The sequence below is a fragment of the Fundulus heteroclitus genome, chromosome 20 (assembly GCF_011125445.2).
Source record: "Fundulus heteroclitus isolate FHET01 chromosome 20, MU-UCD_Fhet_4.1, whole genome shotgun sequence".
Classification (NCBI taxonomy): domain Eukaryota; kingdom Metazoa; phylum Chordata; class Actinopteri; order Cyprinodontiformes; family Fundulidae; genus Fundulus; species Fundulus heteroclitus.
Window position 1 is genome coordinate 17464763 of NC_046380.1, and position 60948 is coordinate 17525710.

Sequence of the window (60948 nt, forward strand, 5' to 3'; positions counted from 1 at the left end):
ACTCTCTCAGAATCCCATATAGGATTTGGTTGCAACAACAAGCAGTTTTCTGGCTGTGGAAAAAACGTTTCACAGGTAATTCTACAGTCAGTGGATGTACTAACACTATCAACTACTAGGAATTTTGGTGCTGAAATATTTTACATGTTATTCATATTTTATATATATGTAATGTTTTTGTATATTGTTACTTATATATTTATAAATGTTTTATATATTTAAATAAAAAGCTAAATATTTCAGCACATGACTTTTTCACTACTTGATGGTTTTAGAACATAACATAAAAGTATATGGCATTTGACATTTTAAAAGTTTTAAGCCCCCCCTAAACATGAGAAAATCCTCGTTATTCGATGCTGTAGTGCACATATTCCCTAGTTACTGGGGGAAATAGGGAGTACCAATATGGCGGCTGGTGGCTTCAAAGCGACTCGTTCTAACAGCGGGCGATTAGCACTCCAGTGTATTATATAGCTCAGTGGTTTCTTGACCTTTAACAGTGTCAACAAAACACTATTGTGGGTAGGAGCTTCAGACTGCTACAATTTCAGCCTTTAACTCATTTATCATTAAGTGTTAACACGCACAGGGATGATTCTAGTCAAATCTGGGCCTAAAGCCTTCCAAAAATGAAATACAAAGTGTACGCTCTCCTCTCCTTGTATATTTATTTTCCTGAGGTGAGCTGTGCTTATACGTCATGTCACGCAAAGGATTGTGGGATTCCTTATAGCTCCTTAGCGCCGGTAAGGGACCTCTCAAGATTCCTGTGCTAAAGTAGCTATGAATGGAAAATAAAAGGCTCTTTGTCCTACCTCCTTTACTAACCACACTATATCAGGACAGCACTTATCATGGCTGAAGCTGACGCACTCCCACTTTGGCTGGAGAGTCCTTACCAGTTACACATTTTCACATGCAGCCATGATAAGTGGTGTCCAAATAGTGTCATTAGTAGGAAAGGTGATAGGAAAAGGAGCCTGCATGCTTCCTACCATAGCTCCTTTAGCATAGGAAGGTCGCGATATCCCTCAATAGCGATACAGAGCTATAAGGAATCCCATAATCTTTTGCGCGACATGACGTATAAACTCTGCCCACCTCATGGAAATGAACAAAAATGTCCGGACAGAAGAGAGCGTGCATTTGCAGTTTATTTTCAGAAGGCTGAAGCCTTGGATTTGACTCACATTATCCATGTGCGTTTCCGTCACGTAATGACGTCAGAGTTATGGGCTGTACGAAATGGGCACAGCAGTCCGAAGCTCCTTTCCTCCCAATAGAGTTCCTACTGTTGACCTCATGAAATGTCAAGGAACAGGAGCTAGGAGCTATTGAATGTTTTGGACACAGCCCTTGATTGCTAGTAAAGCAGTTTAGCCGTTTATTTCAGATGTGTAGCGCAAGGGACACATCTAAAAGTTTCAGGACGTCAGCCCTTGAGGATTTGGGTTCGAAACCACCAAAGTAGACTCGTGGTCAGGACTTCTTTTGGATGACGTACTGCATGGAGATGATTAGCTGGTGCTCCTGCTAAGGTGTCACAGAAGTCCAGGTTGCTTCAATGGTGGCCTTAAGGTCGCGTTGTGTTGTCTCATCTTGAAGCTCCGACTCCAGCCGCAGTCCACTTCTAGTAAAAAATCCCCGAAAGAAATCTTAAATTCACAATCCTCTCAGAGCTGCAGTTGTCCCAGTTTTGTGTCTCCTAAACTTTCTGCTAATACGCTCTGATCGCGTAGCGGTCAGCTTTTTTAGCTTTGACCTTTAGTGGCGCACCCTCCCAATGACTGTGCTGGACAACTGTTCAGTCAGCAGTCCTCCCTGTGGATGTGTCGGCCGTGACCTCATTCTGGGTTTAAAATCCTCAATCAGTTTTATGTAAAACTCTGCTGTAATGGCTGAAAATATATCACGTTAACGAATGTTTGATATAGTTTCACTTTTTTCACAGATCCATGCAAACGAACCTTCCGATAATGTTCTGAATAATTTAGATGCACGCGTAATCGGCAACCACATTTGCACTGAGAGACAAAAATAATCAACACAGGAGTCAAAAGTGGCAAAAATGATCATTTTAGTTTTGAACTGAACCCTGAATCAAAGTAGCCTTTACATTGACGCTAATATAGAGCAGTAAGGAGGTACCATCTAACACAAAGCGTGTTCTATTTCTTCCTCAAGCAAGCTGCAACAGCGAGATCCATACAGATCCTGTTTCCCCAAGAACCATCAGCGTGGCGGGCATCCCATCAGTCCAGTAGGCTTTAATAGTCGGCGATTACTGACATTCTGAAGGTTGAGGTGCTCGGGCGGAGCCGTAAAAATAAAAGGCTCTACATTACGATACTTTCTGCCTTTATGAACAGTTGACATGGCACGGCAGATGCAACAACAAATAAAAATATGTCTGCTGATGGCGATGAGATATTCAGGATCTAGAGAGGATGAAGAACTTCCAGTGAAGACCTCTGCCGACAACCCAAAGGTTATCTTCATACAGAAAGGATGGGCTGAGCACGGTGGAGCAGAAGCCTACTATTTTAAGCATGCACCCTAACGATGACAGGAAGGACTCGCTGCTGGCTCTGCGAATCCCCGCAGTCATTTATTAATTTTTTTTTTTTTTTTAAACGTCGTCCGTCCCACAGTCCACATGAGTCTTCTCTCTGTTTGCCGTTCCTCTGATTTGCTTGGTTTCACACCCCAGTTTCAACTTCTCCTCTTCCTGACAATGACAAGAATCACTGTCATTATTACAATGGAATGGCCGGGAGTACGCTGACGGCTCAGAGATCTGTAACGTGGCTTAGTGAGGACCCACTACACTGGTCTCTGTGTCTGTTTAAGCACTGTGTGTCAGCTGATGACTCAACCCTTAGCTGGAATTGACTCAAAGTGGTGTGTACTATGCTTAATCTTTGAATAGACGGTGAGAAAAGGGTTGTATTTGCAGCTAAAATGCACAGAAGCACTCCTAAACTACGGGAAAGTATACAGCTGTGACCAAATGCTTTAGGACTGACTGAAGCTTTACCGTTTCAGTGTTTGTGGTGGAAATCTGCATTGAGTTTCTGGTGCTACGAAGCGGTATCAGACATAATTCACGTCACAAAGATAAGAAAAGTTGACTAAAATGGCTAAAATCACATTTGCGCCGCAAAAAAACGAATAACAATAGGAGAAAGCGTCGTCAAAGACATCGCTTTGTGATTCTGGTTGAATCAGAAGAGCAACAGAGCTTTGGTCCTCTATATTCTCTTTGGTTACTCTTCAAGGAAACACGTGTCATCATGGCTTTGCATTAAAAGCGGTTTTCTTGCAAAATATATTGTTAGTAAAAACAATAATAAAAAACTGCACCCAAATTGACCCTTAACAAAATCCTCGCTCACTTGGAGGAGGGAGGTTCAGTTGCTGTAAAGAAAGCTTTAGGGTGCCCAAGAAAGTCAAGCAAGAGCCAAAACTGAGACGCACGTCAAAAACCAACCCACGCCTGGGCCGTCCGGTCAGGACTCAACGCTCCAAGGAGCAAACCTGTTCCACCCACGAGTTTTAAACCATCATAATATAACTATTCGTGGCTATAGTCCAGTAATCAGCTCTGCCTTTGTGCCCTTGAGCAAGATGTGCCTCAAACTGACAAACAACTCAGTTCATTTCAATTCAGTTGATGCATAAAAGCGCCCATTCGGAACAAATGTCGTCTTAAAGGCACTTTAAAAAAAATAAAGTTATAGCTCCCGATCCCTTAAAATCAGGGATAGGGGGTTGCCACCGACGCAGAGCTTGTTCAAGAATGGCAGCGGCTCGTTTTTTTTTTATCAAGCACCGTGAGCTGGAGACTTACAGATCTTTTTGCCTCGTGCCGTGAGGGACCGTGAAAAACACAAGGACAGGCTGGCATGTATCGCCGCATACGCACTGGACTGCAGAGGAAAGGGTTAAAGCTCCTCCCTCCACTAAAGACTCCCTCAGATTGTTTGGGACATCTGGGGAAGAAAACAGCTTTTTTTTTTGCTCAGGGGAAAGGTGAAGACTGGTCCAGACTCCCACTTCTGACTAAAAACACTGGCATGATTCATCCGGCAGAGCGGAGAACTGTTTCACAAGGCGGACACGCTGACGGCTACACGGATCCAAACCCAGCGTGCTGTATTTCAGATCAAACGGCTCTGAAACGTTTATTATAGAACGTCGCTAAACGGCAGACACATCCAACACTGACGCAATAAAGTTGGTGAAAGGCAAAACTATCAGTCAGAAAACCTTCGGCCACCCCTGTACTCGACATCCCGGTTAATGTTTGAAAGCTGTCAGGTCTATGTGAGCTGGAACAGTGTGAACGGCCATTGGCGGCACTTTTTTTTTGTTAAGACAATCCTGCTGAAGTGTGATGTTAGTACTCTGACTCAGAGAAACAGGCAGGTAGACATTCCTTTGACCTCGGGACCAAAAGCAAAAAAAAAAACAACAAAAAAAAAAAAGCTTTGAGAAACCACACTGCAGCAGCTCATGCAGATGTTAGGCAACTGATCAAAAGGAGGAGAAGAGGGAAGAAGGCTGTGGTTAGTTAGCGTGCGCGTAGTGATTCACACTGCTGTCCTAAACACCAAAAACAAGAAAAGCCAATAAAGAAAGGATGCACGATAAAAAGAAATCAGGCAAATAAACAGAGTTCGGCTCAGCCACACACACAGAGACACACACATTCAGAGAGGAGGTCACATCTGCATGGAGCTCAGAACAAAGCATGGGCACACACACTGTATGAACACACGTGTATGCTCGGGTTGTGGCCAATGTCTGTCTGTCTGTCTGGCTCTGAGAAGAGCAGCGCTGAATCATGGGAAATCTACGAAGCTGTGCTGAAACAGTGTGCGGCAGGACGTGCAGTGTGTCTGTCGCTGTCAGCGCTACGGAGCTAGACGCGCTCGCACACCGAGCGACGGTGTGGGAGCGCGTGGCGTTCTGTGGTTTCTTGTGAGCGTAAAGTGAATGGAGAGGCTTTTTTGTCAAGTGTGCGCCAGTAACGGCTGGGTCTCGCTTTCGGGGGGCTCACCCTCAGGGGGGGGCAGCTGGTACACCACGCAGAGGGAGGAGTACAGGCAACCCACGAATGACATCAGGCTTGAAAAGTACATCACCCCCTGAGCCCCGCCCACCAGTGAGGTCAGAGGCCCCATCGCCACAGAGACCAGGATCTGAGCCAGGAAGTACTGACAGCTGAGCAGGGAGATGTCGACCCCCATGCCGCGCCTGGTCCCCTCCTCGGACGAGCCGCAGAACTGCAAGACAGACACGGACAGTGCGGTGAATCGGGTGGAATGAAAGAGAGTACCCGCATTAAACAGATTATTGTCAAGTTTCCTTCATAATCCTGTTTTCAGAACTTTCACATATGTGAGTCTCATCCGCCCAGGCAAACAGGACTTTTTAAGCTTTCTTTTTGGCGCTCTCGCACAAAGGCCAGATTTGTTAACCTGACCCTAGCCAGACATATGTCGCTCCACCTAGCTCCACTCACATCCATCTGGGACAGATCCATAGGAATGTCCTTTTTTGAAGGCTGGGCCTTATCAAAAATCCTTGCATATGATTGGATAAGCCACTTGTCTGTCATCTTTATCGACATGCTATTTCAACCACTCACAACAAAAGCCAACCTGTGACGCTGTGAGAGCGACGCAGGAAACGTGTGCTCTAGTGTCACGCATTTTATTGACAGTGAGCTGACAGGAAGAGGGGAAGACAGGCGGCAAAGCGCCGTGGGTCGGAGTCGATCCCGGGCCGACCGCGTTGAGGACTAATAGGCCTCCTAATATGGTTCGCGCTAACCGCTACGGACGCTCCCCGGAAAACAAAACTTGCCAAATCCGGTCGAGAGAAGGGCGAAAACATCGTTTCCACCAACAAAAGCCTTCAGAGGCGTTCTCTGATGTTCTTTTAATGAAACAATATTAGGTAGATTGGACAACACGGAAGAAACAGCAGCATCAATGTTAACGCTTGTTTCCTCGATGCGAGCCGCCATTGTTGTCTGAATCTAAACAGTCTCACGTCACGGTCACTTCTCCACTACGTCACATCTATGAAACTCCAGCACTGCGTCCTGATTGGCTGGACAATAAAATGGGTTGAAGAAATCGCTCTCTATGGAGGAGGTCCCAGATGGATGTGAGTGAAGCTAGGCGGAGCGATATCCATCTGGTAGGTTACACATTTGTGGCGTGCACAAGTAATAGTTGCCCTGCCAGCAGATCCTAACACCTGAGCTCTGGATCCCTGCAGCTCCTCCAGAGTTCCCACTGGACTCCGGGGTTCTTCTCTGACTAATGTCCTCCTTGCAGGTCCGGTCCTTCAGGTGGAAGACCATTGCTCTGTTGATTTGCAGCTGTGCCATGCTCTCTAAAAGCTGCTGTTAGGACACTGTTTAACAACCTAACCCAGCTTTACATCTGACCCCAACTTTATCCCTGACGTGTCTGTTGTGTCCTTTGGTCTTAATGTTACTTGATGGTTCACTAATGTTCCCTAGGGAACCTTTGGAAGTCTAGACAGAACAAGCGAGTTTCTACTGAGCTCAAACGACACACAGGTTTGATCTGCCCATTTGGTGACTCTAGTGGGAAGTCGTTTGCGCTGCTTTATGTTAAGAGTTATCAGAGTTTAGGGGGGTAAATACTAATGAACAACCACACTTTTGCAGTTTTGTCCTTCCTCTTCTCGGTTATGGACTATTACGTGTTATTGGAATCCCAATAAAATACACTAAGGTTTGTGGTTGTAACATGAAAAGATTTGAAAAGGTTCAAGTGAAATAAATGCTTTGCTAAGCAATGTTATACATGCGTACTTGGTTCTAAATAAAGCTTAAGCAACAGCAAGCTGAATGTGAAGTGTGAAATGGGGCCCCGGTAACATTTACAATATTACTTTCGGTTTTGAACTGTCTGAACTTTTCAGAGAAATCCATTCTGCAGGCTTAAACTGAGAAAATGACAAGAGTAACAAGGCTTTCCAAACTTTCCTGCAGGGCATTTTCCTCTGGTGCCTGGCAGATTGTCACAGCATCCAAGAAAAAACAAGTAAAATAGCAACAGCTAAATATTGTCCCAAAGGAGTTAAGATCCTCTTTGTTTGACATCGGACACAGGCGCTAGCACAGCGGCCAGAAAAACAGCGAGACAGAAACTGTAAACCCAGGTGAAGATACAGAAAATGTTTTTCAAGACCTGGCAGTTACGTATGTTTATTGAAGCTGGTGTAAAAACATGTTTAGCACTGGCATTTAATGTCTTTATTTAGTATGGGAAAGCATGGATAAAAGTAATAATCCCAACTGCTCAGCGGTACGTAAAGTGTTATTGTAGCTTGACACGTCGCTGCAGAAAAACTGACACCCTAAAGATTATTTGTGCAATGGTTATAGTCTGAAGTTAATAACAAATATTGGTCAAGTGCATTAGAAATAGTTGTCGTTTTTAAGGGAATGGCTTTAATAAAGCAGTAAGAAGATGAATGGACAAAACAGCAACATCTTATTGCTGAATAAATTGATAAAAACGATTATAATCTGTACAAGATAAGGGGATATCTAAGAAATGTGCTTCTTCATCAAAACTTTCCTTTTTGGATTTCATGACACTTTTAAAGAAGTGCTGTAGATCTATTCTGGGCAATTTTTAAGGTAACTTGAATGTTGCTTTTAGGAGAGGCGTCTTAAAGAGAGAGGAACTATCAGCAGTCCCTGTCAATAGTTTACATACGCCCCGTCATCAGCATGAATGTTGCCTAAATTTGGGGTTTTGAATCTTTTTTTAAAGGTGGTATGATAATACAAAGTAAAACTTTCAGCATCAGCAAGCTTCTGCTGCAACTCTGATGGGATATTGGACCACTCTTCTTATCAGAACCAGTGGAGATCATTTAAATTAGTTTGTTTTGTTGGGATTGGTCAATATATTTTTGATGAGGTCCAGGAAATAGGGCAGGTGATTCCAGAGCTTTCATGATTTCATCTAATTATTATTATTTTTTTTTACCGTTTATCGATATTATGGAAAATGTCTTATTATGATAAAAATCTGGATTCATCTGGACAACAATAAATTAATGATGTTTAAAACTGAAAAAGCTATTGTCAGGGTTATTTTTCACCATTTTCCTCACTGCTGGTTCCCTGAGAGCATTAACAAATTGGAAAAAGTGTTTAAATACATTTACTGTGTGCAGTTTAGTGCTAAAAATAAACGGGTATTTACGTAACCGGTGTCACCAAGAATGAAAAGAACAAAAATTAGCACGACCCTTTGTGTTTATGGGACTTTGATTGATGTAACATGCAGTCACAGCCTTATAGTTACTTCAAAAAGACTGGAAAGAAGTTGTACATATTTTTTTTTTACTCTCACTTTTATTATCACAATAAATACCACAAAATATCATGATAAAATATTAAGTCTATATCACCCAGGCTTTTATTTAATCTACTTTTTGCAATGCACCAGTATCTCTCTCAGCAAACAACTCCTCAGCATGACGCTACATGACAGATGACTAAAGGAACACTGCAAAAACTGACCTAAAAATAAGTAAAATGTTCTTAAAATTTGTGTTTTTGGCCCTGATTTGAGCAAGATCATCTGCCAATGGAATGAGTATTTTGACCCCTAAAATAAGATAATTAGACATCCTGCACTTGAAATAAAATGATGGAAATAAGTTGTTCTTATTTTAAGTGCAAAAATTTTATTCCATTGGCAAATCATCTTAGTGACCAGCTCAAATCAAGGAAAAATACACATATTTCAAGAAAATTTGACTAATTTTTTGTTTCATTTTTGCAGTGAAGACAACTCCAGAAATTTAATGCCAGCCTGGTTGATTTAGTTCAAATTTAGATTAATTCTTTGTTTGGGTTCTTTGTCCTGCTGCAGCGCTCATTGTTGTCAAGGTTTCACTTGTCTGACCCAAAACTGTAACCTTCGTATGGCAGGAAATTGGTCTGGATATTCAGGCCCAACCGAAAAGCCACCATTACCTAGAACTGTCATTAAGGGGAAGTGGTTAGGAAACCACAGTCAGAGTGAAACAGGGCACCACTGTGATGCCCTAAACAGGAACACCTGCTCTAAAATCAAGCATTTCAAGATCGACAAATATCATAGACAATTTAATATTCTGCTCAGATAGCAGAAAGATGGGTTTGGCCATCGTGACATGAAATATGTTTTGGAGAGTCGAGGAGAGGTTATCAAATCAAAAGACACTTTACTGACTGTTAAGCATGGTGATGGCAGCATCATGCTGAAGGGCAGCTTTGTAGCCAGAGGTACCGCTATGTGGTGCGAGTGGCTGGAACAATCAAAATCCTGGAATAACTTAACCAAACCCTGGAACAGGCTTTGGCTAAGCTATGGAAAGTTATTAGGGTATGAGCTCTGTAATATTCCGAGTTTGGTTCTAGTTTATATTATTAGTTTTAGTTTTGTCTGGATCCTTGTTTAGGGAGTGTACTGTTTTGATTTACCTTGTTATTGTCATCACTTTTAGTCTTAGCCTGTTCTTCTGTCTTTAGGTTGTACTTCATAGTTGTTTTGTTTGTACAAATTCCTATATATTTTAAATATAAACAGAATAGTATTTTTACAAAACAACAAACTAAGGCACAAGAAAACACAGATTGCCACTCTCACGTTTTTGCAACACAGAGCTTCTGAAATAAATACCTACCCGAACTTATTCATATTCCTGTCAGATTTAGGTTTTCAACTATTTTTCTATTTTAACCACACGTTTCAATTCTATTAAATTCAGTTTAATTATTTATGTCACGATGGCCAAACCCATCTTTCTGTTTTCTGAGCAGAACATTTAATTGTCTATGATATTTGTCGAGTTTGAAATGCTTGATTTTGGAGCTCTATCAAATTAGCCCATTAGACTCAACAAATAGCCTAGAAAGAGCCACAATAAATGAAAATTGTGCTTTGAAATGCAATGTTGTGTAATCATCACACAGAGCAGAAAGACAAAAAAACAAAAAAAAGTTTAAATAAATCATAAAAAAGAAAATCTGCAACTGACGAGCCTCACTAGACCTGTGTGTTACAGACATTCCCAGGCTCACATGCGTGTAAACGAGCATGAAAGACACTGTTTGAGTGAAAGCTAAATCACTCACCTGAGGGCTCTGGTAGTATTCACACAGCAGAGAGTAAGGCAGCGTGCACAAAGAGGAGAAGAGCACCCCGTAGGTGACACAGAGCGAAAGCACCACGTAGAGGTTGGTGGAGAGCGTCGCAAGGCCTGTGCCCAAACCAAACGCCAAGTAGGCAAAAAAATAAAGAGTACGAAGGGAGAAACGTTCCTCCAGTTTCTCCAGTATGGCTGGAAGTTGTGAAGTAGACAAAAACAAAGGCAAAAGTCAGTCATTGCTTCGCGTGAATCCCACAAAACGAAGAGATTTTTTTCTCACACAAAAACCTCCCTGATGGGTTGACAGCTCACCTGAGTAGAAAGCAGCACTGAATGCATAGATGCACATGCCCCAGCAGCCCATGTTGACACCAGCGTTGTAGCGTTGGTACGCATCAGAGTTGTGGGGCGCTTTGGGGTCTCCTTCAAACACAACCTCGCCCATGAAGTCGGTGTAGAAGAGCAGCATGCCTTCAAATGACAACCAGCCTACGTATAAAAAAAAAAACAAAAGAGAAAAAAAAAACAGCAACAGAAACAAACATCAACTCATTCTATAGATTCAATGCAAAGATGTTTTACTGGGGGATTAAAGACTCTCACCCAAGAAATGATTAGTGCATAAACTCCTCAGAGAGGGAGGCATTCTGTAGATGGCTATACACAGCAGCTTCATGGACATCTGGGATTCCCCCGTCTCCACGTTTTCACTGAGATCACTCTCGTATCGTACTCCGTTTAGCAAAATATTTGCAACCTGGTCGAGAAGGGGGGAAAAAAAAAAAACCCACATGTAGTAAAATAAAATAAAACATCTGTAAGATGAAGAGCCTTTACAGCTGTCTGGATGTGTTGCCAACCTGCTGGCTGAAGGTCACCGTTCTCCTCCGCCCGTTCTCCAGCCCCACAATCTGCGTGGCCGTGGGCTCCTCCATCAGCGCCAGACTCTGAGGCCGCTTCAGGATCCCGGCAGAGGACCCCCGGTGCGGCCCTGCCCCCGACTGTGCGGCCTGAGTTCTTCCATCTCCGTCGGTCTGAGGCCCCTCCGCCCCCTGAGCCTCCCCGTCAGCCTGAGTCTCCCCCGCTGCAGGGTCACCTGCTTTCTCCTCTGAAGGCGGGGATTCTCCCGCAGCAAGGGGCACGGCTGTGGAGCCTGAAGTCAGGGCCGGGGGTGTCTGCTGACCCGTGTAGCAGTCTATAAGCACGCTGTCTATGTAGGAGGTTCCTAATGTAGAGGCAAACTCATTGATGCCAGTGAGTGAGCTGTCCCTGCTGATAAAGCTGCCATATTTTGGAGTGAGGGGACTCAGCGGCGATATGGGGCTGGTGAGGCCGGCGCAGAGACGCGCGTTGGCGCTGCAAGAGTGAGCCAAGGGGTCCGAATTACCTTGATGAGACTTGGGGAAGCTGTAGCTGTAGAGTCCGTCCTCGTCTTCCTCGTCCAGAGCAGCGCCGGGGGGAACAGGGGGAGAGGGAGGAAGAGGGAGGCTGGGGCTTTTCAGGTGGCTCTTACTGGAGTTGCGGTTGGGTTGGCTCTTTGGTAGCGGCCTCTCGGGGATGCTCACCAGAGTCATGGCGGTGGCGAGCACCAGAGTGATGCTGGTGAACAGGTATATGACCCGCAGCTGACCCCCCATGGACCTTCCAAACTGGGTCTGGTCCCAGTTGATGCCCCCCACAATGTAGCCAAATCCTCCTCCCAGCCCTGGGCGCGGAGAATGGAGAGAGAGAAAAGTGCAAAAGTAAGAAACAGCAGTTTTAAAGAGTGCATCTTTTGCTAGGTGCTAATTTTTGTGTCTTACCTGCAATCAATAAACTTCAGGCAAAAACGAGGGCCGGTTATTTTGACCCTTTACTATTTCATACCTTCGTATTTTTGGCTTTTTTTGTATCCAAAAAAGTCAGATATGAAATGAAGGTTTTGTCTGATGTGTGAGATTTTGTACCTGCCATGCTGTAATTTGCACCCACCAGGGACACTGTACCCTGTACAACTTACACTTTTTTATTATCTACTCATAGTCTGCTGTATGTAGTAGGCAGAAATTTAGTTTTAAGAACAATAGATGTATAGTAGGTATGGGTGTACTAGCAGGTAGAAGTGGGTAGAGTAGGCAAAAATTGCAATCAAGTAAAACTAGCCCTACTTCCAAATTATTTAATTACGTAGAAGTAAAAAGCACAACCATAAAAATGATTTAGTAAAAAAAAAAAGGTATTTGGTAGCAGACAAGAAATGTTTAGCTGTTTGATCTTAATGTTGGATTTATTTAATTGAAATGATGTAATTAGAGAGAAAAAGCTAATATTTTGTGCAAATTCATATATATTTTAAATATAAACAGTAAAGTGTTTTTACAAAACAACAAACTAAGCCACAAGAAAACACAAATTGCCACTCTCCCGTTTCTGCAACACAGAGCTTCTGAAGTCAATACCTACCCGAACTTATTCATATTCCTGTCAGATTTAGGTTTTCAACTATTTTTCTATTTTAACCACATGTTTCAATTCTGTTAAATTCAGTTTAATTATGTAGCACCAACTCACAACAAATATTTTTCTACTTGAAAGAAATGACAATGCTTTGGACTGATCCAGTGAGATATTCTGATGGGGAATCTGTGGAGGGAGCTAATGGCAAATAGGCCCTCCAGCATCAGAGACGTGGAGCTCATCATCAAAGACAATTCATCACAATTTAAGGCGTGCAAAGATTTGGCCAGCAATTATAACAAGCATCTGATGCTCTAATGGCAATAACAGCTTTTCCACTGTTTTTTTTTTTTTTAAATGGTGCCAATCTCTTACCAGCAGCAAACATCTTTGGGTGAATGAAAGGCGAGGCAAGCCAAGTTTGTTTGTTTAGCCCATTTCAGAAACAAGACAATTCAAAGTGCTTTAATAACTTTAAATCTACAAGAAGTGTTTGCAATTGTGACTTTAGCTTTACTTGACAGGACACCCCTGTTAAGGAAGAAAATATGTTATTGCTCTGCCCAAGTCTAAAAGATTTGACAAAAATAACATACCAAAAGAGATAAAAAAAAAAGGAATTGTCTTTATTACCTGCTAATAACGCATGGATGTTGAGCCCCCGATCCTGATCCTCCGGGCTGCACACGTCCATCATGTAGGCGTGGCTCGGGTTGTCTGCTGAATCGGCGCTGAAATCCATCAGAACCACCCCACACACCGTCAGGATGATTCCCCACTTGTGGTTTGATGCCGTGTCCGCCATGGCTCCCCCGAGGTCCCGTCCGTTCAGAACCAGGGTCAGCCCCATTAAAGCCCCTGAACAGAAGCAAAGCAGCACAAAATATAACATTTAATACATATTTTTAGATTCTGACCCACAAAGAAACGGTGGAAACCAAACAAATGTGAAATTATCCTATTAAGACAATTAAACAGGCTAGGCAAGGCTTCAACAGTTTTTATCCAATTGAGATCACTTTCTTTAATAATTAAGAGTAAAGCTTATTATTTAGGCTTAGGCTGGTATGATATATTATTACCTTTATTTAGAATAGACAATTAGCCATTATTCCTGCCATAGCTAATGTTTTATATAACGTTTTATTGAGCTACTAGATTAAACAAAATGTTCTTAATGTGTAAAACAATACACCTTTTAGTTATTCTAATTAGTGTGGCTCTTCCCTCTCAGGTAGCTTTCCAAACATCCGGCTAGTAGCTTAATTGTAGCTTTAAAACAATGTAAAAAGAGTGATGGGTGGGGCTTCTTTAGTTTTCACACAATGACTGTCCTTGTCGTTCCAAACAACCAAATCTTTCCTGTAAGTGAGGGTAATGTGTTGGACACCTTTTTGGGCCAGCTGACCAGCAGTGTGCAGCAGCAGCTGTGGAAGGGGCAGGTGCTGTGTTATTGTATAGTCCATTAAGCTGGGAGAAAAAAAAAAAAAACACTATAGACATGCAGAGGAACAGGAAGCTACTTTGTGTTTAAAGAAACTCCTGTTTTTTGTGTTTTCTGTAATAGTCTTGCAACATAAAACAAAAACCAAACAAAAAAAACATTGAAATACCTCTCTGGACTTTTTGTGTTATATTTTTCTTCTGTTCTTTTTTTGACTTTTCTCATAGTACCTTTGCCCTCTAAGGTCAATGACTTCATCCAATGCAATGCAGAATTCCTGTATTATTCTCTGAGCATGCCTCACCTACAGCCAGGGCAAAAATAAAGGGTCTCCTCCTCCCGAACCGGGACGTGCAACGATCACTCCATGCTCCTATAAGAGGCTGAACAAGGAACCCTTCCAGATAAACACAAAAGAAAGGATCTTTAGTCTATTATGAAATCCAAAAACCTCTTAAGGTGGCTCTCATACCTCCCGGTGATCCACTTACCAAGAATGGGACTAATGAACCACACCAGGCTGTAGAACTGATCCGGCAGGCCCATTTGCAAAAGCACCGGTGTCACATAGGCCGTCTCCATGGCGTAGCTGAACTCAATCCCGAACAGGATGCAGCCGTTCGAGAGCAGCTCCTGAAAGGTGCGTCTGGGGGGAAGTTCGCTGAGATCCAGCTGGTCCAGGGGACAAGGCGTGTTGGGCGGGGGAGGCGGGGAGGGTCGTATCAGCTTCCTGCGCTTGGGCTGTCTTTGGAAGTTGTTGGCTCTGTGACTGAGGTGCCGCGTGGTGGACGTTGGGAAGCTGGCCGTCTTGGGCAGCGAGGTCCTCCAGAGGCCTTCCTGAGCTGAGGGTAACCTCCCTCCTGGGCTGACCAAGAGGGGGTCAGTGGGGGTGCCCATGCCTGGAGATGACATCTCTCTCAAGCTGGAGCGCACTGCAGCATGTCACAACACTGTTACGCAACAACAAGAGAAAACTGAGACATGGTTAAACTGCGCTGTAGTGTTTTGGTGCTGCAGACGATTCCAGCTACGGCTAACAGCTGAGAGGACACTGCAGTGATCAGCGGACGCACTGCGTCCAGTGCGCATGTTGTGCGCAGAGCCCATGTGCTCTCGGCGGCTGATACAGCAGTGTGCTCTGCGGCAGTCCTCTCATGACGCCTGTTTCCATTTTAATTTTTCATGCAGGAAGACAAAGTCGGACACAATGGAGCCAAAGATGGCACTGTTACAGGGACAGTTCCTCGTTATCGGTTGCCCTTCAGCAAATATCTGGAGGGGGAAAAAAGAAGTCGGCTTGTTGGTTTTCCCGTAGCCTTAGCTCTGCTGTCTGATCCCGGATCCTTCGCAACTGATGCTCTGCATTTCTCCCGACTTGGCATTTAAATGTCTTAAAGGTGAACGCCACCACACGATCGAGCGTAAGGCGAATAAAAAAAAAAAAAAAAGGCGTGCAGAGATGAAAGATGATAATTACCTTCGTGGGGCGACTCGTCATTTATTGCGGCACACTGTGTAGGTAAACAGTGGAGCCATTATGATGTGCAAAGAGACGTGGTGTTAATTACGAGAGTCATGATTATTTTTTTTGTTGCTTTTTTCCCCCCTTTGATGCGTCTTCCCCCCCGCTCTCTCCTGCGTCCCTTCTCCTCCTCCCCCCTCTTCCTTTCTCCCCATTCGCCTCTTTTCCCGGTCTGTCCCGTGACGTCATGCCCCTCCCTGCAACATCAGCAGCACAAACGCATCTGCCCCGTCCACGCAGAGCGCGTCTTCCGGCGTGTTCACTACACACCTGCAGCGCACGTTTACGACACCTAAGAATAGTGAGATTTTACAGTTTATTTGACTGTCATCCATCACCCAGCAACCAAAAAACTAAAGGTTTTTATTTAGATTTATTAGGGTTCTCTGTTTTGTTTTTGCTCTGTTTTTTCATTATTTATTCTTCCAAAGTTCTCAGCTGAAACGCGTTGTGCAGCCCATGTGGATTTGTAACGAATCAATTGAATCAGGTATCTAAGTACAGAATGTGCACCGCTACTCAGACCCAGAAATACAGACCCCTCAACAACTAGGGGGCGCTATAACGAAGGACAATGCGTTTAGGCCTGTAACGACCAAACTACAACCTCAAAAACTTCATATCACTTTGTTTATTGGATGATTCTGCATCATCAAGGGAATTTGCACACCCTCGTTTCCCAGCTAGTTTTCACGCTATGGCTACAAATGTTGAACCTTTCTTGTTAAACTCCTACATTTTTTGTGCTGGCCAACATATTTCCCTGCCTAACTCAGTGCATGCATTCAAATTAAAAGTCGGAAAATTACTACAATTCCACAATAAGCATTAATTTCCCTTCTAAAAATGAGCAGCTTACAGATACATTCAACAATTTAGAGCTATTTTAGGTCTTATTTAGGAAAGGAACAGTATTAAATACAACACTCAAATTCACTATTTGTCACCAAAGTAGGCATACACCAATACTGTACTGCCATAATCTTCAGCCAAACAGTTTCAAAATGACACAATGGGTTTCACAACAGAACAGAAACAGAACACAATTTCAAAATATGAAAAAAAATCATCAGCTGACAAAATTATGTTCACAATACCTTCCAAAATCCTTTCACTCTGTTCAAAACAAATAGCCCAACATTCAAACTCACTCACCACATGACAAAATGTGTGTGTCTCTCTCTCTGTCGTCGCCATAATCTCTACGTCACTGCCTGACTGACTACTAGCTACATCACGTATTTATGTTAAAACAGCTTGCCATATACCTATATCACTGTGTAGCGGGGGCAAAGATTCCAGTTGCCCCAAAGCCATTCATTTTGGCGATGCTGATTGGCCAAATATAAAAGTGTAGAAGAAGAGAAATGATACCCGCGCTAAACTTTATATATAAGCGTGTCATGGACAAATAAAAAATGTTAATGTGGTGGATTTTTAAATTTCAAAATCAGACATACTTTAATAATCCCAGAGGGAAATTGCTGTTTCAGTACCATCACCAATACATAAACATCACAAACATTTCAGGGGGGAGACGGTTCACTGAGGCCGTGCAGCCATGGACAATACTGTCCACAAGGCGCTACCCTTTGATCTGTTGAAGGAAGATACCAACAACATGGGGAAAAGGGAGGGAGAAAAAAAGACAGATGCTTGACAATTTATGCTCTCACAAATAAAGAGTCAAACAACCGACAAAAAAGAAACCCTCATAGCACAAAAAGCACAAATAACACAAGACACATATATGCAGAATGTAAACATTTGAGACCCGTCGCGCGAGCATCAGTTATGCGTGTGTGTTTGGGTGAAAGTGTTTATATCTCCATGAACACTCTCCGGAGGCCATTGTCCTTGATGTTATCAGCCGGCCCACAGTACAGCAAAAGCATCCACAGGTGTCCGCAGGGAAGGGGGGTAGCCGGTAGCTTTTCTGAGCGTTTTGACTTTTTCGAAAAATAATGCTAAAATAAAAGATTGTTAGCTAGCTAGCTCCAAATGTAATTGCTGATTATTCTAAAACCATAACAGATTTTAACATGTCCTTGATAACCCATACTTTAAATAAGATTTTGCACACGTGTCCCGCGTTTGACGATCGTCCATCACTAGGGGGCGCTGTGATGTCAAGAAATCTACTACGCAAGAATGGCTGATCGGATTTTTACAAAACCTTCTTCATCCCCTTCCAGTCATAGCCCTGAACTAAAGTATTAAATATGGTAATGATTGAAACAAGTGGGCGGGGCCTATCTCCAAAAGTGTGAAAAAAACCTTGAAAACTTCAAAAAAATTACCAAAAATCAATTTTGTGGTGTAACGATCTCAGATTTTTTTCAGCATTGTCCATGGCTTTGCTGCAATCCCTCATACTGAGCAAGCATGAAGCGACAGTGGGAAGAAAAACTCCCAATTAACGGGAAGGAAAACCTCCGGCAGAACCGGGCTCAGTATGAGTCGACCGACTGGGGGTTACAGAAGACAGAGCAGAGACACAACAAGACAGACAAAAAAAGCACAAAAGCACACATTGATCTAGTAATCTGTTCTACATTAGATGGTAATAGCGGGTGATCCGTCTTCTCTGGATGATGTCATAGTTAACAGAACGCCAGACCAGGTGTACCTACTATGAAGAAAAAAGAGAGAGAACAGAAAGTTAAAGCAGAAATGACAACACATAATGCATAATTGAAGAAACAAAATATCCAGTGCTATCCATTGCTCTGTCTATGTAATTAGTAAGCATGAAAATTTGCCGGCGTAATTATTTTTTAAAGTACTGGATAATAACTTTTATGTGCCATCATCCACAGTAAGGAGTATGGTATGGGTGCGGGGGGGGGAAAAATACCAAAGCTCCCTGTTAAAGAAGTGCGGCAATAAATGGCAGGGGATTTTTTTCACCCTGTAGATTATTGTCATCGAGAAAAATGGCATAATAAAATAAAACCTGCCGTTTTGGATTCAAAACAGCGGGAATAAAATGAAAATGCCTCGGCAATTCTTTTTATTATTAAAAATAACTTACGGTGAAATACTGTTTTATATTAAAAAGCACATTTTTAGAGGAGAAGGAAATCTATTTCATCATAATGATCTTAGAATTGTATATTGGTTCAGTAATTTCACACTTTCCCTGTCACATAATGAATTAAACTATTATGTATTCAGGACACTTATTTCATAATGTTTTTTTGTTTTTGTTTCATTTTGGAGTTTCACCGTCACCAAAGAATCTAAAAGGAACATGTCAGATAAACATATAAAAACTGATAAAATGTGAAGCCTGTTTAACTAGAACAGGTAACAAAGGCCAGGCTGTAAAAAAAAAAAAAAAAAAAACATCACCCCCACATGTAATAAATCTTATGCAATCTGCGTTATGAAAAGGGCAATTGTCTTAAACATTTACGCAACAGTTAAAGGTTAAACTATAACCTGTAATCTGATGTTTTAAAAAAAATCTACACTCAAAGGAAAAACAACAGTGTTTAGAGAGAAAAAACATGTACGTTTAATTGTATGGACAGCACGTACTGAAGTCACTGAGCCCCGCCTCAGAATAGTCAGCGCGCGTTCTGATTGGGTAAACTGTCAGCACTACTCCAATTTCATTGGATGCTTCATTACAGTGGGCGTTACCGGAAGAAGGGGTTTTATAACTCTTGTGCGAGTGTAGTAGGCGTCAAAAACGCATATTACTACATACTGGTGTCCATTTCTGGTGTATTTTCTTAGAGACCGGATATATTTTGAAGTGTGTGGTGGAAAGCTGTGGAAAAATGGCTAAAGTGGATCTGGATAAAGTCGGGAAGAACTTGCTGAAGAGTGCTGACAGTGGAGAGGTAAGCTGGACCAGAAGGCTCCACGCATAGCTGAAGTTTTAAAAACCCAGAACGATTAAATCGGTTTATTTTGGTGTTTTTGTAGTAATATTGAAATTAATGTTGCTTTTATGTTGTCTGTTTCCTTCAATTAATCTTTAAGGGAGATGAAACGGCTTGAGACCTTGCTATTACTTTATATATAGGGAGAATTTTGTGTGACATAATGATGATTTGGTAGGAATACAAATGTGCAAATGAATCATGACCCTTGTGATTTAACAGAGAACTGCCTTCGTCAACCGTTTGCCAGATATTCTGCTGTGACTCAACTGTTTCCCATTCATTCCTCCCTGTGTTTCAGAAAGTGGAGCTCCAGTCTCTGTGGCAGGCCCAGCCTGTGGTGGTGTTCTTCCTGCGCAGGTTCGGCTGCCAGGTCTGCCGATGGATGGCGGCCGAGATCAGCAAGCTGGAGCCTGACCTCAGGGCCAACGGGGTCTCGCTGGTGGGAGTCGGACCAGAGGAGTTCGGGCTCCAGGAGTTTAAGGAAGGAGGGTTTTTTAAAGGCTGTGAGCACCACTTCTACTCACCTCGTGCAAATTTGACATTTTAAACATGATCAGTAAAATTAGAAAATGTGTTCTGGCCGTCTGGCTACATTCAAGCTGAGGCTAGAGTTTAAACACAACCATTCACATTGTTTCCAGTCTGAAGCCACCATTCTAACCTTAATGCACTGTTTTGAAGCACAGATCCCTGTGGGTGTGTTGCAGGGGGGGATACAAACATGTTTACTGACTCAATTGTGTGCCACAGGCTGTTGTATGAATAGTGTCAAACATCTTCTGTCACTTTCTCTTTCAGCCATTTATGTGGATGAAGAAAAGAAGTGTTACAAGGATTTGGGATTCAAACGGTGAGTGTTTTAAAATCCATGTTTGGATCAATGGAAACCCTTTTCTTCCAAAATCTGTGAGACTTTATCTTAGCCCTGCAAAAGTTTTAACACCCATTGAGCTCTGTCACATTGCAACTACAAACTTCAATGTATGATATTTGAATTTTATGTCAATATTTACAAACATATTGTATTTAGCTGATTAAAGAAAATGTTATAATGTATTTTTTTTTTTATTATCGAGTTAACATTTTGTCAAACCACATTTAGCTGCAATTATAGCTGCAGGTGTTTTGGAATGTGCCTCCACCAGTTGGGGACATCTGGACTGAACTTTTAGCCCCTTTCTCTTTGTGGCTTAAGCTCAGTCAGATTGAATGGTGTCTGTGAACATCGATTTTCAAGTCTTGCCCCAGATTCTCAGTCAGATTTACGTCTGGACTTTGACTAGGTCATTCTAACACACGGATGTGCTTTGATTTAATCCATCTCGTTCTAGCTCTGGCTGTGTGTTTGCATGGAGTGATTGTTGTACCATTATTATTGCAAGCAATGAACATGTTTTGTAAATGGAAATTTGAATTGCAATTCAGAAAATAAACTTTGAAAAAGCCTCTTAATCAAAAAAAAGGTTTGGAGAGAATTTTTGTGTGTTCTCAGATTTTATTTGTTTATTTTTATTTATTCTTTTTTTTTTCATTTCTTTCCACCAAATTTAATTTTTTCAGGTTTCTCTTTTTCAGATTGAGTTTTACGAATTGCATTCTTTTAAAATTGCGCTTCAGAGATCACATTCTCTTCGCTTCTCGCTCGATGGGCACATTGACTAATATAAATGTCGTTGCTAATAGACCAATAGAAATGCGTCTCTGCTCCTCACTGTTTTTTTTTTTTTGTAATTCTGAAAAAAACACCAAAGTTACTCTTGAAACCATTTTTTTACAAAGTTTTTCAAAGTTTAATTCCTGGATTGCATTTTTTCAAAGTTACAAAATGTGTTCTAACAACATTCACTTCATATATTTGGGGCTGCCGTCCTCCTGGAAGGTGAACCTCCTCCTTCTTTAGCATCTCATGCTTTTTCTTCCCATCAGTTGTCACCAGCTTGTCTGTGCCTGCCTAAAACAGAGCTCTCCACAGTATACAGGTGCCACCACTGTAGAAGTTTGAGTTTGTGTCTTCCGGGCGATAGCTTTCCTTCACAAACAACGTTATGGATGTGGGCTAGAAACATAATAATTAGTCTGATCTATGTTTTGGACTATTGCATAAATAGAATGCATTTAATTAAGCTTTTGGCTGTCATGTCACAAATTGAGACAACATTTCCAGGCTAACACTAACTTAGGAAAGAACTAATAGAGCAATACATTACAGCAATGAATTGGCTACATATTCCAACGTATTTAGAATCGTTTAATTGAAAAGAATTTGAAATGTCTCTCTGGTTTTTGGAAATTCTTCTGGTGAATTGTACACTTAAGGACTTAAAGATTCAGTAGTTTTTCCAATCAGCTTCTGTTGTATTTCTTCACCATTCCAGGTACACAGCTTTAAGTGTGGTTCCTGCTGCTTTAGGGAAGAAAGTGAGAGATATATCTTCAAAGGTAGAAATATTCATGTTTATTTTATTAATTAACAAAGAATACTACTGACAATAACAGAAAAAAAATGTTTGGTCATCAACTGTTCTATAGAGATCCTTTTTATTCATATTATAGTCATTTTATATAGATAATATGATGCAATATTGACTTGTTCTGACCAAGTTTGTCTCTGCTGCTTCCAGGCCAGTGATGCAGGAATCAAGGGAAACTTCTCAGGAGATCTGCTGCAGAGCGGCGGGCTGATCATTGTGGCAAAAGGTATAATCTATATTTATATGTGAAAAGAAAGTGTAGCTATGACTCAATAATGATGAACAGGTTGGCACTGATGTAAGCGATATTTACCCTAATATAAAGTCAGTCAGGTAAAAATGTGGAAATGCACGTCTGCTGTCTATCCACTAGAGGGCAGTGGCGTATCACACTACCGCTATTCTCTCTATTCTGAGGTCAGTGCTCAGCAGGGAGACTGACTGCTTCCACTTCTTTATTTCTTGTTTCTAAGTCAGACCTAAGGTTACATTTTGTTCACATTTTGAAAAGGCTCATTTATGATTTCACACAAAGGACTGATGTTTCCAGCTGATGAGAACTCAGTTACGAATAAATTATAGCACCTTCTCATGAAAACGGGGAACATGACCTTCTTAAACAGGTGAATGAGAGCAAAATATAAATTAGCTGTTAATTCAGATCATTTTCAGGGTCATGATAAACACTAGAGACCAAAAAATAGAAGACTGCTGCACTGCTCCTCTCGGTTAATGTGCTGATCCTCTCTTTTATGGTGCTGCAGGGCGACTTGCCCTGATGGAAAGGAGTTTAGCTGAACGGGTCACTCTGTCCTGTGTCGCTCCTCAATTATGTCTTTGTTTCACCCAAACGCTTTCCTGGAAAAAGTCCAATTCCACACCCAATACTAATTTATGCTGGGATGTCATCATGAGGATAGGATAGGTGATTGTGGGAGTTATGGTGCAAATATAACAGGTCAGAACAAAATTATGAAAAATACAGGAATATAATAGTCTACCCTATATCTAGATGTGATAATGTTTCCTGAAATGACGATGAACTAGAAAATATTACATTTGGGTAAATATAAGTGTAAACAAGACTAGTTGAACACAAATAATCTTGTTATCTTGCATAATAAAATATAAAATGAAAGAGTTTTAACAATACAGTGACATTTTTAAGACTCTAAAAGACAAAAGTGAAATAAAATAAAATCTACAGTATTTATTCCAATTTAATCTATTTTTTCAATACTGGATCAGTTCAAATGTCTTAGGGTGCCATTAAAAATGGTTCAAACCAATTCTGTTTAAAATCACTTCAATCTTAACAGCTTATTCTGCTATTGACTCTTATGTTTTGTCCTCTATTGGATTGAATAAAGTTGGATTGAATGAAGTTGAAAGAAACAGGAACATCATTATTTACAGTTTAACATAAAGGGGAACACACGGCCCCATCAGCCGGGCACCTCCTTCTCATGCTGCTCACCTGCTTGGTCAAACACTACTGTGAGACTATCTCACATTCCTCAAACATTTGAAGCAGCATTTGCATCCAATTGTCATGCGAATTTTGAGAGAACTTTTAAAACGTTGCAAAAAGGAAAATGCGACTAGGCTAACATGGTTGATATGGATCATTATGAATGGCTGTAATAATCAGGAACTAGAGGTTACAATACAAAGTAGCATGGACCACACATCTGAGGAAAATGGAGAGAGTTTTCAGTAATGTGTTGCTATCAGGCAAGTTGTAATTGTCATATCATTTAGTGTTGGTGATGTTACATGCTGTCCGGAGACCTCGAGAAAGAAATGTGATGCTATGCAGCGACAGCGGAAACGGCTGATCAGTCATGTGCGGTAAATGTTCGCTACGTCTGAACTTATTCCGCAAATGTGTTTCCATCTCCCAATTTGCGCATTGTTTTGGAAAAGTGAAAAACCAGCTAAAGCGAGCGTCAAGGTGTTTTTGCGAAATTGAGGAAGTTATATTGAATCTTGCTGCTTCCATCAACCTTTTCTGATGAGGTACTTCAAAAAGCGCATTAAGTAAAGTAAGTTAAATTTTATTTACCACATATAGCACTCTTCACAGGCATTGAGGGTCACAAAGTGCTTTACAAAAGTATACAATAAGATAAAACAATAAAAATACTGCAAAAATGGGACTAAAAATAAGTAACATTTTCTTAAAATGAGTGTATCTGTCCTTGATTTGAGCAGGTAAATAAGATGATCTGCCAATGGAATGAGGTTTTTGCACTTAGGAAATAGGAACAACTCATCTCCATCATTATTTCAACTGCAGGATGTCTAATTATTTTATTTTAGGGGTCAAAATACTCATTCCATTGGCAGATAATCTTATTTACCTGCTCAAGTCTAGGACAAAAACACAAATTTTAAGAATATTTTACTTATTTTTAGGTCCATTTTTGCAGTGGCATTAGAGGGGGAAAAAAACCCAAAAACATCATAGAAACTGTCACTACAGAGGTAGCGTTAAAATAGTCACAGAAGAACAGCCAATAAACTGGAGTTGTTAAAAAGCTTTGCAAATAAGTTTTAAGTTTGCTCTTAAAAGCATGCACAGAATCAAGAGAACGTAGCGAGAGCGGGAGATCGTTTCAGAGCCTTAGCGTAACGGCCTGGAAGGAGTAAACTCCTCTAGTCTTAAAACGGGTGTGAGGGACCATGAGAAGGTTCTGGTCCGATGACCTCAGCCTTGGATAAGGGAGATATACGCACACAACAGGGCTCTAATGTATAAGGGAGGCTGACCACGGAGAGGTTTAAAAGTCAGCACCAGGATTTTAAAATGGAAGTGAAAAACCACTGGGAGCCAATGGAGAGATTTTAAAATCGGGGAAATGTGACCACTCCATCCTCTCTGCAATCAAACTCTGGAGGAAGTGTCTGATAAACCTGGTCGGTCAGTTGACATCTTGGAGGATGGAGATTGGTCCCGCGCCGTGGATATACGGGATTTCCACCGGACACACAATCTCATCTGAATATCTATGTTCAGATTGCCTGAAATGATGACTTTGTGTTTTGCCTGAGTGCACATGTTGCCCCACACCATCACACTTCCTCCACCAGAAGCCTTTGATGTCATAAATAAAAAATGATTACACGCTAATGTTATTCATTTTTGTGCCAATTTTATATGTACTTGATGGAATATAGATGATTTATGTGTTTGCTTGCCATGAATAAATGCTCATATTATTTTTCCTGAATACTTGACAGGAAATCTGAGTTTCCTGCTCCTCTAGCAACCTAAAAACGTGTATAATCTTCAGTTTTTACAAAGTTTGGAAGCCTTTTTAATAGACAATGACTGCCACATTTTTCCTGCTGTGTAAAGGTGGGGAATCGGTGTTGCTCCACTTCATTCAGGATTCACCTGGAGACTTTGTATCCCTGGAGGACATCTCCAAGGCTCTCGGTCTCTCAGCCACAGTGACAGCCGGGCAGAAACCGGTGGTAAGACCTTTTCCTTCGTTAAACCCCTGAGAGAGAAAGGCCACATTAAGCTGGATGTTAAATGGTTAAAAAGAATAGAGGGGAAAGTGTATTTTTTTCCATCATGACTCCTTTACGTCAATAGATACTGATGCAGCAAAGATGTCTCTTCACAGGCAATTTCACACCTATTACTCCATCTTAGTGGTCCGTCAGGGTCTGTTTTTAAGGGGTCTGGAAAGCTTTTACACTCAACTGATGATCTCTGTTCTTAAAAACACAAGAGGAGGTATTGTCCACATTTATTCCACTTAAAACCAGCAGAACAACTTAAAAACAGCCACATTGACCTAAATCAACATGTATTAAATGTATATTATTATATAGAGACTCTTTGGTGGCTTTAGCAGATCATTTTAAAGTGTGGAACAAGAAACGGTTCATTCTTTGAAGCCTAATTTGATCATTTATGTTTATGTGCAACTTGGATCTTCTGGGAAATTTGAACCATGCTTTCCTTTCCTGTTGCACAGCAGTGTGATATTCTGCATTTTTCACTCTCACTCTCTGCCATGTGTGGCATGGTGACATGGCGGTAGTATTGCACAAGCATCTGAGTTGACCCGACCACATGTAAATTCACCACATGCACCGTAGAAAATATCCAGATTTCATTCTTGCAAATTCACAAATTTAATCACAGATTTTTTTTTTTTTTTGCCTTTCTACATTTATGACTTGTTCAATTAACATCAGATTTTTTTTTTATTTGAAAATTAAAAATGAAAGCATTAATGTTTATGTGAGTTTTTAATTTTTCTTTAGCAAATTTAGGAGTCAGTAATAAATTTAGCACAGGGTTCATTTATACAATAAATGTAAAGTTTCTCAGCTCAGTGTTTTTCAACAATAAACAATATGTTCAGGTTTCATTTTGTTGAAAAAAAAAAAGCGTACCTCACAATGAGCATAATCCAAATTAGCCTATGATTTGTCTACCACAATTATTTTCACAGTTTAAATTTAAACCTTCAGTATCTTTGGTTTTAAGTTATTGTCTAAAAACCCACACCCATGTCAAAAATGTATTGTTTTAATGTTTTTTTCTTAACAGCAGGTTTGAACTGCAAATCGCTTGAACATGCAACACTAAAGTCACTTCAGCTGAACAAAACCCCCCCCCAAAAAAACCTAAATATACCACACACAAAAAAAAACATCTTGATGATACTCAAGACTTTTTGGTAAAATATATTGTAGACTAGCAAGACAAAAGTGACAACTTTAAAAAAAAAAAAAAAAAAAGATGGGTGTCCATTTACATTTGGTTTTAAATTAACTCTTGTGATGTAATTACAGTAAAGACAAAATTTAAAAAAGGAGGATTTTTTTTAAAGATGTATTGGAATTTTCCTTAAATTTCCAAGATGGACAAATGCAAGAAAAACGTGGCCCACGTGATGTTCTCGCCTTTTACAGCGTACTGATTAACTTTATATTCAGGCGCTGTTCACTAGATTGAAGAAAAATAATCATGAGGACTCTGAACATAGTAACCAGACTGGGACAAAGTATTTAATCCGCTTCTGGAAACACTGGAACAATTGTTTGCGTGTTTTCTGATAGCTACAGATGGCAATAGTTTTTGTTTTTTGTTCTTTTGATATGGATCATTGCCTCAGGAATACCGGTGAACAGAAAGTTAACCCAGACTTCAGAAAAAGAGCGACTCGTTGATAGTCAGACATGATGGGGGTAGGTTGATGGTCAGGGGTTGCTTTGCTGCTTCAGGACCCAGACGTCTTGATGGAAACACGAGTACTGTTCCCTACCATCAGCACACTTGGGTTATGCAGCAGGAAAATTATCCAAAGCACATCGGGAAGTCCACCTCAGACTGGCTCAGAAACAAACCGAATGATGGTTTTGAAGTGGCCTAGTCAAAGTTTGGACTCAGACGTGGTTGAAATGCTGCACCGTTGACTTTAAAGTGCTCATTTTAAAAAACGCACAGCTCTGATGGCAGTTTCTGCCACGACGGACAGCAACAGCCTGTTATTAGGTTCAGGGGTTGATTACTTTTATGCCTACTTTGAATAGCTCCCCCCCTGTACATTAAATCATCATTTGAAAACTGCATTTTGTATTTTTTCTCAGGTTATCTTTGTGTCTTAAAAATTAATTTGATCTGAAATGTGAGGGGGAAAAAAAAGCAAAAACAGAAGAAATCTGTTAAGGCGTGATTATTTCTTTTTTTCACTGCTACCGCAATTACAAAACCACACAAACGTCTGGATACTGTTGTTCAGAGAATGGGCCACATTATTGATCGTGGGTCTGTGATGTCAGTGTTTAATGTCCCATGAAATAGAAATTATGTCTGAAAGGCAACTTCTGTTTATGTTGTAATTACACTGTTTCAGGGACTAATCGCTCTAATTCCTCAGGTCCAGAGCTTCGTACGGATCGTCCTGTGATCATCGGGTCTTTTGACATGCCAGATAAAATCACCACAGGCACCTCAGCCATTTTGCTTCCTTGCTCAGTTGGCTGCTTCCAACAAAAGCTCAGACGTTAGAGCATTTGCAGCGTGCCCCCCCGACAACTAACAGATGTTCCCGGGAACAGAATAGACCTTGTTTCCTCTCAGGGCTCACAGTGTGTCACAGCCAGTCACAAGCTAAAACTGTGTCGGCTTTGGAAGGAGGTTCAGACAAAGTTAAAGATTTTAAGTTAAAAAATAAAATAAAAATAAAAGATTTCTGCAAAACTTGAATTTTGAATTATGTTCCAAAGAAAATCTTTTTCTCTGGATGTATTACCATCAGTAATCAGTAAATACTGAGAAAAGATATATATGTATCTTTTCTCAGTATTACCCCCCCACCCCCCCAAAAAAACCCCAAAATAAAATCAAAACAAAACAATTTTTTTTCATATTCCACTATTGTTTATCTTTGCCTGAACTATTATTTTTTTTATTTACTCGCTAAAATTACCAGTTTTAGTAAATACATTGTACTTCAACAGCTAGAAAAGTGAAAAGATCAGATAACAGGTCCTAAATATAACATTCTTTATGCCTCTGTGAGTAATTACGCTCTGGCTCTGCCTGTGACGTCTGTGCACTTCATTTACAAGCTGTGACCTGCAAGCCAAGTCGTGATTTCGCAACATCTCATCCATTATTAAGTCATTATTTCAGCTCCACAATAGAAAAAATACTTTAAAATGTTTTTTAATAAAAAAGCTTTTTAGAAACAACCTTTAAACAAAAAAAAAAATGTTTTTTTTTCCCCCAATTCAAAACATACCAGTCTATCTTGACTACTTTAAATTAAAAAAAGCCAGCATTTGTGTGTAAAATGTATTGCTTTGGCTGATGTTTTATAGCATCTAAAATAAAGTGTGTAAAATATATCACAATCAAACAGCACAAAGATATTTGGATTAATGATGACTCAATTTATAACCCTGCTATATTAATTTTGCTGTTTGTGCCCTCTCTTGCAGTGCAATGATGATGTTTGCACACGATGAAGAAGTGGCCGTCTTCATCGGAAATGCTGAAGTCAGCCAGATAGAAGAAGAGAAATTATATTACTGACTCATTTGTTGAGTGATTATTACCATTTATAAAATCTTTGTACAGTCAGCTAATGCGTTACCTGTATATTTATGGTACAACATTGTTTTTTTTTTTATTAATTTTCAATGGAATTTAGAAGAAACTAATAATACGTTCCTCATGATTTTATCTTTATGAACAGAATTCATCTCCCTTAATGCCTTTCTTACACTTTACTGATTCTTTGAAAAAGTGTTTTTTGCTATTAATAAAACCTTTTGGAGCTCAATATTTACACAGCGTGTCCTAGTTATTATTATTGATGTATGTCAACTTGTATCAGCTCAGTTCTTTTAAGTTTATTTTAATTCAATTCAATTCAGCTTATTCACAATCCACAACAAATATCCTCTCAAGGCACTTTACAAAGAAACAAAACAATTTATACCCATAAATATACAGTCAATTCAGACCAATCAGATTTGCAGATTCAAAGTCAGTTACGTACAGTTCAGTTTGATCCTAGTTATTAAACAATGCAGACAAGTTGATTATATTACTTTATTTGTTCAAATTGGTAAGGAAACTCAGCCACCACCGGCTTTGCAGCAATCCCCCTCCGGCAGCAATCCCTCTTTCTCACTGAGCACCCACTCTCACTTGACTTTTACTGTTTATTCAAACAATATTTTTTTTTTTTTTTTTTTTGTATTTTAAATACACACCATTGATTGCTAGTGAAAAGCATAAAACAAGACCAGCTTAACATAGTCTAACATTTTCTGCTTCGTTGGTTGGGGCATCTTGGATAGTGGGGGCACCTCTTGTTCACTGTATTTTCTTCGGAGATCCCAGATATTTCCCACCAGATTTGGTTCTGGACTTTGGCTGGCCCATTTTCAAAATGTTCATTTTCTTCTAGTGAAGCCATTCCTTTTTTTTACTCCTAGCACCTACTGTGATGCTGAAAAGTGAAATCCCTATTGGTCTTGAAATCCCCTCTGAAGGTTTTGGGTCAAAACTGTCTGGTGTTTGGAACCCTTGATAGATTTTCTCCACCTTGACAATAACTCAGAAGAAAAGTAACCCCAGAGCATGATGCTGCCATCACCATGCTCTCTTTGGACATTGTGTGATTTTTAGGCGATGGAGATCTGATTCTGTTCAAAGCATACCTTTTTACAAATTGCCCAAATTCATTGTTTCATCAAACATAAAAACCTTCTTCTGCAAGTTTGTGTGAAAATTTTAGCCAGGCCTGGACATTTGTGTTTTCAAGAAAATGCTTCCTTCTCGCAACTCCAGACATATGAAGAATAATGAAGCATCCATGTCACATATAGAACACAATCAGTTCTTTCCAGCTCACTTCCTCATTGTTACTGTCGGGCTCTTGGCAGCCTCGCGGGTATGTTTACCTCAGGTCTTTTTATTCCTTTTATGAAACATCCAGTTTCTGTGATGTCACTGTGAAATCACACCTTCAGGTATTTACAAGGCACACTTATTGATGAGTGCCTTTACGATGTCGTGGTATCGGTCACACATAATGCTGTTCAATTCTGATTGTACTCTTCTCCTTTTTACCTTTTATAAAATGACAAAATATTTTGATTATTTGAAAACTCTCTGCAAACCATGGCTTTAGCTGAGGATGCAATTGTCTGGAAAATCCTGAGAGCTGAACCATTGAATTATAAAGAACATTTGTTACATCAAAGGTGAATGAAGTTTTGAAATTATTGATAATTACTGTATTTGTAATTGACTTCAGAGCCTGTAATGACTCAAACTATCCAACATTTAACAAAAAATGTTAAATTCAACCTTGTCTTTAATCTTCATTCTGCTAAATACGTGTTCATTTAAACAAATGCATAAAGAGAAAACATTTAAAGCAGACTCTTGATATTGCACCAGTGGAGACAGTCACTTTAATAGCAATAATTACAGATCTGAGTCACAAAAATAGCTGTCTAGATAATTACATAGCAGCAGGAACATTCATAGAAACATCTTTAACGTCTGAAGTCTTGCGATGCAACAGTTTTACTTGATAAATATTTCTTTAAATAAATAATCATCTCTGAAGGGTGTACAGATGAAATAGATTAATACAGTATATAGAAAATAAATGCATTTGTACTTGATGATTTCAAAGCAACACTTTTACTATTTAAGTAAATGTAAGACAAAAACTGAAGTAAGAAAAAAAAATCACCTGATTTGTATCAGGTATTATGCACAATCAACAATAACACATTTTCTTTTATAGAAACTCTCTGTTCAGTTTAGAACATTTGTCATGTTTCTATGGAAAAATATACAAGAATCGAACTCATTAGCAGCAATCCAAAGCTGCATCACAACTTGAAATCTAGCCTCAAGCTCTGTTTCCTCCACTAATAACAATTTATTTTTCATTTTTCATTTTTCAGAATCTGTTTGACAGTTTGGGAAATATTTACAAGCCTTCATGAGATGAGGGGATAATGAAAGTTTTTATACTCATGTCTGCTTATTATAAAGCTGTTGCTAGTTGATGGTTAGCTTAGCTTAGCCTAGCATAAATAGCTAGTTTTTTTTTCAAAGATAACTAAATGCATCTAACAGTGTTCTTTGTTTGCTGGAAATTTTGTGCAGGACTTTAGTTCTCTTGTTAGTTTAGCAACTTTAAGAATGCTGGAGACATTTAACAAAAAAAAAAGAAGCTTATATCGCACTTAGATTTTTGGTTTAATTATATAGCATTTTTGAAAGGTTGTGTATAGCTCTCTTTGTGCTATTTCAAAAGATTTGTGATATTTTACTGTAACTTTAGACAGTGTCTTCTGCACAGGTACAACACTTACGGACCATCCCTTTCTCAGGCATTGAGGTGTCTTCATTTATCTCTCCCATCCTCACACTATGGCTCCATTTGAATACCCTTATCGAGTAGGGTCTCTTTAGCCAAAGCGGAAGTGCGTCAGTGGTCGCTATAAGTGCTGTCCGAATAGTGCAGTTAGTAAGGAAGCAGGCAAGAAAAGGAACCTGTATGCATCCTCTCACTTCTCTTTTAGCACAGTAACCTCGCAATGTCCCTTATTAGCACTAAGGAGCTATAAGGAATCCCACGGATGAGGATCCAAAACAAAATGGCCATATATTAAGAGAGGAATGCTTTATCTCACACAGTATAAACCTTTTTTTGTGTTAATCTCAGTCCTAGACCTAAATCCCACAGAACACCTGTATGCTAAAATGAGGAAAAGAGAGTATAAGGTAACACAGGATTCTGGACGATCTACAGAAGTGGTGTACACTAAACTTGTCTGTAAGCTGAACTCACAGTATTTGTGTGTTTTACAAACACACGAGAATCCATCTTGTACCGCTCAACCGTTTGTGTCCGAACCAAAAACGGACACACGCGTAGCTGCTGCTATCACATCTGTTTTATCAGAATCCACAATTTCTTCTTTGATAGAACAGCAAGAAGTGCCTTGACAAGCTGACCTTGTTGCGGTTTCTCATGACATCTGCTGCTTACATTTTCATTTAATACCGTGATTGGCTAAAACCAACCTTCAGTAAGCGGGCACTAGGTGTCGCTTCGCACAAGCAGCTCAGAAAGTTCTGCTGAATGTCTCTCCTTTGCCCGAATGGATTCAATTGGAGCAGACCCAGATTGTTAATTTCATTTTCATTCATTGTGCAGAACGTAGAGTGCTGCACATTTATCAATCATGCTGGCCCGGTTAGCTGTATGCTCCAAGCAAACGGTGGAGTGGTATCCATGAAATCATCTGAAACATGAGATTTTTAATCCACTAATTATATGTTGTCAGATTAAAGTTTCTTTCAATTTTTTTTTACTTTTAATATCTTCGCGCAGGATTTTGCTATGACAACAGAAGATAAATTTATTGTAAGGGTTTTTACTCATCTTTAGAGTCAATTGAAGGTGTTCTATTTTTGGTCTGCTCTGAACATTTCTAAATTAAATGATAAATAAAGCATCTGGGTTAGACTCATTTACACACATAGTCAAACTGGACCAACAGGAAATTCTCAAGCCATGGAAGGTAGGGTTGTAAAATTAGAACAAAATAAGAAAAACAATTACCGTTAAAGAAAAAAATATCTAGCTCTATTTGCACCAACCAGCATCAGATGTGAATGTTTAATGGAAGTATCCATGCTTTTTTTTTAGCCATTGTTGATACTTATTTAGTACTATATTAGATTGTAAGGGCAGTATATTTCCCAAATGTCAAACATTTACTTGACAGGTGATTCTCAATAAATAAGAACATAATGCTATAGTCAAAAAGTGAAACTCATAGATTTATTACAAACAAAGTGATTCAGTTTCTCCGGAGCCTAGAGTATTTCATAAGACCCATAACAAAAGGATTTCAAAGTTATATTATGGTCTACAAAATCACGGGCGACAGTCGACAGTAGTCCAGCAGACAGTCACTGACTGCTTTGACAATAAGGACAGCCTCAAAAGGTCATTACTTTAAATAGTTTTTTGTAAATTGTTATTAAGAGTGAGTGTGCATGGTTTTCATTCGTCCCGCAGCCACCTTGTAGGAATAAGTGGTGGCAGAAGGTGGATTAGGCCTAAACCATCATCATCAAAATTAGCACAGTCTTGAAATATGCAATTCGGTGTGTAATGAATCTTTCATTGGATTTCACTTTATGAAAGGAGTTACAAAAATAAAATAACTTTGTGACGATATTCTAATTTACTGAGATGCACCTGTAATTCAGCACTCACATCAGCTTTCATGAGGAGGACCACCTGTCATTTGTTTTTTCGCCTACCCCACCATGTGTATCACAACAGTATTTGCCAGGAGGTGAAGACTAATAGACAGACTATAAATGATCCGCGTTCACATTCAGTAATGCAGCCTCTGTCGAGACCTAACAGTCATGTTCAGTTAACCAAGGCATCCTAAATTTAACGTGTAACCAGCTGTCTATTGTCTGCGTTTTTCTGCTGCGTTTGAAAGCTCCTCTTAGCCAGCATCTGGTACGACGGCGGTCCGGCTTTGATTCTCCTGTCATTACCTGTTAATAAGGGTAGAAAATAACAGTCCTGGCCCTGACCAATCCCGTTAATGGCCACAATCTTCAGTGGTGCTGCCTGCGGCTTCGCCGATTGGCCGCGGCGGTCGCCTCATTTAGGCACACTGCACCTTTCCTTTCATCTTACAGAGCACTGATCAGTGCGAGATCAGAAGGCAAAAGACTTTATCATCTGCTGCACTTCCATGTGTCTATTGAAGGGGTTTCCTTTCTCTTTCATGTAACTGGCTGTGCACAGAGGCTAAAACTCCTGTAATTACGGTTTCCTCTCAGGAGAGCAGCTTTTCAACAAAGCAGTCATGATCTGGGGACATATTATACAAGTTGGATGATCTGACAAACGGAATAGACGTTTTAATTGTTCAGTCAAGTGGGAATTAATAAAAATGTGAAGGCAATAAATAGGAGACATCAGGCCTTGAGCCTCTAGAATTACTCTGATTCAAAAGTCTAAAATTTGGGGAACTTCTCTCCAATAATAACCAGCAACATATAACTTTTGGGTTTTTTAAATAAAATAGAAAGCTGCAGACTGCAAACATTTTCCTGAAAAAGTGGAGTGCTGTTTCTTGCTGATTTCTGCAATAAATGTGGGCTAGCAATCATTTGCAGAAATGGACTGCTTTGTAAATACTCAATATCTCACAGCGCTGTTGGTGTAAAAAATATGGAAAGCCGCAGTTCTATATGAATGCTAATTTAAAACTTAAAGCTGCAAAGATTTAACAGTCTTAAAGTCTTTAGGTGATTTGCTTTCACGAAACAGTAACCAAACTCGCTGAGTATGTCTAATTCACCGTAGCTTTACTTTAGCAAAGCCGCTTTCATTTATTTTTATATCCTTTGAAAAACGAGTTTTGTTCTGTGGCACGATGTCCTAAAAGCAGTATATCAGACCCAACAAAGGCAACTGTGGCCAAGATGTTCCCATAATTATGTAATCAGAAAGATCCATATAAAAATTGCTTTTTGATGGTTTGTTCATCAAAAGCTTTAAATCCAGCCGGGTAGGCTTTAACCCTCCCACAAGGGTTTGTGTTTTTGAATTAATTCGCCCACTAGTTTTATTTTGTTGGACACAGGAAAAAGAATAAGTGACCTCCTCGACCAGAGACAACTCTTCCAACTTCCAACATCTACATGTCTGCGTCTATGTTTAAGCCACCGCTCTGCACCATATAACTCTGAATCATCTTTCAGCGAGGTGGCTTGAAAAGTAAAACTTGTTGTTTTGATGTACGTTGCCAAAAACAAAACAAAGTGTGGTTGGCTTTCTACCAGACACGACATTTCTGCTCAGGGTTCATAGGACTGCCTATTGGGCACTGGAAGGCTTCTGAGAAGGCTTCGAAATTCTGGAGCGATCCCAGCACCCTATAAGACATAAGAAAAAAATACAATGAGGACAAGAAGAATGAATAAAATATACATCAGATGGGTTTTTAAAAAAAGGTTTTTCAATGATCCTAGTAATAATTATGCTTGTAAATATACCATTCTTATTCTATGAAAGGTGTTTGGTCTGTGATCGAATGCCTTGAGCTGTAGCTACACTGATGATCATTTTAGTGCCTTAAGAAACTATTCATACCCTTAAAACTTCTGCACAGTTTGTCACATCACATTTTCATCGTATCTAATTTGGATTTTATATATTAGACCACAAAGTAGTGCATAACTGTCAAACCAAAAATTCATGGTTTCTAACATGTTTTACACTGAATGTACCTCCTGGACTAAAAAACAATCCCATAAACAGCGAGCTGCTGTGTGACGTCTTTCTCTTTTATCTGCACATGCAGGTCGCTTTGGTGTCTTGAACTATTCCGACAGAAGTCTAATGGCGGTCGTATTTAAAGGTAGAGTATATATATATATATATATATATATATATAAGAAAGAAAGGTAGAGTATGCGATTTTTCTGGAAGTTTCCCCAAGTCCCTTTTTGAATGACTGCGCATGCGCAAGACCGTCTTACCTTCAGGGAGATCGTGTGAAAAGAAATCTCCCAAATCCACTCTGGTCTTATTTCTTTCTACTGTGACCTTCCTCTTCTTCTCATAAACTGGTTTGCAGTTTGCTTCTTGTGACTTTCAGTCATGGTCAAAGTCATACCTCTCAACTTTAGACGACAGTTGAGAGTGAGATTGTTGTCCGACGGGGGGGTCGATTCAGGACGGTCACTATTTTAAACGGACTATCTTACTGTGTTACTTCACATCATTCGATAAAGAAGGAAACTAATGGCGAAAGTTTGGTTTGATGTTACAGTTTGTAATAAAACATGACGACTTACCATTTAATTTGCACGCAACACGGACCGCATACGTGTTTCACTTTGGATGAGGGAAACTTTCTTTGCGCGGCGGCGGTCCTTGCAGCTGTGTTCCCTCTACTACTGGACGTGCGGAAACCATTGTACCGCAAATTGGTTCCGCCATGACGCGAAGCGTCCGTACGGGTGCGTTTCAAGAGTGAGATTTTCATTGTAAGATTGAGATTTTCAAAGTAATGCGTGTGAGCGTGTGCAATTGATGAAATGCGTGTGTCACACGGTCAATGCGTGAGAGTTGAGAGCTATGGTCAAAGTATACTGTGAGAGCAGCGGAGCTACAATGAACGGCTAACACCGCTAAGCTAACCTCTAAGCTAACCGCTAAGCTAACCGCTAAGCTAACCGGATACATAAACTGTAGAAGTGTGCAATGTGCATGCACAGCCAGCAAGCGGAAACTAACAAGGGATGTGGACGTAAACTGCCGTCAGAATGATTGACATGTTGGACAACCGATAGAAAAGGCGATACCCCCGGGACTTGAGGGACAGAAAGGGGTGAGAGCAGGACCAAAACATTGACCCATCTCTACTCTTCGGAGTTTTTACCGACCTGCAGCCCCTACAGAGTTAGTTTTTTATAACCTCCTTTTTCTGAATACATAATGTATTTACTATTTTCAGGATGGAGGGACAATTTTACCCAGTTATACCAAAAAGTGTTTCTAATCAGTATTACCAACTACAGCTTTAATAGGTAGTATAACTGACCATCCTTTTATTTTTGTCTGATCTGACCAGACCACCTGGGGCTGAGTCCCCCATGAGGCTTCATGACAAACTGCAAAAGAGACTCAGGCCCTCCTTCAACTATGGCTTTTACCTCTTTATCAAAGTCCAATTTGTCAAATTATCCCGTCGTCAGATTGTCCGACCTGATCTTCAGATGTCTGCAGTTCTTTCAGAGTAATCACTGGGCTTCTTGGCTTCTTCTCTGATCAATGCTCTCTTTGTTAGGTTTAAATTGTGCCCTGCCTTTTCAGTTTTGCGATGATGGATTGAACAGCACTCTGTGAGATGTTCAAAGCATGCAGGTGTTGTTTTATAAGGTAATTCTGCTTTAAACATCTCCACGACTTTATACCTGATCTCTCTGCTGCATTCCTTGATCTTGATGATGCTGTATGTTATTTTGAAGTTTAAATGTTAGAAAGCCGTGCATCCTGCCCTCATCGTTCTACCTTCTGTTGGTATTTTGCACACTGCCCCCAAAAAAGTAATTGAAGCTTGCTTTTGTAATGTGACAAAACGTGAAAAAGTTCAAGCTTCGTGACTCCGTGACTGATTACATGTCCACACCAGAGCACTTTACCTGTATTCTAACGGACTGTGTGAGTCCGTCTTAATGGACTGGCTGGCGTACTCAGGCCTGTAGGCACCACACCACACCTGGAAAATAAAACTGTATTAGTAGAGGGTTTATTATTGTTTTTAGTTTTATTCAGACTTGTAAAGTTTTCACTTTTTTTAATAACTATGAATGTTTGGATGTACCATCCTGAATATTTTAACCACTTTGATTAAAAATCTATTTTCCAATTTTACTCAAATGCAACTTGTAAATACTATTATCAATGTAGATGGTGATTATGACTCCCAGACGGATCAATTTCTCATGCATTTCGTTTTTTTTCCCTCTTTATAGCTTCTGATGCTCGTGTAGTTCAGTCTTGATCTGTTTATTGCTCATTTAATCTGCATTTGCATGCCTGACTGGCTCCAGAGATTTTGTCTCCACTTCCAGATTCAGGACTTTTTTAAGTGCCCTGTATGTCTGCCTAAACACCACATTTAAAGATGACGTCCTCACTCACTTGGGCAAAGTTTAGAAAGAAAAGCTGTTTATGATCCATGTCTAGACCAGGCAGTTGAGGTTCTTCACCCTCTGTTTCCACCCACTTTAGATAAGCCTGTAAACACACACCTTCACTTAGAAAACACATTGCAGCTCAGCAGGAGGTTAATTATGAGCTATGTAGAGTCACTTGTTGCAGTTCAAGTAGTTACATGATATTTTTTTTAGGCGGCTGACCTTATAAGCTTGACGAACCCCTCCGTTGTCTGCAATGTTCTCCCCCAAAGTGCTGATTCCACTAACCTGCAATCAGACAAACAGATAAACATCCTCTGCTGGTATTACCGTCAAAGCAGAAGCACGCCACCAAAAACAGGAGGCTTACGTTTTGTCCACCCGCCAGGTTCCAGATGAAGTTGCCGTATTGTTGCACCATGCACTGCGACTGCTCCTTAAAGTGGTCAGCGGAGTAATTGCTCCACCAATTTAGCATGTTACCGTCCTTGTCAAAATTACGCCCTGCAACAAGACATCAGTCATGGGTAAATTACTGTTTTTCCCCAAACATGATGCATGCAAACATAAGTAGCAACATCTACATTGAATTGTCACTGTTTGATTGGCACATTTTATAATCTTATCAGGGTAAAAATCACTTCTAACTCACCATTGTCATCAAATCCATGAGTGATCTCATGTCCGATAACCATTCCTATTCCTCCAAAGTTAAGGGCCTGATGCTGATGTTTACTGAAAAAAGGCGGCTGCAGGATTCCTGCTGGAAACACTGAACGGATAGACAGAAGTAAAGGTTGAATACTCAATGACAACTGGCTGCACTGTTTGCAAGAGAATGCAAAACTCTTTAACTTTTCTACATTTGTTAAGTTGCAAACTCAACATCATATCAATCTTATGCTAGAGTCTTTGTAGAACCATTTGTACGTATTTTAGCACAGGTCTCCACCAGCATTTTACAGCCTGAGCCCATTTGTCCCTCCCAAAATATCGCAAGAACCGGATGAAGAGCATCTCCGAACGTCCATTTTAAAGTACCGTCAAAGAGTTTTGATTGAATTTGGGTCTGGACTTTAACTACATCCTTTTAACTCTTTGCTGAGGAAAAGCATTCCCACAGCATGATGCTGCCGCCACCTTGTTTCACCATGGAGGCGGCGTGTTTAGGATGATATTCAATGTTTTCTGCCAGTGCCACACAGCATACTGTGCATGGGCCAGCAAGAGAAATGTTGGTCCGACCTCACTATCCACCAACTCACCAGGAATGTCTTGTTTCCACACACTCTTTTGTCAGTCAGATTTTTGGAGTTCCTAACTAATAATTGTCTAATAAACAGGTTCTCCCACCTGGGTTGTGGATGTCTGCAGCTCCTCCAGAGTTAATTTGAGCCTCTTGACTGGTTTTCTGATTAATCTCGAAGTGGACAGTCCTGGTCAGGTTGTGTTTTGGATGGTGGATGGAAAAGAGGTCCATGAAATGTTTAAAGCTTGGGACATTGTTTTATAATCTAAGCTTTGAAAAAACACTTTATCCCTGATCCCTCTGCTGTGGTTCTTGGTCTTGGTTCTGCCTTTCGTTCGCAAATGTTCTCTGACTACATTTGGAGGTCTTTTCAGAACAGTGTCCATAAGAGGTGAAAGCAATTTGTGGTCTGGATTTTATTTAGTAGGGACAAAGGAAAGGGCGCTGAATGCAGCTGGATGCTTTTCAGATTCTTATTTGTGGAAATTTGGCACCCTTGTTTTTCCTCCCTCTTCACAATCATGCACCACTTTGTGTATGTCCATCACATAAAATCCCCCCAAAATACTTCAAAGGTTGCAGTTTTAACATGGCAAAATGTGAAAAAGAGTGAATATTCTTGTAAGGCACTGTATCATTAGCCACCAAAGCAGCCCCATTGATTGCACTGAACCTCTCACCTATCTGGTTTCTGTTTGGTGAGTAAAACGCATTCACCACAGCAGCTCCGATGATCCACCTGAGGAGAGATTTGAAGAGGATTTATTTTTTCCTTTTTGTACATTTCTCTTGCATACAAAACAATAAAAATTATTCTCCAAATCCATCAAGAGAAGCTGACTGAAAGGTCTCCTTTCACTGCTCAGCTCGGTGACACAGACTGTAAAAGCATCAGCAGCATCTACTTTTAGCTGAGTGCATCCCGTTTTATTAAACATGCAACAGCGAGAGTAAGGTTTGCATTGTTGGTATGCTTAGCTTGTTCTTCAGCAAAAAGCACTAAAACAAACCACTAGCCATCAACCTGACCTTTAGAGACCTTTAGTTTGAGCTTTCTGTCACTTACAGATCAGGATCCACTGGCTCTCTGAGCTTCTTCAGGCTCTTCTGTGCTTCAGACTGCAGGTTCTCCAGGATGTTCTCAAAATAGTGTTCCTCGCTGAAATTTAGCTAAAAAAAAGAAAAAGAAATGTGTGCTAAGTGAATATTTCAGACAGCATGGGCTGGATTCCTACATGAGTTTCTACTTACATGAGCGTACTCCTGATCCAACTTCTGGCTGCTTTCCTGCAGAATGTGGTCTGGATAGCCAATATGCTCCTTTATTGCCATAGCCTACAGAGATTCAGAGCAGTTAGAGTGATATTATGATGTATTTTGAGGAAATCCACCCCGTCTCCCTCAGCATTTTTGTACCTTCTCTCTCGCTTTTTCCTTGGATGGTGAGTCCATCCAGCTCAACTCCTCCAGTGTTTCTACATAAGCTGTTTGGATCTTACTGATGAGGTCGCTAACCTTTAAACACAAGAAATATAATTATAAAACAGATTATATTCGTTGTTGCACATATATATAATCTAACTTCAGTTAAAAGCACAGATTAGTGTTTCCATAATGGGCTCAGAATAAGTGGGCCTTTGAAAAAAACGGACCCTGGACATTCTCATATGGGCAAGTGCCTCAAACAGCTAGCGCGAGTCGGGCGGACTCAAAAGCACTTTGGGTCAAACTTGAAACTTTTCAGTTTCAGAGAATGTTTTTATCTTCTTTGTCGCACCTTTTCATGTTTGCATAAAACTGCTATTTGTTGCCGTTGCTAGTGCCAGTGAAACAAATGATAATGAATGTGAAAACGGTGAGAAATTCCTGGTAATGTACATAAATATTCACAAGAGATTAATCAGAAGGAGCTGTTAAGGTATTTATCTCCTTCGTATTATCATATTTTGGTTGCAGGCTGGCAGATAGGCAGAGAAGCTAAACAAAAGCTGTTCAGTTCAGAAAATAGTGACACCATAGACAGCTGTCAAGTGCAAAAACAAAATTTCAGTCATATTTGAAGGGTTCTGGTGGAAAATCTGCACCTAAATGTTCAACAACTCATTTTAAATCCTCCTGATTCTGAACTGAGATCGCTCTGACTGCTCTCCACTGCAGGTGAGATACTTACTAACCGTAGCTACTTTATACAACCCTTCTTCACAAAACACAAACTATCCCTTTAAAATACATAATTTAAACTCATTCTTATAAAACGAGAAGAAGAGAGAAAACTCCAGCCACTCACATGGAGCAAATAGAGACTGATTTAAAACACTTTTAATATTAGGAAATACAGACGAGGTGTAAGCAAATCTTCTATTCTGAACATTAACTGAATGTCAATGTCTACCGTGAATACATTATACACCCAGTCCATGAAAATAGATCAGCATCTGTGCTCATATGTTTCCTCAGTGGATCCGCCGCCATCGTTAGCAATGAGTGGACGTAAAAATTGACTCGATTCATCATTTGCTCGTAAAAAAATAGACTGCAACCAAAGTTATGAGTCATAGCATAAATAAATAATAGAAGGAAGAAAAACTCAATATCCCTGAATACTAAATTGGTAATATGTTCGGTGCCCTCAGTCACAATTTAGGATGCAGTGAGACAATTAAAGAGGCTGTTTCCAATGCTGAAGACCACATAATAGGTAAAAAACAAGGTCAGATAATAAAGCGACAAGCATCCTTTCCAACACATTATTGTTATATTATTTATTTTTGTTTTTTGACAAATGTGTTCTTTTTAGGAGCCGACTGGAATTAACAGTGTTTAGCTCCTTTTTACTTTTAGCATTAACCTTTCATAACATTTTGGATGTGCATGGTTTGTATTTTCTCCTAAAAATTGTGCTGTCAACACACCGAGCGCCAAAAATCCTTAAATATTTCAAAGACCTTCTAAAAATGTTGTTTATCATGATTTACTCTTCTGCAAATAACTGAATCTTATTTACATGTCCCGGAAGAGCTACCGCTTAGCAGCAAGTTAAAATACGGCACAAGAGGAAAACCCGGAGTGGATCTAATAGATATTTATGAAGAAAAGACACTCTGGACCACAGTGATGTAAAGATCCATAAATGGGCAACCGTGGCCATGAAAGAATAATTTGAACTGATAAAATTTTTAAAAAAAATTACTGTTCCCAACTGCAGTTAATATGTTTTATATTTTGTATTCAATCAGGGTTTTTTAGGTTTAAAAAAGTCTTATAAAACTCCTTTTTTTCTAGCTTCCTACCCCAAAACAAAAACATTAATATTAATTACTTGGTCTCTAAACTGCCATTAGGTATAATGGTGTCTCTGTACCCCAGATTTAACAGAACCATAAAACATCTGGCAGTTTTGCAAAACAAGCAGCTGTTTGAAAAAAAAAAAAGGCTCCAGCTTAATAAAGACAAGACAATATCCTTTGTAGGGGTTACTTTCTTTGTTTGTTGCAAAACTTGGCCAAACCTATAAGGGATATTGCAAGGATATTTTAAAAATGTCGTTAGTTTAGACTGACTATTTAGTACTCCTGGAATGACTGCATTTAAAATGATTTGCTTCTTTCTCCACCAAGAGTTCTGAAAGGTTTAAATGCAGCAGACAAAACGACTGCACACTTATTGGTAATTATAGGTACATTTTCAGAACTGATGCACCTGCGGGTGAAAGCCTGAAAGACTTACCATTCGTTTACTCTCTCCTGCAAATGTTTCTTGCACGTACAGAGCTCCAACTGCGTTCTCCATGCTGCTCTGGACGTAGCGGACACATTCTCTCCACCAAGCATCCTCCACAGTGGTCCCATATAAAGCCTGACCAAATATACGCACGGTCAGTTTGCGTTGCAGCAAGCTGGTGTTAACCCGTAAGGGTGAAGGTCGACTCGTTCTCACCTTTCTGTAGCGAGCCCTGGCGTCTTTGAAGCGGCGGCTCAAGCTGTTAACTCTGTCTATGATGAGCTGCCAGGTGAGGTAGTTTTGCATAGTTCTGCGACATAAACAGAAGATTTGACTTTTAAATCTTTTTTGACGCAGGTTTTTTTTTTCTCCGTGATTATCTTTCGGTGAACCAACCGGATGCTGTGTCTGGAGAGGACATCGTTCATCTTTTCCAGGTAGGGAGAGCTGTACACCACCACCTCCTCATCGAGCTGGAGATCAATGGACACAGTCGACAGGACGCCTTTTATAAACCGTGTCCAGTTAAAACCCTAAAAAAAAAAACAAAGAATTAAAATCTATTTCAGACAGGTGAGACAGTAGTTCCACACACACAAAGTTACCAGGTATTCTGATATTAATCATTTAATGTACTGTATCACCATCTTTAGCCTCACAATAAGAAATTTTTTTTTTATTATCAGAGAGAATTTGCAGATATCTAGTTAATATAGCCAAGTCAAGACTTCCTGATTTAAATGTGAATAATCAAGAGAAAGCAGAAACATTAAGCATTTTAAGCGGTGTGTTCTGATTCTTCATTTTACATGTAGGCAAAGTTTCCCTGGATTAGATTGGCCCATATATCAGTCAGACAAGAAGAAAACCACAGACAGATTTATTTATTAGAGGATAATTCTCTATGAATGCTAAATAATCATCATTATTTAGAATTACCAAAATCATCTGTATTTGGTCTTTTTTTAACTTTCTCTAGTAGCTGGTAGTGGCAGTATTCAGCCTTTTCAAATGCATGATGCATAAAGACGTGTACTTGGCAGGGACATCATCGTTCATTTTGCAAAATACCTCCGATCATGATGCTGCCACTTCCGTACTTTACAGAAGGGCTGGTGTTCTCAGGCTAGCGAGATTTCCCTCTTTTCCTTTAAAACATACCGATGATGATTCAGCGTCCCCAGACCACATTACGTGTCTCTAAATGTTAAGGTTTTTGTCCCTGAGCACATTACCAAACTGAAGTTTTATCATTTTATGTTGCTTTTTGGGATAATGGCTTCTTCCTCTCTGAGTGGCCTTTTAGCCCATGTCCGTACAGGACCCAGTTGACATGGATTACAGTGCTTCCACAAGCTTCTGCATACATTTTCACATCTCTTTTGAGTTTTCTTTTGAGTTTTCCATGATATCACACATGGATGCAGTGTTTTTGAGGTGTGGCCTTAAAATACATCGACGGGTATGCCTCCATCTAACCAATCAGAGGCCTATTCGGTCGTGACACCAGCGTTTTAAAGTCATGGTATTCTCATTGTGTGTAAACGTTTAACTTCAATCCATTATGAGCCACCATTTTACCAAAGAAAATTATTTCAACAATCATAATGGCCCTAAAACAAAAAAAGAAGTTTGATCTCTGACAGAGAAAAAAAATTGCTGTGTCTTTTATACAGTTTATGAAAATGTCTGGTATCGACAGAGCGTGCAGCCTACCACAGAGGACCAAAGAGACGTCTGACTTACATTAAAGCTATAAGTGCTCTGCATCTCCCCAAGGGTCATCTTGTTGTACAGAACAGTGACATCCTGGCGCTCCTCTGCTGGTGATGTAGCCTGTCCAGGAGCAGGAAGAAAACTGTAAGACACCTTTCACCCGTTCACATTTTGGTTCCTTTTGCATTGCAGACTGATTTCCACCTTACTAAAAATTACCATTACATTTTAAAATAGTGATTCTTTTTCAGTATGCTGTGGTTTATTTTTTGACAAGAAAGAATGACTTGTAATTAAAACCACAAGATTAATGGCAGCAGGATTACATTTGATGGTTTTAAGCATTATAGCTAAGAAAAGCATAATTAAAGTGCCTTTAATCTACATTTCTTCACAGTTTTACACGTGTTGTTGCAAACAGGTCCTATTTGGACATCAGTTTCCAAAGACTTTTTAAAATATTCTCCTCTGGTCTGGGGTCTTCATTGGGAGCATTTAAACATTTTATTTCTGGTTTACCATCACATCTCATTTCAGATAAATGTCGTTCATGGTCTTGTTGCTTCTTTAAGATTTCTAAGATGCCGAGTTACTACCAGTACCACAGTTTGGGAAACAGAGCTGGTAAACAGAATAATAGCTCAAAGTTAGATTTTCTTTCACACCTGAGCTGTAGCCTTTATTTACCAGGATGAAATAAAAGTAAATTTTCTCCTCACTCACATTAGCGATGTCTGTCTCCAGCTCCAGCACTTGCATCATTTCCTCCCAGACTCTGTCGTCATCCTGAGTCAGGTTTTTGTCCTCTCGAGTTATTTTTGCAATGGACACCATGAAATGTAGGTAGGCCTCTCGCACCTATGACACAACCCTTGAAACTATTAGTTTGCTTCAGTATAAACAGCATGCTCTTCACAATAAAATAACACAATCTATTTTTATTTTTTTTTAGATATTTTTGGAAGATTCCTGCAAAAATTTACCTTTTTGTAGTTCCCATCATTAAAGTAATAGTCTCTAGATGGCATTCCAAGTCCTGGTTGATCGATCTAAATGCAAAACAAGAAAAATAACATGTGTTTAGCATTATTGCATGTTGATAATCGCAACACAAATGAAAGGACAGGAGCAGCAGCTGTGATTTGCAGACAGAAATCAGTTTAATTCTCTGCTTTTTTTTTTAACACTTTTTTTCAGCACAACTTGTGAAGCCACGCTGCTATACCAAAGGATATACATTTTTAATGTATAAAGTGTGCATGTGAACGACAGATTGTGTGCATGAAATAGTACCGAATGACCGTTTTAGGTTTTTCACACATTCCCTGCAACAGACGACCGTCACTAGTCAAAATCTCCTATCCTCCAGAATGCAGGAGTGTTTCGCTTTTTCTAAAACATCAAGCACTCCATTAAACAAACCCCTTCACCTCACACTTGTGTGTTTCTGTGGACAAAAGTGCTCAAGGTTTTCTAGAAAGAAACCAGGAGACAACATGACGCAGCAGCTGTCTGTGGTTTCAGCTGTTTACTACTTCATTCAAATGTATTTAAAGGCTAAATCTTCTTTAAATACAAATTCAGCTCATAACACTTTACATTTTATGGTCTTGGTGTTTTGATGTTTGAACTGCCTTTGAACAGTTTTTCAACTTGTTGTTTTGATACAAATAGCATAACAATAAAAAAACATATAGCTGCTGCTGAGCTGGACGTCTCCTTTAGGGAAAGACTGCTGCATCCTAGGCGCACAAAGGAGTGTTATTGCAGATCCTTCCTCCCTGCAGCTGTAACATCTCTTCTCCCAACAAGTCCTATCCGTTGTTTCCACTGACTCCTGCTGTTAATTGCATTTTTTTTTTTTTTTAGATATCAATTGGCAGCACTGTAGCCTTACAGCAAGAAGGTTTCCATGTTCTCCCTGTGCATGCATGTGTTCTCTCCAGGTACTCCGACTTCCTCCTACAGGAAGTTTGTTTAAAATTGCCTTTGAATGTTCAAGTTAAACTGTTTTACTGTTTTTTAAATGTTCTTTTTTGTTTCTACATTCTATCCCTACTTGCTTTTATTCCTATATTTTAATCATGTAAAGCACTTTGCATTGTCTCTGCACTGAATTGTGCTATATAAATAAATTTGCCTTGCCTTGCCTTGCCTTACAGTCCAAAAACAGCACTGTCCGACAATCTCCAATATATTGTTCACAGATTGTATGGAAATTATGAGATTATATGGTTCAATAAAACATAATCTGTTCATAGAGTAAGGCGATGTTTCTTTTTTTGGTTTTCTATTGTCTCAGTTTATAAAAATAATGATAATATTAATAATAATAATAATATTATTAATAATAATAATACCAACGAGGAACAAAGCCGACCCTAATAGTTGCTGTGTGTTGTTCATGCTCAAACCGTTGTCTTACATAAATGATGTGGCGCTGAGAGTCCCGGTCGTCCGTCCACACATACAGGTCCAGTACCACCTTCTTGTGGAAGCGAGCCGTAAGTGTTGCCAGCGTGTCCTCGAGGCTCCAGGTGTCCTCTGAAACAAAGTGATAAAAATAAAAATAAAAAGTTTCCAAGTCACGTGGGCAGCTGTGAGGAAACGATCACATTTGGGCTGCAGGAATAAAGGTGCCTCTGCTGTAAATCGACGGCGCTTTCAGTGTAAATCCACGCGTGCAGATGCAGCTATGCGTGGTTAATTCTGTTTGAGCCGCCATCCATGATTACATTTAATTAAAGTGGCAAGAGCCTGGAGCATGAAGAGGAGCAGCGCAGCCTATTTAAAGCCTGCTTCAGAGTCCTGATTGAGGACTTGCTCCTCTACCCACGCACCACCCTCCAGAAGCCCACACCTGACTGCTCGGCGAGAAAAAAAAAAAAAAAACACATCCTTGACGGGCCTCTGGATCCCACCGACAAAGCTTGTACTCAGCAGTCCGCTGAGCGCAAATATAGCAATCTGCGCTCTGAGTGAATGCACGTATTTAAGGAGGTATGATGTGTGGCACTGAGGCCAGTTTGTGTAGGAGGCATTAATCAGTGTGTTTAGGAGAGATGTTTCCACCTGTTGTGGTGTTCCAGTCCTCTGACGCCACGGGCCAGTCTCCGATGCTGTCGATGAGCTTCAGGAGCGGCTGGGAGTCCCGCTGCTCGATGAGGCCTGCAGATCCAACACAGAGCAGTCAAACATTTGTGATCTCAGGAGGAAAATCTGAAAAAAAAAAAGTTCCCGAGAAAAAAAAATGTCTGACTGTCATTATGTGCAGGCGCCAGTTCGACCACAGCACCGATGATCCCGTGCCAGACACGTTCGCTAATGAGATGCGGTGTGCAGTACGGGCAATTGTTTTACTTTGGTTAGGGGTGTCTCAACTGCACTGCAAAAAGAGAACTAAAAGTAACTCAAATCTTCTTGAAATTAATGTATTTGCACTTATTTTGAGCAGGTAAATAAGATGATCTGCCAATGGAATAAGGTTTTTGCACTTAAAATAGGAACAACTCATCTCCATCATCTTATTTCAAGTGAATATATCTAATTATCTTATTTTAGGAGTAAAAATACTCATTCCACTGGCAAATAATATTGTTTAATTGCTCAAATCAAGGACAAAAACACTCATTTCAAGAAGATTTGACTTACTTTTGGTTGCCTTTTTGCAGTGTGGGATCCTTTTTTGTCTCCAATACAGATCCGAGCCATTTAAGAATTGGTATTTGTTGATACTGATCCTTCACTGCAATCAATGCCTTGTACAGGGCTGTGAAAAAGTATTCACCCTTTACAGATTTATTCTGTTTGCTGTTTCGTGTTACTTAAATGTTTCAAACAAACTTTAATATTAGTCTACACTGCACACTACACTCTTGACATGAGTGCATTTGTCCTTGATTTGAGCAGGTAAATGATATTATCTGTCAATGGAATGAGTATTTTTACCCCTAAAATAATGTAATTAGATACAGTGCTATTGAAATAAGTGCAAAAATCTTATTCCATTGTTAGATAATCTCATTTACCTGCTCAAATCAAGGACAAATACACTAATTTTAAGAAAATTGTACTATACTTTTAGTTCCCTTCTTGCAGTGTAAGGTAATGTGAGTAGATACATAGTGCTGTTTTCAAATGATGGTTTCATCTAATTAGAGAAAAACGGTAATTCCCACCAACCCCATCCTATGTAAAATATATATAGAATTGCCCCTTCTTAGTAAATCTTGAAACTATTAACTGTCTATTTCTTTTCATTTGGTTGAATTTCACAACCCACACCAAGACCTGATCACCACAGGACCTGCAGGATCAACATATCACCCAAATAGAACCTGTCTGACAACACAAAGTAGGCTGAAAGATCTTAGATAGTCAACATGTCCTGCCCAGAGAAATTCAAAGAAATTCAAGAACACTGGAGAAACAAAATCATCAATATCAGTCAGCCTGAAAAGGATTTCAAAGCTCTGACACTTCAGCAAATTGTGCTCTCTAGCAGAAAGTCCTGACTGAGAGCGTCCAGCTATAAGTTTGTGACCTTAAGGCTACAAACTTCTGCTCAAAATCCCATCAATGTGATTGAATTTTAATTATTCTCTGCAAGAAAAGTGGGCCACGGTGATTTAAAAGACTCAATGTCAGTCAATGCAAACTCTGGATTGCAGTTGTCTTCAGTCTTAACGAACAATCACATTTTTCACATGTGGCCCAGTTGGGTTTTCTCCTACAAAACTGCATTTTCTGTTTGCTCAGGTTTTTTTTTTCCCCCTTGAAATTAAAATTAGTTCGGTTGATCTGAACGATTTGAATTTCCCACAAAAAAGCAAAAGCAGAAGAAAAATGTCAGGAGAGAAATAGATTTCGCAACACTGAAGAAACACGTTTTTAAGATTAGGAACACTTTTAATTATAATTCTCGTAGCTAAGCTGAATTTAAACTAAAGAGCGGCCCTGAGGACGACCTGAAGTTTCAACAACAAGTGGACGCTTACTCTCATTCATGCAGGAGCTGTAAAGGATTTTAGCCTTCTTGATGGCGTCTCTGTCCCGCTCACTCGCCGTCTCGAGAACACCTGCAACAACAAAACAAAACCCAAACACTTCCTGCGTGATCGGAGCGCTCCGAACGCTGCGGCCCACTGAGCACCAGAGGTTAGCCCCGCTGACCTTTGAGGACAATCTCCAGCTTGTCCCGCAGAATGTCAAAGACGCTGTGGCGGGAGCTTGTCTCCGGGATGACATGTCGCTCCAGCCAACCCCCGCAGGCGTACTGGTAGAAATTATCACAAGGCTCCACAGATTTATCGATGTTCTGCAAGAGCCGAGCAGCTGCGCGGTGAGAAAAGCAAGAGGAGGAAGAGAGGGGGGGGAGGCAGAAGTAGATATTCAGGCATGTCTCTGCATGTGGCTTTCACAGGGGATAGGAGATGACTTTATTTGCTAAATAAAATAGTGCTCGGGGTGAAGAGGGTGCTGATCTCACCTGCAGTGACACAGTCTGCAGTCGTGCACACATTGTTGAGGTTGGAGCGCAACATCTGGCCTAGAACACACAGTTATGAAAGAGTGATGCAGACTCTACACATTACACCCCAGCTGAGGCAGAGAAGATGCTGTTGTGTAACACGGCCGATTCTAGGAGGACCAGATCTGCAGCCAAAGCTATCTCTTTCACGCCACGCGAGAGCATTTCTGCTCCGTGTTTCATTCTGCAGGATTAGACTCACCTTCACCTGTTGAGCTCCTGGGAACGCTCGGCCTGTTTGATTGTTCTGAGGAAGGGTTCGACACAACATTAGGCACAGCATGGGTCATTTTGTCCAGGTTTTTAATAATTAAGGACATCCAAGTGATATTCAGTGGTGCCTGAATAAATTAGCTACTTTGATAACTACCCTGAGTCCAGAATGCATCAGTTTAGACTCTATTTTCGAGCTTTTAACATGAAAAAAAAAATTGTAAACTGGTTGAATAAAGCTCATTTGCTGCATCATTACAGTTTTTAGCACTCAGAGCTCTGGAGAACCTTTCGTTCCTTCCAGTCGTCTGTATCATCCGGACATTTCCGGGGTGACTGTGTCAGAGCCTTTACCTTTCACAGCTGATGTGTAGAGGACGACGAGCCCCGCCAAGGCACAGCTAACCAGCAGCAGCAGAACAGACAGGCTGATTTCTGCAACAGTCCAACGGCGCTTCACAGCTTTGCTTGATTTCTCCATGATATCCATTTGGCTTTCGGATTTGCCCATATTCCTCCAAACTGCCGGCTCTGGCGGGGAGAGACACCGTGAAAGTGTGGGATGGTCCATGCACAGAGCTACCACTATACATGTGTTTGCATTCATGTGTGTGTGTGTGTGTGTGTGTGTGTGTGTGTGTAGGCAGTGATCCATCGGTAATCTGTGCCAGCTGACCTGCAGCGAGTGTGCTTCAACTGCACACCACTGCAACACCTACAACAACTTCAAGGGTTCATCCTGTTGCACAAACACAGACTGAGGCTCTTTTCTAGAGAGATCCAGATCATTTCTACCTCACTCATCGCTGTTTCTGAGCCTGCTGGTGGCACGATAATGAGTTGTATTCCACGTTTTGCAACAGGTGCTGCGAAAGTCTTTGCTCCACGTTAGTTTTCGTCGAATAAACTTTGCAAAAAGGGATTCATTTGGATCAAAACATAACCATAAAGTTTTTGTGCAAAACCCCACGTAACGAGTAATGTGTGTAAACTATGTCTGAAAGCAAAAGTAAATATAAAATTAACAAAATACTGATGCAACACAACAGCTTAAAACATTTTAGCCATGGATTATGAAAATAAAGCTCCACTCCTCTGACCCACCTGGAGTCATACAGCTGTAACTACCATGCGATAAGGTCAAATCACGGCTGTTGTGACATCAGGACACGCAAAGAAAGCAACAGTAGCCCCAACAACGGGCATAAAGAAGTCAACAACACTTTGCGGTTCTCCAGCAGTGGTGTTTTTATTTTATATATGGCCAGCCGCCCAGGGTGCCATTTCATCAAGAAGTGGCATGAGAAGTAACCTTGCCTGCCAGATGAATTGTTGCGGTATTTGTGCGTTCACAAACACACAAGCATCAAATCTTGTACCGCTTTGGCTTCAACCGTTTGTGTCTGAACCAAAAAACGGTTCGGGCCAATCACGTTGCAGTATTAAGGTTTAAGGCGGGACATAACAGTGCGACGAAAGCGAGAGCTGCTGAGCCCACAGCTGAACCAACATAAACATGGCAGTGCAGGAGGACGGGTTTGTAGCTGCTGCTATCACATCTGTTTAGTTAGAATCCACATTTTCTTCTTTGATAGTAGAACAGCAGGAAGTGCCTTGACTAGCTTAGCTTCTTGTGGTTTCTCATGATGTCTGCTGCTTACGATTTAATTTGATACTGTGATTGGCTGAAACCCATCTTTGGTAGGCGGTCACTAGGTGTCACTTTGTCCAATCAGCTCTGTGAGTTCTGCTGAAGGTCCCTCCTTTCCCCAAACTGGTTCAATGGGAGCAGTCCCAGGTTGATAATGTGCAGAATGGAGAGTGATACACATTATCAATCTGGCTGGCTGGGTTAGCAGGAAAAATCTGAATAATTTTTTTTTTCTTGTCGTTTGCATCCAGGAAGCATCTTTAATCACTTATTTGAATATCCAGTGAAAAACACTGGAAACATTTAGCTGTGTTCAGAGCTACAGTAGCCAACATGAAGTCGATCAGTCAACCACTGTGGCTGACTAATGAGGATGAAGATTCCTGCCCTAGGCTAAATTACTGTTTTTACATTATTCTATTTAAAGCGTAACTCACCTCAAACTCAACTTTTTTGGGGAGATAAACTATATAATCTGGACCCAAGCATGCTACTTTAATGGTACTGTGCAATTTTTTTTTTTTTTTTTTTTTTTTTTACATTTTCACATGAACTTATTTAGTTCTGCAGTATTTGTCTTAAAGCAATCTTGTGCTGAACTGACTCTAGCCAGATTGATATCGCTCCACCTAGCTTCACTCACATCCATCTGGGACCTCACCCATAGAAAGTGATTTCTCCAACTTTTTATTGTCCAGCCAATCAGGACGCAGGGCTGGAGTTTCATAGATGTGACGTAGTGGAGAATCGACCGTGAGACTGTTTGATTCAGACAACAATGGCGGCTCGCATCGAGGAAGCAAGCGTTAACATTGATGCTGCTGTTTCTTCCGTGTTGTCCAATCTACCTAATATTGTTTCATTAAAAGAACATCAGAGAACGCCTCTGAAGGCTTTTGTTGGTGGAAACCATGTTTTCGCCCTTCTCCCGACCGGATTTGGCAAGTTTTGTTTTCCGTGGCGGAGCGGTTCGCATGAACCATGTTAGGAGGCCTTTAGTCCTCGACGCGGTCGGCCCGGGATCGACTCCGACCCGCGGCGCTTTGCCGCCTGTCTTCCCCTCTCTTCCTGTCAGCTCACTGTTAATAAAACGCATGCCACTACAGCCGCAAACACATTTAAAAAAAAAATGCGTCGCTCTCACAGCATCACGGGTTAGCTTCAGTGTGAGTGGTTGAAATAGCACGTCTATAAAGATGACAGACAAGTGGCTTATCCAATCATATGCAAGGATTTTTGATAAGGCCCAGCCTTCTGAAACGCCATTCCTATGGATCAGTTCCAGATGGATGTGAGTGAAGCTAGGCGGAGCGAAATACATCTGGCTAGAGTCAGGTTAATCTTGTGCTGCCCTCTTAGGGTTGAACGGTGGCTATTGCAGTTGAATTTTCCTAATGGTTCAATCAGTACATGTTTTTCTCATCGTAGCCCCACGTTTGGGTATAAAAGCATCTCATTCAGACACACGCCTCCTTGGTGGTTCAGACAAGCATCGCTTTACCACTCAGAAACTGCACCCTTTCTGTCCTCTACTGCCTCGGCAGCGGCTTCAGGCATCACTGAGTCAGTGCCTTGAACCAGCAACTCAAGCTGATAATGATCAGGCCCGTTGGCGTTCACAAAGCCACCGTCAACCTACAGTGTGGGGGAATAAAAATCCTCCACCTCAAAAGATACAGTATATTTCATATACTGTAGCTCTGAACACAGCTAAGCGTTTCCAATGCCTTTCAGTGGATATGCAAATAAGTGACATTTTGGTGGCATTTTTTCATGATTTGTTTGGGGTCAGGGTTATGCTTTTACATACATATGGGTGAATTACACTTTAGGAAATCCTGACCTTATTTGATCCTCATCAACATAACACTTTCAACTAGACAGAAGTATTCTAAACAAGAAAAATAAATAGCCTTTTCCAAACTTTTTTGTCCATAGAACAACCTTAGACTGAGGAGAGATTGAAAGCCCCAGTATGAATAAAAATTTATCTGAACTGATTACAGATTCTGTAAAACCTGCTTTTGATTTGTGAAATCTTGTCTCTGTGAAAACAATAAAAAAACATGTATTCTTAGACAAATTGAAGGCCTTCAGTAAACATCTTAACAGGTATTACTTAAGACTTCTTTCAAATGTTGCAAGAAAAAAAATGCCACGATGACCCAAGATATTTTGAATTTATCTTATTATCTAATTGTCCAAGTAATCCATCCATCCATCCATCCATCCATCCATCCATCCATCCATCCATCCATCCATCCATCCATCCATCCATCCATCCATCCAGAACAAGATGAACATGAGCAACATTTTCATCTTATTCTGAGGCATGCCTAATTGCTTCAGAGCAAAAATGAAGATATAGCCCCTCCAGAAAATTCTTGATCCTCCTTGTGGTCAACCCTTGGCTTCTGGGGTTAGGTTAGGATAAGCTGTAAAAGAAAGGAGCCTATCTCCACATGGGTCCTATGCATACGGGGAAACAAGGGAATGGATGCACAAGGGAAAGCCTCAGAGCATTCTCAGCTAAAATGAATTCAGGGCTCTTGGATCAACTTTTTTTTCAAACTTTTAGTATATTCAGTAATAGAAACTTCTGGTTTTATTGTCTGGCTTCATATGCTGCTATTCCTGTAAGAGCAGAGTGTCTCCTGAATGTGGCATTCGTTCTGGAAACAACTTGGGACAAAGAACATGAAACTGTGAACTTACTTTCTCTGACCGTTTCTGCTTAAAGTATTTGGCCCGACTTTCGCCCTCAAACAGATGCATAAACAAATAAAACCGTAATCCTGCTTCAAGCCAGCTAATTTCGGCTCTGAATTATTACACGTTTGTGAGCACAATATTGCAAATGAGCGTTTGTGCAGAGGACAAAAACAACAATCACCAGTAGCTGAGTGTTTCTCTTTATCTATTCACGCTGCAACACCTGTTTCCTCCATAACCATCAGCATTGCCCTATCATTAGGTCTGCCAGTGGACAGGCTGTAAATCAGAGGTTCACACTGCTGCGCCCCATTAATCCCTGCTGATGAATACTCATAGGCACAGAACTGGCATTGCACAGCAACAGAGAGCCTGTCAAGGCTCCCCTGCCATCCTCAGACTGGATCGGTGCACATCAGGACATTTCCCTGGGCTGCACCACATCAAAGACAGGCCCCGGTTTATGGAAAACAACGTAAACATGAGCATTCTGGTGTTTCTAATGCAGTATAATACAAGGAGTCTTTTTACTTTGATAAATAGCTTCAGGATGCTTCTGAAACAACTTCCAAACATAACTGATTGCTTCTAAAGCTTATAATTAAAAATGTGACATCAGGCAAGTTAAAACGTTGTTTCTATTATTTATAGGAAGCTATAATCACCGGCTCCCACTTATAATAGACATCTGAATATGGCAAACTTTGCCAAAAAGGAGATAAATCTCCCAAAAACACCCGTGTAGTAACAGAAGATTCCTAACAGCTCAAGGCTGTTATTGGTCTAAATAAAGGTCATTTGTTCCACCCTGTATGTTTAGCATTGAAAAATGTAATAAGCCGAAAAGAAAATTGGAATTAACAGCATGAAGCCTAGGAAAACATTCATTCTATATGTATCCAAATTAAATTCACAAACTTCATTTTATTTTAATGGTAGGTCATATATATATATATATATATATATATATATATATATATATATATTTATATATATATATATATATATATATATATATATATATATATATATATATATTTAGCAGGGGGGCCAGTACAACTGGTCCTGGTCCCTGTTATGGCCCCTGCACTAAAGACACAGCATTAAATACATTTCTTACGATGATATATGCTGACTAAGATACTGTAACTCATTGGCCAGTTGGACCTATTGTATTTTTTACTGTTACAGTTTTACGCTAACAATAATTAAAACATTTAGCTCCAGCCGTATTGAGATAGGATCAGGCGTCTGCAACCTGCAACTCCAGAGCCACAATTGGCTCTTTGGCTCACTTAATGTATTAAACGATGAAATATTGACCTGTTTATTTATTATTTTACCAATCTTTTACTCTGTGCCCTCATGAAAAAACACCGGCCCCACCCTGGCCCCCCTGCTAATTTGAGTGTAGAACCTCCTCTGGTAACACTGGAGGAGCTGCAGAGATCCACAGCTCAGAATGAAAAATGTCAATATTGCTTTCTGTTTGTAGTCTCCCACAAATCTGGACTATCGACAAGTGGCTACAAGAAAGTCATTGTTAAAAGAAAGCCGTAAAAAGTCGTATTTGCCATCTCATTACATTGTCGTAAGCTGTATGCAACAAAACGACAATAAAGTTAGTCTAAGTCTATTTGTAGTCGGCCACAGGTCGGCTAACATTGCACAGCAATCAGAGCCACAGTGAAACTTGGGGGTGGCAGCATCAGTTAAGCTGCTCAGAGCTGATGGGCAAATGAATGGAGGTAAATATTGGACAATCCTGAATTGTTGGAGGCTGCAAAAATCCTTCCTTCCAGCATGACAGCAACCCTAAACACACAGCCAGAGCAAGAAGAACCTGAAAGCAGATTGTTGCAAAGGAGATCCGCCAAATTATTTGCAGATCTACATGCATAAAGCTGATAGAGACGTAGCTCAGTTGTAATTACAATAAAGGGCTCAATCCAGGCTTCCAGCTTTTTATTTGTAAGAAATTTCAAGTCTATGTATCCTTCTTCACCTTTGTCACTCGTTTTTCTATTTCTACTTTGTGTTGGTTTATCACCCCCAAACACTATGTAGAAGTTTGTTACTGAAAAAGTGTAACATCCAAGAGTTGTGAAAATCTTTCAAGTATTGGAGCTGTGAAATTTGTGCCAGAGAAATTAATTAATCCTTTTTCAGCAAAAACACAACATGCAACCAGCTTTTTTAAATAAATTTACTGGACTTTTTAGGAAAAATCTAAAGATTTTCCACAGGAAAGGAAAAAAAATGTTTAAATAAAGTGTGTAATGTTAGCTGTTAGACAACTGAATGCACAACAATGTAAAGAGATAAACATAGGCATCAGTAAACTGATCGTGGACTAGAAATGTTTAATACCAGACAAATTCACTAAATGAGTTGTAAAGTCTTCACTTGCTGATTTCTTTACGTTTTGTTGATGAGGGCAGAAATTCCCTGACTGTGTAAAATATAACGTCAATGCACAGTGTTGGCAGTGTTTAGGTAACTAAGCCCGTTTAAGCTGAGTTTTAGGGGCTCACAGTGAGGAAAACCCACCAAACACATGCAGGACTGTCACATCATCATTGTTTCTGTGTTTCTGAGTCTGTCAGGGGGATTTTAGAGAGGAAGCGCGATAGTGTTAGCCACAAAGGAGCTGACATTTTCATTCTGTCCACCTTTGTTTGACCAGATAAAAGACTTGTTGGGAGTATCGTACTCAGGAGAGACGGGAGGACGGAACAAAATGTTAAAACGCAAATACCGCAACTGATAATGCGGAGTAAGAAAAAGGACTTATGAGGCACAACTGACTCCAAATGCAAATCAAGGTGAAATTAGATTCATGTTATTAGATGAGCAGCATTTTAGTGCACTTATGCCCTGTTTTAGAATAATATTTTACATATGCAGGGAGGGGGTTACAAAAACATACAAAAAAACAACAACAAATGTACGTTTTCAGGAGTTAAAAGTCTCCCCAACAATTTTTGTTATTCACCTAAAGAAGGAGCAGAAATGTGTGACGTGTACAAGGAGCAAGGTGTCAGGGCGCAAATCTAACAGGTCAGAGCTTTACAGTGTGAGTAATGAGATCATTTCCCCGAGAGTGAGATTAATCCGTGCTAAATGTTTAACACGGTGTTCAGCGGCTGGTACCATTCCCCCCATAAAACAAACAAAATACAGGATTAACTCGCAGGTCAGGCTGTACCAGCAATCTACAAACTCCTTATTTGTCGATCACAAGCCAGCATCCTAACGTGAAGCCCTGACATCTCTGGTTTTTTTTCACTTTGATTAGAAATAAATACATGTGTTAACATCTTAAATCTCCCTTTTGGGCTGCATGACATGCTGACATGAGTGATCCCCTAATGGCAGCAACTTTTAACCCGCTCTCACTTTGGCACCTGACTGCAAACAGGTATTTTGGAGCAGGAGGCTTACCTTTGTTGGTTGGTTTGGAGAAAGTCCCTGGAGCCGTTCCCTCCCCCCCTACACGCAGCACGCTAATATCTCAAACACCCCTGCTGAGCATCCACTCAGAGCTGGTGTGTGGAGAAATGAGTCTGTGCTGCTGGCTGAAGGAGACGTTATCCAGCGCGCTGCTGCTGCTGCTGCTGCTGCTGCTGCTGCTGCTGCTCAGGGAAGAAGTGAGGCAGCAGAGAAGGAAGGGAGGGAGGTAGGGAGAGAGGGAGGGAGGGAGGGAGGAGGCAGATGGGAGGTGATAGGACTGGATTGGTCGTGATTACATGACTGTGATAAGGACAAATAAAGGAGGTGCATGTTACTCGGTTATGATATGTGTGCTTGAGCCATTGAGGGGGGTCAACAGGATGCTTGTGAGCATCAGTTCCTCTTCTTGCCGTGGAGGGTCTGCAGCTGCAGAGCAGAAAGAGCGGACAAAAAAAAGATAAAAAAATCTCACAGAGAGATAAGACAAACATGCTCAAACTGTTCCGTTCGGGGATAATTCAAGAACACAGTGAGTTTAAAGCTTTTAACGCGCTCTCAAACCACGGTGGCGTTGGAAGAGCCGGTTCTTCGAGGAGATCTGAACTCTGGCCTTGACTTGCGTATTATCAGGCGGGTTAACCAAACCAATTAGCTGTTTACAAAGGGGAAAAAAAATCTTGATACATTCTTGCACTGCAAAAACGGATCTAAAAATAAGTCAAATGTTCTCAAAGTTAGTGTATGTGTCCTTGATTTGAGCAGATAAATAAGATGATCTGCCAATGGAATGCGTATTTTGACCCCTAAAATAAGATAATTAGATATTCTGCACTTGAAATAAGATGATGGAGATGATTTCTTCCTGTTTTAAGTGCAAAAATCTAATTCCATTGGCAAATCAGCTTATTTACCTGCTCAAATCAAGGACAAATACATTAATTTTAAGAACATTTTACTTATTTTTAGTTCCGTTTTTGCAGTGTGCTCGCTCAGGTGCTTTAAAAGATAAGAGACTGATAATAAAAAAAAAATGTATGTTGATCATACAGCAGAGAGGAATCTCTCTGAGATGTTGGCAGTGAAGAAGCTGCAGTCATTTAACAAGACTGATGGACTGGAACCCACCAGGGAGTCAGGATTTGCAGCTGACTTAATAATTTATTCATGGATTTCATGAAGCAGAGAGAATGCTTCCCTCTCATGTATTTATTTTGTCTACGGTTGCGTTTAATTATTTCAACATTTCATCTCGAACCGACGGTCAGGGTGACAGATTTTACGAGGTTAAATGGCAATTATAATAAACCACATAGAGAATGATTTCTGTGTAATGCACGGAGCTCACAGATGTGACATTTCACCTCATTTAGCAGCTTTCCTCGCTGTACCGTCAATATGTCTTCACCCTATTATCCCACGCAGATGGTGTCTCTGAATCTTTAGAATATAATCACTTTTATGATGTCAACAAATATACTCCGAAAGGAAGTTTTCCTGAGTGTCTTTTAATACTTTTGCTAATCCCATGAGGCTTTGAATGTCACTGGTGTTTTTTAGCAACAAAACAATTGGCTGTTTCAAATCTTTAACTTGTGAGCAGCTTCAGTCAAAGAGATAGTTTTAGTTATGATGATCTGATGATAACATTTTTACTTTCTCTTATGTAAAGAATGAAGTTAGTTTTTGTTTGCTGTCTTGTGTACTGCTTGCACTGTATTTTCATATTTTAACTATTTCTGTTTTTTTATCCCGTGCCTGCTTCTAATTGGTTGATCAGCAACTGATGTTGCACAGTTTTGTAACTTAAAAATCTTTTTAACTAACTTGAATATTTAAATTTTAGCTACTTCTCTGAGAGTGTTAATCTAGTAGATTCATGCAATTGCACAGTAATTTACATTGTTCTGTTGACTGTTGTCTGTCTTTTTTGAATTGAACATCTAAATTTTATGAGATGCTAATGTCTATTTGCACACTTTTTTGCTTCTCATGGGGTGCTTGAATGGACAATCATGCAAATTTTAGGTTTAGTTTTTTTTTAACTAGAATCTCTTAACTAACTTGAACTTTTAAATTTCTGCTGCTCCTCAGGGAGTATTTATCCGGTAGATTCATGCAATTGCACAGTATTTTCATATTGTTCTGTATACTGACTACTGCTAAGGACTATTTGTACACTTTTTAGCTTCTAAAGAAGTGTTGCTGTTTTGTACGCTGAACTTAAACATTTACGTCTTTGATTTGTGTCTATATGTATTATAAGTGAATTCTGAGCTGGTGTCTCACCAAAAAATTTAATTATGGTTGCATAATGACAATAAAAGACTCTTGATTCTTGATGTGGACTCTTTTCCCAAAGGTGCTGAGTTTTGAATTATTTCCCTTCCCCCATTTGGATATAGTAGCAACAAGCATCTTTTTTTTTTCATAAGCATAGTTTTCTACATTCATCTTAGTTGTGTGTAAATATTTGT

At 40.2% G+C, this 60948-nt stretch overlaps 3 protein-coding genes across 6 annotated transcripts; 1 reads left to right on the forward strand and 2 right to left on the reverse strand.

Moving 5' to 3' along the window:
* Window positions 1-2059: 2059 nt before the first annotated feature.
* Window positions 2060-15755, reverse strand: slc45a1 (solute carrier family 45 member 1). Of its 4 annotated transcripts, XM_021307996.2 has the most exons (10): window positions 15561-15755; window positions 14575-15033; window positions 14388-14480; window positions 13273-13497; window positions 11064-11908; window positions 10807-10960; window positions 10516-10692; window positions 10190-10395; window positions 5066-5291; window positions 2060-2731 (listed from the first exon to the last, which is right to left on the reverse strand). In XM_021307996.2, exons 2-10 carry the CDS (start codon window positions 14993-14995, stop codon window positions 2703-2705), a joined length of 2376 nt encoding a protein of 791 aa, XP_021163671.2. In that variant the 5' UTR covers window positions 14996-15033; window positions 15561-15755; the 3' UTR covers window positions 2060-2702. The 4 variants fall into 4 exon arrangements, with proteins under 4 accessions (XP_021163671.2, XP_021163669.2, XP_012736829.2 ...); XM_021307994.2 differs by having other exon boundaries at window positions 2063-5291; window positions 14575-15015; XM_012881375.3 differs by having other exon boundaries at window positions 2063-5291.
* Window positions 15756-19244: 3489 nt separating this feature from the next.
* On the forward strand, window positions 19245-29294 carry prxl2b (peroxiredoxin like 2B). Its single transcript, XM_036152234.1, has 7 exons — window positions 19245-19456; window positions 19800-20004; window positions 20300-20351; window positions 21877-21940; window positions 22123-22198; window positions 25334-25452; window positions 28945-29294. The coding sequence occupies exons 1-7, from the start codon at window positions 19394-19396 to the stop codon at window positions 28969-28971; spliced, it is 606 nt and encodes a 201-aa protein (XP_036008127.1). The 5' UTR covers window positions 19245-19393; the 3' UTR covers window positions 28972-29294.
* Window positions 29295-32824: 3530 nt separating this feature from the next.
* On the reverse strand, window positions 32825-58646 carry mmel1 (membrane metallo-endopeptidase-like 1). The gene is made up of 24 exons (XM_036152057.1): window positions 58466-58646; window positions 51013-51189; window positions 50648-50692; window positions 50404-50463; window positions 50088-50249; window positions 49913-49993; window positions 47988-48083; window positions 47341-47459; window positions 45899-45964; window positions 45639-45773; window positions 44946-45035; window positions 43596-43732; window positions 43416-43509; window positions 43206-43334; window positions 40896-40994; window positions 40731-40814; window positions 40546-40649; window positions 40160-40218; window positions 38883-39002; window positions 38601-38734; window positions 38453-38518; window positions 38235-38330; window positions 37733-37809; window positions 32825-35458 (listed from the first exon to the last, which is right to left on the reverse strand). The coding sequence occupies exons 2-24, from the start codon at window positions 51167-51169 to the stop codon at window positions 35359-35361; spliced, it is 2310 nt and encodes a 769-aa protein (XP_036007950.1). The 5' UTR covers window positions 51170-51189; window positions 58466-58646; the 3' UTR covers window positions 32825-35358.
* Window positions 58647-60948: the final 2302 nt, after the last annotated feature.

Bases quoted from the DNA above. Each gene is read 5' to 3' on its own strand.
- slc45a1 (XM_021307994.2), bottom strand. From the start codon at position 14,995: ATGTCATCTCCAGGCATGGGCACCCCCACTGACCCCCTCTTGGTCAGC. The intron at 14,481-14,574 runs GTAAGTGGATCA...TTTATCTGGAAG, and splicing joins GTTCATTAGTCCCATTCTTG to GGTTCCTTGTTCAGCCTCTT. The intron at 10,396-10,515 runs GTGAGCTGTCAA...CACAACTTCCAG, and splicing joins CAGTGCTGCTTTCTACTCAG to CCATACTGGAGAAACTGGAG.
- prxl2b (XM_036152234.1), top strand. From the start codon at position 19,394: ATGGCTAAAGTGGATCTGGATAAAGTCGGGAAGAACTTGCTGAAGAGT. The intron at 20,352-21,876 runs GTGAGTGTTTTA...TCACCATTCCAG, and splicing joins AAGGATTTGGGATTCAAACG to GTACACAGCTTTAAGTGTGG. The intron at 22,199-25,333 runs GTATAATCTATA...TGCTGTGTAAAG, and splicing joins GCTGATCATTGTGGCAAAAG to GTGGGGAATCGGTGTTGCTC.
- mmel1 (XM_036152057.1), bottom strand. From the start codon at position 51,169: ATGGGCAAATCCGAAAGCCAAATGGATATCATGGAGAAATCAAGCAAA. The intron at 45,036-45,638 runs GTGAGTGAGGAG...GCTCCTGGACAG, and splicing joins TGGAGACAGACATCGCTAAT to GCTACATCACCAGCAGAGGA. The intron at 38,519-38,600 runs GTAAGCCTCCTG...GTCTGATTGCAG, and splicing joins ACCTGGCGGGTGGACAAAAC to GTTAGTGGAATCAGCACTTT.